Here is a 72,089-nt window from a genome sequence, read left to right on the forward strand (position 1 = left end):
ATGTTACGGTGGCCATGCTCACAGTGACAGTGTCCACCATGACAATGTCCAAAGTGATATTTCCCATTGTGACTGTGCCCACAGTGACAGAGCCCATGGTGAAAGTGCCCAAGATCACAGTGCCCATGGAGACAGTGCTAATGGTGACTGTGCCCAAGGTGACATCGCCCAGTGAGACAACAACCGTTTTGACAGTGCTCACGGTGACTGTGCCGATTCTGACAGTGCTTATGGTGATAGTGCCAATAGTGAGAGTGCTCACGGTGAAACTGCCCATGGAGACACTGCCCATGGTGATTGTGCTCATCGTGACAATTCCTCAGAGGCAGTGCCAATGGTGAGAGTTTCCGTGGTGACAGTTCTCACGGTGAAAGTGACCCTGTTGAAATTGCTCATGGTGACAATGCTCATGGTGACAGTGTTCATGGTGACAGTGCTCAAGGTGATAGTCTCCAGGTTGACAGTGCCCATGGTGACTGTTCACACGGGGACAGTTCTGATGGTGATAATGCTCTTAGTGACACTGCTCACGATGAAAGTGCCCATGTTGACAGTGACCACGGTGACTGTTCTTACCGTGATAGTGCCCATGGTGAGGGTGTTCATGGTGACAGTCCGCATGGAGGCTGTGTCCATGATGACAGAGCTCAGGGTGATAGTGCTCACAGTGATATTACTCACGTTGACATTGCCCAAGGTGACAATACCCACGGTGACAGTAATCATGGTGAAAGTGCCCATGGTGGCAGTTCACATAGGGACAGTTCTTGTGACAGTGCTCATGGTGGCAGTGCTCATGGTGACAGTGCTCTTGTTGACAGTACTCGTGGTGCAGTGACCATGGTGAGACTACTAATGGTGACACTGCCCATGGTGACAGTGCACATGGTCATGGTGCATCTGGTGGCAGTGTAAAATAGTGACAGTGCCCATGGTTATATTGCTCATGGTGATAGTGCCCATGGTTACAGTGCCCATGGTTAGAGTGCTCATGGTGACAGTGCCCAGGGTGAAAGTGCCCCTGGTTACAGTGCACACCGTGAGAGTGCCCATGGTGTCTGTGCCCATGGTGACAGTTCTTATCATGAGAGTGTTCACGGTAGCAGTGTTCATGGTAGTAGTGCTCACGGAGGCATTGCCCACAATGAGAGTGCCCATGGTGAGAATACTGACTGTGACAGTTCCCATGATGACTTTTCTCTCTGTGACAGTGCCCATGGAGACACTGCCAACAGTGTCAATGCCCATGATGACAGTGCCCATGGTGACAGTGCCCATGGTACAATTGCCTATAGTGACAGTGCTCCCAGTGACAGTACCCATGGTAACAGTGACCATGGTGAAAGTGCTCATGGTGATAGTGTCCATGGTGGCAGGTCTCAGTGTGACAGTCCGCACTGTGCCAGTACCCATAGTGAAAGTGCTCACGATAAGAGTGCCCATGGTGACAGTGACCACAGTGAGAGTGCTCATGGTGGTAGTACTCACAGTAATAGTGCTCATGATGACAGTGCCGATGGTGACAGTGCTCACGGTGACAGTGCCCATGGTGATAGTGCCTATGGTGAGAGTCCACTTGTTGATAGTGCCCAAGGTGGCAGTTCCCATTGTGAAAGTGTTCGGGATGACATTGACCATGTTGTTAGTTCCCATGGGGACAATGCTCACGGTGATAGTGACCATGGTAACAGTGCACATGGTGGCCGTGCCCTTGGTGACAGTGCCCATGATGACAGGACTCATTGTGACAGTTCTCAGTGTGATAGTGCCCATGGTGACATTGCACATGGTGGCAGTGAAAAATGGTGACAGTGCCCATGTTGACAGTTCTCATGGTGACAGTGCACACGGTGACAACCCATGCAGACAGTACTCACGGTGACAGTTCTCTTTGTTGCAGTACCCATGGTGACAGTGCTCACAGTGATATTGCCCATGGTGGCAGTGCCCATGCTTACAGTTCCCATGGTGACACTGCCCATGATGACAGTACCCGTGGTGACAGTGCCCACGCAACCATTTCCTATAGTGACAGTGCTCATGGTAACAGTGCCCATGGTGACAGTGACCATGGTGAGAATGCTCAAAGTGATAGTGCCAATGGTGACAGGGCTCATGGTGCCAGTCTGCATTGTGCCAGTACCCTTGGCGACAGTGCTCATGGTGACAGTGCTCACAGTGATAGTGCTCCCAGTAATAGTGCTCATCGTGACAGTGCTAATGGTGACAATACCCAAGTTGACAGTACTCATGTTGAAAATACCCATGGTGGCAGTTCTCATAGCGACAGTTCTCATGGTGACAGTGCTCATAATAGCAGTGCCCATGGTGGCAGTGCTCGTGGTGACAATGTTAATGGTGACAGTGCTCTTGGTGGCAGTTCCCATGGGGACAGTACCGATGGTGACTCTGCACATTGTAACAGTGCCCATGGTAACTGTGCTCATGGTGATAGTGCACATCGTGAAAGTGCCCATGGTCATAGTTCACCTAGTGACAGTGCTAAATAGTGACAGTGCACATGCTTACAGTGCTAATGGTGATCGTGCCCATAGTGACAGTGCACACGGTGATAATGGGTATTGTTACAGTGTTAATGGTGAGAGAGCCCAAGGTGGCAGTGCCCATGGTGACAGCGCCCAGTGTGACAAGGCCCATGGAGACAGTGCTCACGGTGACCGTGCCCCTGGTGACATTGCTGATGGTGAGAGTGCCAATAGTGTCAGTGCTCATGGTGATACTGCCCATGGAGACATTGCCCATGGTGATAGTGCTCATGGTGACAACCCCACGGTGACAGTGACAATGTTGATAATCCCTGAGGTGACAGTTCTTACGTTGAATGTGACCATGGCGACACTTCTCATGGTGACAGTGCCTACAGTGAAAATTCTCATAGTAACAGTGCTCATGGTGACAGTGCCCATGGTGATATTACCCATGGTGACAGTACTCATGGTAAAAGTGCCCATGGTGACACTGCACATGGTGGCAGTGCAATATGGTGACAGTGCCCATGGTGATATTGCTCATGGTGACATTGCTTATGGTAATAATCCTTACGGTGATAGTGTGTATGGTGAAACTGCACACAGTGACTGTGCTCTTGGTGACACTTTTAACAGTGATAGTGCCGATGGTGAATGTGCCCATGGTGACAATACACAGGGTGACATTATTCATGGTGACATTGCTCATGGTGATAGTGCACATGGTGAGACTGCCCATGTACACAGCTCTCACGGTGATACTGCCCATGGTGACAACACCCAGGGTGAGAGAGCTCATGGTCAATGTGCTCAAGGTGACAGTGCCCATGGTGAAAACACCCAGGGTGTCCTGCCCATAGTGAGAGTGATCATGGTGACACTGCTCATGTGGACAGTGCCATAAGTGACAGTGCTCACTGTGGCACTGCTCATGTGGACAGTGCTCATGGTTACAGTGCTTATGGTGACAGATGTTACGGTGGCCATGCTCACAGTGACAGTGCCCACGATGACAAAGCCCATGGTGATACTTCCCATTGTGAGAGTGCCCATTGTGAAAGAGCCCATGGTGAAAGTGCCCAGGATCACAGTGCCCATGGTGACAGTTCTAATGGTGACTGTGCCCATGGTAACTGCACCCAGTGTGACAACACCCATTGTGACAGTGCTCACGGTGACTGTGCCGATGCTGAGAGTGCCGATGGTGATAGTGCCAATACTGAGAGTGCTCACGGTGAAACTGCCCATGGAGACAATGCCCATGGTGATAGTGCTCATCGTGACAATCCCACGGAGGCAGTGCCAATGGTGAGAGTTCCCGTGGTGACAGTTCTCATGGTGAAAGTGACCCTGTTGAAATTGCTCATGGTGACAATGCTCACGGTGACAGTGTTCATGGTGACAGTGCTTGAGGTGATAGTCTCCATGTTGACAGTGCCCTTGATGACTGTTCTCATGGTGACAGTGCCTATGGTGATAATGCTCTTAGTGACAGTCCTCATGGTAAATGTGCCCATGGTGACAGTGACGGCGGTGACTGTTCTCACCGTGATAGTGCGCATGGTGACAGTGTTCATGGTGAGAGTCCGCATTGAGGCTGTGCCCATGGTGACAGTGCTCAGGGTGATAGTGCTCACAGTGATATTGCTCACGTTGACACTGCCCAAGGTGACAATACCCACGATGACAGTAATCATGGTGAAAGTGCCCATGGTGGCAGTTCTTGTGACAGTGCTCATGGTGGCAGTGCTCGTGGTGACAGTGCTCTTGGTGACAGTGATCATGGTGCAGTGCCCATGGTGAGACTCCCAGTGGTGACACTGCCCATGGTGACAGTGCACATGGTCATGGTGCATCTGGTGGCAGTGCAAAATAGTGAGAGTGCCCATGGTGATATTGCTCATGGTGATAGTGCCCATGGTGAGAGTGCCCATGGTTAGAGTGCTCATGGTGACAGTGCCCATGGTGACAGTTCCCCTGGTGACAGTGCACAACGTGAGAGTACCCATGTTGTCTGTGCCCATGGTGACAGTTCTTATCATGATAGTGCAAACGGTAGCAGTGTTCATGGTAATAGTGCTCACGGTGGCAGTGCCCACAATGAGAGTGCCCATGGTGAGAATACTGACTGTGACAGAGCCCATGGTGACATTTCTCTCTGTCACAGAGCCTTTGGGTAGAGTTAGCATGGTGAAATTTCTCACAGTGATTGTGCCCATTGTTTCAGTGCTCATAGTGACAAGACCCATGGCGCCAGTGCCCATCATGGCATCTCTCACGGTGATAGTGATAACGGTGACAGTGCCCATGGTGATATTACCCATGGTGACAGTACGCAGTGATAAAGTGCTCATGGTGACAGTACCTAAGGTGATAGTGCACATGCTGGCAGTGCAAAATGGTGACAGTGCCCATGGTGACATTGCTTAATGTGATAGTCCTTGCGGTGATAGTGCACATGGTGACACTGCCCACCGTGACAGGGCTCTTGTTGACAGTGCTCACGGTGATAGTGCCAATGTTGGAAGTGCCCATCGGTAAAGGGCCCATTATGACAGTTCTTATGGTGAGAGTGGTCAGAGTGGCAGTGCTCATGGTGAAAGTGCCCATGGTGACAGAGCTCACGGTGACAGTGCCCATAGTTATAGTGTCCATGGTGACATTACAAACAGTGAAATTGTCCATGGGGTCACTGCCCATGGTGACAGTGCCCATGGTCACAACCTTCACTGTGACAGTGCTTACCGTGACAGTGCCCATGGTGACAGTGACCACGGTGACAGTTCTAACGGTAATAGTGCCCATGATGACAGTGCTCATGGTGACAGTCCACATTGTGCCAGTGCCCAAGGTGACAGTGCTCATGGTGACATTGCCCAAAGTCACAATACCCATGGTGACAGTGCCCAAGCTGACAGTTCTCATGGAGATAGTGCCCATGGTGACAGTGCACATGGTGATACTGAGAATGGTGACAGTGCTTATGGTGACAGTGGTAATGGTTGCAGTACCCATGGTGATAGTGCTGAAAGTGACAGTACCCTTGGTGATAGTGTCCATGGTGAGTGTGCTCACATTAATAGTGCCCATGGTGGAGGTTCCCATTGTCAATGTGTTCATGGTGACAGTGCCCATGTTGGTAGTTACCATGGTGACAGTGCTCACGGTGATAGTGACCATGGTGGTAGTGCACATGGCAGCAGTGGAAAATGGTGACAGTGCCCATGCTGACAGTTCTCATAGTGACAGTGCACACGGTTACAACCCATGCTGACAGTGCTCATGGTAGCAGTACCCGTGGTGACAGAGCTTACAGTGACAGTGCTCATGGTAGCAGTACCCGTGGTGACAGAGCTTACAGTGATAGTGCACATGGTTGCATTGCCCATGGTGGCACTGAAAATGGGGACAATGCCCATGATGACAGTGCCCATGGTGACAGTGCCCACAGTGCCATTGCCTATGGTGACAGTGCTGACAGTCACAATACCCATAGTAACAGTTACCACGGTGAGATTGCTCATGGTGATAGTGTCCATGGTGACACGGCTCATTGTGACAGTCCGCATTGTGCCAGTACCCATAGGAAAGTACTCATGGTGACAGTGCGCATGGTGATAGTGTCCTTGGTGAGAGTGCTCACGGTGGTAGTACTCACAGTAATAGTGCTCATGGTGACAGTGCCGATGGTGATAGTGCCCATGGTGGCAGTTCCCATGGTGAAAGGGCTCATGATGACTTTGCCCATGTTGGTAGTTCCCATGGTGAGAGTACTCACGGTGATAGTGACCATGGTAACACTGCACATGGTGGCCGTGCCCTTGGTGACAGTGCCCGTGTTGACAGGACTCAGGGTGACAGTTCTCATGGTGATAGTGCCCATGGTGACATTTCAGATGGTGGCAGTGAAAAATGGTGACAGTGCCCATGTTGACAGTTCTCATGGTGACAGTGCACACGGTGACAACTCATGAAGACAGTACTCACGGTGAGAGTTATCTTTGTTGCAGTACCCATGGTGACAGTGCTCACAGTGATATTGCCCATGGTGGCCGTGCCCATGTTTACAGTTCCCATGGTGACACTGCCCATGATGACAGTGCCCATGGTGACAGTGCCCATGTTCACAATTCTCACAGTGATAATGCCAATGGTGAGAGTACCTAGGTTGACAATGCACATGGTGACAGTGCACATGGTGTCACGCCTATGGTGACAGTGCTCATGGTGACAGTTCTCATGTTGGCATTGCCATAAATAACAGTGCTCATTGTGGCAGTGCTTATGGTGACCGTGCTCATGGGGACAGTGCCCATATTTACATTGCTTATGGTGATAGATGTCACGGTGACACTGCACACAGGGACAGTGCCCAGCGTGACAAAGCCCATGGTGATACTTCCCATTGTGACAGTGCTCACGGTGACGGTGCCCATGGTGACAGCGCCCAGTGTGACAAGGCCCATGGTGACAGTGCTCAAGGTGACTGTGCTCATGGTGACAGTGTGCACGTTTACAGTGTTTATGCTGATAGATGTAACGGTGTCAGTGCCCACGGGGACAGTGCCCAGGCTGACAAATTCCATGGTGATACTTCCCATTGTGAAAGAGCCCATGGTGACAGCGCCCAGTTTGACAAGGCCCAAGGTGACACAGCTCACGGTGACCATGCCCATTGTGACAGTGCCGATGGTGAGAGTGCCAATAATGACAGTTCTCATGGTGAAACTGCCCATGGAGATATTGCCCATGGTGATAGTGCTCATGGTGACAACCCCACGGTGACAGTGACAATGGTGATAGTCCCCGTGGTGACAGTTCTTACGTTGAATGTGACCATGGTGACAGTTCTCATGGTGACAGTGCCTATGGTGAAAATTCTCATAGTGGCAGTGCTCATGGTGACAGTGCCCATGGTGATATTACCCATGGTGACGGTACTCATGGTAAAAGTGCCCATGGTGACACTGCACATGGTGGCAGTGCAAAATGTTGACAGTGCCCATGGTGATATTGCTCATGGTGACATTGCTTATGGTGATAGTCCTTCCAGTAATAGTGTGTATGGTGAAACTGCACACAGTGACAGTGCTTATGGTGACAGTGCCCTTGGTGGCTGTTCCCATGGGCACAGTACCGATGGTGACACTGTGCATTGTTACAGTTCCCATGGTAATCGTGCTCACGGTGATAGTGCACGTCCTGACAGTGCCCATGGTGGTAGTTCACCTGGTGACAGTGCTAAATAGTGACAGTGCACATGCTGACAGTGCTCATGGTGATAGTGCCCATGAGACAGTGCACACGGTGATAATAGGCATTGTAACAGTGTTCATGGTGACAGAGCCCAAGGTGGCAGTAGCCATGGTGACAGTGCCCACAATGACAGTGCCCAAAGTGACAGTGCCGACAGTAACAGTTCCCATGGTGGCACATCTCATGGTGACGGTGCCCATGGGGACAGTTAGCATGGTGAGATTTCTCACGGTTATAGTGCCCGTTGTGACAGTGCTCTCAGTGAGAAGGCCCATGGTGCCAGTGCCCATATAGACATTCTGCTCGGTAACATTTCTCACGGCGAAAGTGCCTATGGTGATATGACCAATGGTGACACTGCACATGGTGGCTGTGCAAGATGGTAAGAGTGCCCATGGTGACATTGTTCATGGTGACATTGCTTACAGTGATAATCCTTATGGTGACTGTGTGCATGGTAACAATGCACACAGTGACAATGTTCACTGTGACAGTGTTCACAGTGATAGTTCCCATGGTGAGAGTGTCCATGGTAACAGTGCCCATAGTCACAATTCTCATGGTGTAGTGCTCACAGTGACAGTGCCCATGGTGAAAATACCCAGGGTGACAGTACTCATGGTGACCGTGTTCATGGTGACAGTGCGCATGGTGACACTGCCCACCATGACAGTGCTCTTGTTGACAGTGCTCAAGGTGATAGTGCCAATGTTGGAAGTGCTCATCATGAAAGTGCCCACGGTGACAGTTCTTATGGTGAGAGTGGTCACAGTGGCACTGCTCATGGTGAAAGTGCCCAAGGTGACAGAGCTCACGGTGACAGTGCCCTTAGTTATAGTGTCCATGGTGACAGTACTAACAGTGAAATTGACCATGGGGACACTACCCATAGTAACAGTGCACATGGTCAGAACCCTCACAGTGATAGTGCTCACAGTGACAGTGCCCTTGGTGATAGTGACCACGGTGACCTTTATAATGTTGATAGAGCCCATGATGACAGTGCTTATTGTGACAGTCCACATTGTGCCACTGCCCAAGGTGACAGTGCTCATGGTGACAGTGCCCAAAGTCACAATACCCATGGTGACAGTGCCGATGCTGACAGTTCTCCTGGTGATAGTGCCCATGGTGACAGTGCACATGGTGATACTGAGAATGGTGACAGTGATAACGGTGACAGTGGTCATGGTTGCAGTACCCATGGTGATAGTTCTGAAACTGACAGTGCCCTTGGTGATAGTGCCCATGGTGAGTGTGCTCACATTAATAGTGCCGTGGTGGCAGTTCCCATTGTGAAAGTGCTCATGATGACAGTGCCCATGTTGGTAGTTCCCATGGTGACAGTGCTCACGGTGATAGTGACCATGGTAACAGTGCACATGGTGGCTGTGCCCTTGGTGAAAGTGCCCATGATGAGAGTGCTCATGGTGACAGTGCTCATAATAGCAGTGCCCAAGGTGCCAGTGCTCCTGGTGACAGTGTTAATGGTGACAGTGTTCTTGGTGGCAGTTCGTATGGGGACAATACCGATGATGACACTGTGCATTGTTACAGTGCCCATGGTATTTGTGCTCATGGTGACAGTGCAAATCGTGATAGTGCCCATGGTGGTAGTTCACCTGGTGACAGTGCTAAATAGTGACAGTGCACATTCTGACAGTGCTCATGGTGATAGTGCCCATGGTGAGAGAGCACACGGTGATAATTTGCATTGTTACAGTGTTCATGGTGAGAGAGCCCAAGGTGGCAATGGCCATGGTGACACTGTCCACAATGACAGTGCCCATGGGGACAGTGCCAACAGTGACAATGCCCATGGTGACCCTTCTCACAGTAAGAGTCCCCATGGGGACAGTTAGCATGTTGAGATTTCTCTCGGTGATAGTTCCCATTGTGACAGTGCTCACAGTGACAATGCCCATGGTGCCAGGGCCCATAGAGATATTTTGCACGGTCACATTTCTCACGGTGAAAGTGCCTATGGTGATATTACCCATGGTGACACTGCACATGCTGGCAGTGCAAAATGGTGACAGTGCCCATGGTGACATTCCTCATGGTGACTTTGCTTACAGTGATAGTCCTCATGGTGACAGTGCGCATGGTGACACTGCACACAGTGATAGTGTTCATGGTTACAGTGTTCACGGTGATAGTTCCCATGGTGAGAGTGTCCAGGGTGACAGTGCCCATAGTCACAATTCTCATGGTGTAGTGTTCACAGTGACAGTGCCCATGGTGTAAATACACAGGGTGACAGCGCTCATGGTGATAGTGCCCATGGTGACAGTGCCCATGTTCACAATTCTCACAGTGATAATGCCTATGATGAGAGTACTTAGGGTGACAATGACCATGGTGACAGTGCCCATGGTGTCATGCCCCTGGTGACACTGCTCATGGTGACAGTGCTCATGTTGGCAGTGCCATAAATAGCAGTGCTCTGTGTGGCAGTGCTCATGCTGACCGTTCTCATTGTGACAGTGTCCATGTTTACAGTGATTATGGTGATAGATGTCACGGTGTCAGTACCCCCGTGGACAGTTCCCATGCTGACAAAGCCCATGGTGATATATCCCAATGTGACAGTGCCCAGGGTGACAGTGCCCATGATGACAGTACCCAGTGTGAGAAAGCCCATGATGACAGTTCTCACAGTGAATGTGCCCGTGGTGAATATTGCCGATGATGAGAGTGCCAATAGTGACAGTGCTCATGGTGAAACTGCCCATGGAGACAATGCCCATGGTGATAGTGCTCATTGTGAGAACCCAACAGTGACAGTGCCAATTGTGATAGTCCCCGTGGTGACAGTTCTTACATTGAATGTGACCATGGTGATATTGCTCATGGTGACAGTGCTCATGGTGACAGTGCTCAAGGTTATGGTCTCCATGTTGACAGTGCCCATGGTGACATTTCTCATGGTGACTGTGCCTATGGTGAAAATTCTCATAGTGACAGTGCTCATGGTGACTGTGCCCATGGTGATATTACCCATGGTGACAGTACTCATGGTAAAAGTGCCCATGGTCACACTGCACATAGTGGCAGTGCAAAATGGTGACAGTGCCCATGGTGATATTGCTCATGGTGACATTGCTTATGGTGATATTCCCTACGGTGATAGTGTGTATTGTGAAACTGCACACAGTGATTGTGCTCATGGTGACAGTGTTCATGGCGATAGTGCCGATCGTGAATGTGCCCATGGTGACAGTGCCCATAGTCACAATTCTCACGGTGTAGTGCTCACGGTGACAGTGCCCATGGTGACAATACACAGGGTGACAGTATTCATGGTGACATTGCTCATGGTGATAGTCCCCAAGATGAGAGTGCCCATGTTCACAACTCTCACGGTGATAGTGCCCATGGTGACAATACCCAGGGTAACATAGCTCATGGTAAAAGTGTTCATGGTGACAGTGCCCATGGTTACAGTACCTAAGGTGACAATTTCCATGGTGAGAGTGCTCATGGTGACAGTGCCCATGGTGACAATACCCAGGGTGTCCTGCCCATGGTGACAGTGATCAGGGTCACACTGCTCATGTGGACAGTGCCATAAGTGACAGTGCTCATTCTGGCAGTGCTCATGGTGCCATGCTCATGGGACAGTGCCCATGTTTACAGGGCTTATGGTGATAGATTTCATGGTGGCCGTGCCCATGGTGACAGTGCCCACACTGACAAAGCCCAAGGTGATACTTCCCATTGTGACAGTGCCCACAGTGACAGTGCCCATTGTGACAGCACGCAGTGTGAGAAGGCCCATTGTGACAGTGCTCAAGGTGACCGTGCCCAAGGTGACAGTGCCCATGCTGAGAGTGCCAATAGTGACAGTGCTCATGGTGATAATGTCCTTAGAGGCATGGCCCATGGTGATAGTGCTCATGGTGACAAACCCACAGTGACAATGCCAATGCTGATAGTCTCCGAGGTGACAGTTCTTACGTTGAATGTGACCATGGTGACCGTTCTCCTGGTGACAGTGCCTATGGTGAAAAATCTCATACTGACTGTGCTCATGGTGACAGTGCCCATGGTGATATTTCCCATGGTGACAGTATTCATGGTAAAGTGCCCATGGTGACAATGCACATGGTGGCAGTGCAAAATGTTGACAGTGCCCATGGTGATTTTGCTCATGGTGACATTGCTTAAGGTGATAGTCCTTACGGTGATAGTGTGTATGCTGAAACTGCACACAGTGACAGTGCTCATGGTGACAGTGTTCATGGCGATAGTGCCGATGGTGAATGTGCCCATGGTGACAGTGCCCATAGTCACAATTCTCACGGTGTAGTGCTCAAGGTGACAGTGCCCATGGTGACAATACACAGGGTGACAGTATTCATGGTGATATTGCTCATGGTGATAGTGCCCATGGTGAGAATGCACATGTACACAACTCTCACGGTGATAGTGCCCATGGTGACAATACCCAGGGTGACAGAGCTCATGGTAAAAGTGCTCAAGGTGACAGTGCCCATGGTGACAGTACCTAAGGTGAGAATTCCTACAGTGCGAGAGCTCATGGTGAAAGTGCCCATGTTGGAAACACGCAGGGTGTCCTGCCCATTGTGAGAGTGATCATGTTGACACTGCTCATGTGGACAGTGACATAAGTGACAGTTTTCATGTGGACAGTGCCCATAGTTACAGTGTTTATGGTGATAGATGTTACGGTGGCCATGCTCACAGTGACAGTGTCCACCATGACAATGTCCAAAGTGATATTTCCCATTGTGACTGTGCCCACAGTGACAGAGCCCATGGTGAAAGTGCCCAAGATCACAGTGCCCATGGAGACAGTGCTAATGGTGACTGTGCCCAAGGTGACATCGCCCAGTGAGACAACAACCGTTTTGACAGTGCTCACGGTGACTGTGCCGATTCTGACAGTGCTTATGGTGATAGTGCCAATAGTGAGAGTGCTCACGGTGAAACTGCCCATGGAGACACTGCCCATGGTGATTGTGCTCATCGTGACAATTCCTCAGAGGCAGTGCCAATGGTGAGAGTTTCCGTGGTGACAGTTCTCACGGTGAAAGTGACCCTGTTGAAATTGCTCATGGTGACAATGCTCATGGTGACAGTGTTCATGGTGACAGTGCTCAAGGTGATAGTCTCCAGGTTGACAGTGCCCATGGTGACTGTTCACACGGGGACAGTTCTGATGGTGATAATGCTCTTAGTGACACTGCTCACGATGAAAGTGCCCATGTTGACAGTGACCACGGTGACTGTTCTTACCGTGATAGTGCCCATGGTGAGGGTGTTCATGGTGACAGTCCGCATGGAGGCTGTGTCCATGATGACAGAGCTCAGGGTGATAGTGCTCACAGTGATATTACTCACGTTGACATTGCCCAAGGTGACAATACCCACGGTGACAGTAATCATGGTGAAAGTGCCCATGGTGGCAGTTCACATAGGGACAGTTCTTGTGACAGTGCTCATGGTGGCAGTGCTCATGGTGACAGTGCTCTTGTTGACAGTACTCGTGGTGCAGTGACCATGGTGAGACTACTAATGGTGACACTGCCCATGGTGACAGTGCACATGGTCATGGTGCATCTGGTGGCAGTGTAAAATAGTGACAGTGCCCATGGTTATATTGCTCATGGTGATAGTGCCCATGGTTACAGTGCCCATGGTTAGAGTGCTCATGGTGACAGTGCCCAGGGTGAAAGTGCCCCTGGTTACAGTGCACACCGTGAGAGTGCCCATGGTGTCTGTGCCCATGGTGACAGTTCTTATCATGAGAGTGTTCACGGTAGCAGTGTTCATGGTAGTAGTGCTCACGGAGGCATTGCCCACAATGAGAGTGCCCATGGTGAGAATACTGACTGTGACAGTTCCCATGATGACTTTTCTCTCTGTGACAGTGCCCATGGAGACACTGCCAACAGTGTCAATGCCCATGATGACAGTGCCCATGGTGACAGTGCCCATGGTACAATTGCCTATAGTGACAGTGCTCCCAGTGACAGTACCCATGGTAACAGTGACCATGGTGAAAGTGCTCATGGTGATAGTGTCCATGGTGGCAGGTCTCAGTGTGACAGTCCGCACTGTGCCAGTACCCATAGTGAAAGTGCTCACGATAAGAGTGCCCATGGTGACAGTGACCACAGTGAGAGTGCTCATGGTGGTAGTACTCACAGTAATAGTGCTCATGATGACAGTGCCGATGGTGACAGTGCTCACGGTGACAGTGCCCATGGTGATAGTGCCTATGGTGAGAGTCCACTTGTTGATAGTGCCCAAGGTGGCAGTTCCCATTGTGAAAGTGTTCGGGATGACATTGACCATGTTGTTAGTTCCCATGGGGACAATGCTCACGGTGATAGTGACCATGGTAACAGTGCACATGGTGGCCGTGCCCTTGGTGACAGTGCCCATGATGACAGGACTCATTGTGACAGTTCTCAGTGTGATAGTGCCCATGGTGACATTGCACATGGTGGCAGTGAAAAATGGTGACAGTGCCCATGTTGACAGTTCTCATGGTGACAGTGCACACGGTGACAACCCATGCAGACAGTACTCACGGTGACAGTTCTCTTTGTTGCAGTACCCATGGTGACAGTGCTCACAGTGATATTGCCCATGGTGGCAGTGCCCATGCTTACAGTTCCCATGGTGACACTGCCCATGATGACAGTACCCGTGGTGACAGTGCCCACGCAACCATTTCCTATAGTGACAGTGCTCATGGTAACAGTGCCCATGGTGACAGTGACCATGGTGAGAATGCTCAAAGTGATAGTGCCAATGGTGACAGGGCTCATGGTGCCAGTCTGCATTGTGCCAGTACCCTTGGCGACAGTGCTCATGGTGACAGTGCTCACAGTGATAGTGCTCCCAGTAATAGTGCTCATCGTGACAGTGCTAATGGTGACAATACCCAAGTTGACAGTACTCATGTTGAAAATACCCATGGTGGCAGTTCTCATAGCGACAGTTCTCATGGTGACAGTGCTCATAATAGCAGTGCCCATGGTGGCAGTGCTCGTGGTGACAATGTTAATGGTGACAGTGCTCTTGGTGGCAGTTCCCATGGGGACAGTACCGATGGTGACTCTGCACATTGTAACAGTGCCCATGGTAACTGTGCTCATGGTGATAGTGCACATCGTGAAAGTGCCCATGGTCATAGTTCACCTAGTGACAGTGCTAAATAGTGACAGTGCACATGCTTACAGTGCTAATGGTGATCGTGCCCATAGTGACAGTGCACACGGTGATAATGGGTATTGTTACAGTGTTAATGGTGAGAGAGCCCAAGGTGGCAGTGCCCATGGTGACAGCGCCCAGTGTGACAAGGCCCATGGAGACAGTGCTCACGGTGACCGTGCCCCTGGTGACATTGCTGATGGTGAGAGTGCCAATAGTGTCAGTGCTCATGGTGATACTGCCCATGGAGACATTGCCCATGGTGATAGTGCTCATGGTGACAACCCCACGGTGACAGTGACAATGTTGATAATCCCTGAGGTGACAGTTCTTACGTTGAATGTGACCATGGCGACACTTCTCATGGTGACAGTGCCTACAGTGAAAATTCTCATAGTAACAGTGCTCATGGTGACAGTGCCCATGGTGATATTACCCATGGTGACAGTACTCATGGTAAAAGTGCCCATGGTGACACTGCACATGGTGGCAGTGCAATATGGTGACAGTGCCCATGGTGATATTGCTCATGGTGACATTGCTTATGGTAATAATCCTTACGGTGATAGTGTGTATGGTGAAACTGCACACAGTGACTGTGCTCTTGGTGACACTTTTAACAGTGATAGTGCCGATGGTGAATGTGCCCATGGTGACAATACACAGGGTGACATTATTCATGGTGACATTGCTCATGGTGATAGTGCACATGGTGAGACTGCCCATGTACACAGCTCTCACGGTGATACTGCCCATGGTGACAACACCCAGGGTGAGAGAGCTCATGGTCAATGTGCTCAAGGTGACAGTGCCCATGGTGAAAACACCCAGGGTGTCCTGCCCATAGTGAGAGTGATCATGGTGACACTGCTCATGTGGACAGTGCCATAAGTGACAGTGCTCACTGTGGCACTGCTCATGTGGACAGTGCTCATGGTTACAGTGCTTATGGTGACAGATGTTACGGTGGCCATGCTCACAGTGACAGTGCCCACGATGACAAAGCCCATGGTGATACTTCCCATTGTGAGAGTGCCCATTGTGAAAGAGCCCATGGTGAAAGTGCCCAGGATCACAGTGCCCATGGTGACAGTTCTAATGGTGACTGTGCCCATGGTAACTGCACCCAGTGTGACAACACCCATTGTGACAGTGCTCACGGTGACTGTGCCGATGCTGAGAGTGCCGATGGTGATAGTGCCAATAGTGAGAGTGCTCACGGTGAAACTGCCCATGGAGACAATGCCCATGGTGATAGTGCTCATCGTGACAATCCCACGGAGGCAGTGCCAATGGTGAGAGTTCCCGTGGTGACAGTTCTCATGGTGAAAGTGACCCTGTTGAAATTGCTCATGGTGACAATGCTCACGGTGACAGTGTTCATGGTGACAGTGCTTGAGGTGATAGTCTCCATGTTGACAGTGCCCTTGATGACTGTTCTCATGGTGACAGTGCCTATGGTGATAATGCTCTTAGTGACAGTCCTCATGGTAAATGTGCCCATGGTGACAGTGACGGCGGTGACTGTTCTCACCGTGATAGTGCGCATGGTGACAGTGTTCATGGTGAGAGTCCGCATTGAGGCTGTGCCCATGGTGACAGTGCTCAGGGTGATAGTGCTCACAGTGATATTGCTCACGTTGACACTGCCCAAGGTGACAATACCCACGATGACAGTAATCATGGTGAAAGTGCCCATGGTGGCAGTTCTTGTGACAGTGCTCATGGTGGCAGTGCTCGTGGTGACAGTGCTCTTGGTGACAGTGATCATGGTGCAGTGCCCATGGTGAGACTCCCAGTGGTGACACTGCCCATGGTGACAGTGCACATGGTCATGGTGCATCTGGTGGCAGTGCAAAATAGTGAGAGTGCCCATGGTGATATTGCTCATGGTGATAGTGCCCATGGTGAGAGTGCCCATGGTTAGAGTGCTCATGGTGACAGTGCCCATGGTGACAGTTCCCCTGGTGACAGTGCACAACGTGAGAGTACCCATGTTGTCTGTGCCCATGGTGACAGTTCTTATCATGATAGTGCAAACGGTAGCAGTGTTCATGGTAATAGTGCTCACGGTGGCAGTGCCCACAATGAGAGTGCCCATGGTGAGAATACTGACTGTGACAGAGCCCATGGTGACATTTCTCTCTGTCACAGAGCCTTTGGGTAGAGTTAGCATGGTGAAATTTCTCACAGTGATTGTGCCCATTGTTTCAGTGCTCATAGTGACAAGACCCATGGCGCCAGTGCCCATCATGGCATCTCTCACGGTGATAGTGATAACGGTGACAGTGCCCATGGTGATATTACCCATGGTGACAGTACGCAGTGATAAAGTGCTCATGGTGACAGTACCTAAGGTGATAGTGCACATGCTGGCAGTGCAAAATGGTGACAGTGCCCATGGTGACATTGCTTAATGTGATAGTCCTTGCGGTGATAGTGCACATGGTGACACTGCCCACCGTGACAGGGCTCTTGTTGACAGTGCTCACGGTGATAGTGCCAATGTTGGAAGTGCCCATCGGTAAAGGGCCCATTATGACAGTTCTTATGGTGAGAGTGGTCAGAGTGGCAGTGCTCATGGTGAAAGTGCCCATGGTGACAGAGCTCACGGTGACAGTGCCCATAGTTATAGTGTCCATGGTGACATTACAAACAGTGAAATTGTCCATGGGGTCACTGCCCATGGTGACAGTGCCCATGGTCACAACCTTCACTGTGACAGTGCTTACCGTGACAGTGCCCATGGTGACAGTGACCACGGTGACAGTTCTAACGGTAATAGTGCCCATGATGACAGTGCTCATGGTGACAGTCCACATTGTGCCAGTGCCCAAGGTGACAGTGCTCATGGTGACATTGCCCAAAGTCACAATACCCATGGTGACAGTGCCCAAGCTGACAGTTCTCATGGAGATAGTGCCCATGGTGACAGTGCACATGGTGATACTGAGAATGGTGACAGTGCTTATGGTGACAGTGGTAATGGTTGCAGTACCCATGGTGATAGTGCTGAAAGTGACAGTACCCTTGGTGATAGTGTCCATGGTGAGTGTGCTCACATTAATAGTGCCCATGGTGGAGGTTCCCATTGTCAATGTGTTCATGGTGACAGTGCCCATGTTGGTAGTTACCATGGTGACAGTGCTCACGGTGATAGTGACCATGGTGGTAGTGCACATGGCAGCAGTGGAAAATGGTGACAGTGCCCATGCTGACAGTTCTCATAGTGACAGTGCACACGGTTACAACCCATGCTGACAGTGCTCATGGTAGCAGTACCCGTGGTGACAGAGCTTACAGTGACAGTGCTCATGGTAGCAGTACCCGTGGTGACAGAGCTTACAGTGATAGTGCACATGGTTGCATTGCCCATGGTGGCACTGAAAATGGGGACAATGCCCATGATGACAGTGCCCATGGTGACAGTGCCCACAGTGCCATTGCCTATGGTGACAGTGCTGACAGTCACAATACCCATAGTAACAGTTACCACGGTGAGATTGCTCATGGTGATAGTGTCCATGGTGACACGGCTCATTGTGACAGTCCGCATTGTGCCAGTACCCATAGGAAAGTACTCATGGTGACAGTGCGCATGGTGATAGTGTCCTTGGTGAGAGTGCTCACGGTGGTAGTACTCACAGTAATAGTGCTCATGGTGACAGTGCCGATGGTGATAGTGCCCATGGTGGCAGTTCCCATGGTGAAAGTGCTCATGATGACTTTGCCCATGTTGGTAGTTCCCATGGTGAGAGTACTCACGGTGATAGTGACCATGGTAACACTGCACATGGTGGCCGTGCCCTTGGTGACAGTGCCCGTGTTGACAGGACTCAGGGTGACAGTTCTCATGGTGATAGTGCCCATGGTGACATTTCAGATGGTGGCAGTGAAAAATGGTGACAGTGCCCATGTTGACAGTTCTCATGGTGACAGTGCACACGGTGACAACTCATGAAGACAGTACTCACGGTGAGAGTTATCTTTGTTGCAGTACCCATGGTGACAGTGCTCACAGTGATATTGCCCATGGTGGCCGTGCCCATGTTTACAGTTCCCATGGTGACACTGCCCATGATGACAGTGCCCATGGTGACAGTGCCCATGTTCACAATTCTCACAGTGATAATGCCAATGGTGAGAGTACCTAGGTTGACAATGCACATGGTGACAGTGCACATGGTGTCACGCCTATGGTGACAGTGCTCATGGTGACAGTTCTCATGTTGGCATTGCCATAAATAACAGTGCTCATTGTGGCAGTGCTTATGGTGACCGTGCTCATGGGGACAGTGCCCATATTTACATTGCTTATGGTGATAGATGTCACGGTGACACTGCACACAGGGACAGTGCCCAGCGTGACAAAGCCCATGGTGATACTTCCCATTGTGACAGTGCTCACGGTGACGGTGCCCATGGTGACAGCGCCCAGTGTGACAAGGCCCATGGTGACAGTGCTCAAGGTGACTGTGCTCATGGTGACAGTGTGCACGTTTACAGTGTTTATGCTGATAGATGTAACGGTGTCAGTGCCCACGGGGACAGTGCCCAGGCTGACAAATTCCATGGTGATACTTCCCATTGTGAAAGAGCCCATGGTGACAGCGCCCAGTTTGACAAGGCCCAAGGTGACACAGCTCACGGTGACCATGCCCATTGTGACAGTGCCGATGGTGAGAGTGCCAATAATGACAGTTCTCATGGTGAAACTGCCCATGGAGATATTGCCCATGGTGATAGTGCTCATGGTGACAACCCCACGGTGACAGTGACAATGGTGATAGTCCCCGTGGTGACAGTTCTTACGTTGAATGTGACCATGGTGACAGTTCTCATGGTGACAGTGCCTATGGTGAAAATTCTCATAGTGGCACTGCTCATGGTGACAGTGCCCATGGTGATATTACCCATGGTGACGGTACTCATGGTAAAAGTGCCCATGGTGACACTGCACATGGTGGCAGTGCAAAATGTTGACAGTGCCCATGGTGATATTGCTCATGGTGACATTGCTTATGGTGATAGTCCTTCCAGTAATAGTGTGTATGGTGAAACTGCACACAGTGACAGTGCTTATGGTGACAGTGCCCTTGGTGGCTGTTCCCATGGGCACAGTACCGATGGTGACACTGTGCATTGTTACAGTTCCCATGGTAATCGTGCTCACGGTGATAGTGCACGTCCTGACAGTGCCCATGGTGGTAGTTCACCTGGTGACAGTGCTAAATAGTGACAGTGCACATGCTGACAGTGCTCATGGTGATAGTGCCCATGAGACAGTGCACACGGTGATAATAGGCATTGTAACAGTGTTCATGGTGACAGAGCCCAAGGTGGCAGTAGCCATGGTGACAGTGCCCACAATGACAGTGCCCAAAGTGACAGTGCCGACAGTAACAGTTCCCATGGTGGCACATCTCATGGTGACGGTGCCCATGGGGACAGTTAGCATGGTGAGATTTCTCACGGTTATAGTGCCCGTTGTGACAGTGCTCTCAGTGAGAAGGCCCATGGTGCCAGTGCCCATATAGACATTCTGCTCGGTAACATTTCTCACGGCGAAAGTGCCTATGGTGATATGACCAATGGTGACACTGCACATGGTGGCTGTGCAAGATGGTAAGAGTGCCCATGGTGACATTGTTCATGGTGACATTGCTTACAGTGATAATCCTTATGGTGACTGTGTGCATGGTAACAATGCACACAGTGACAATGTTCACTGTGACAGTGTTCACAGTGATAGTTCCCATGGTGAGAGTGTCCATGGTAACAGTGCCCATAGTCACAATTCTCATGGTGTAGTGCTCACAGTGACAGTGCCCATGGTGAAAATACCCAGGGTGACAGTACTCATGGTGACCGTGTTCATGGTGACAGTGCGCATGGTGACACTGCCCACCATGACAGTGCTCTTGTTGACAGTGCTCAAGGTGATAGTGCCAATGTTGGAAGTGCTCATCATGAAAGTGCCCACGGTGACAGTTCTTATGGTGAGAGTGGTCACAGTGGCACTGCTCATGGTGAAAGTGCCCAAGGTGACAGAGCTCACGGTGACAGTGCCCTTAGTTATAGTGTCCATGGTGACAGTACTAACAGTGAAATTGACCATGGGGACACTACCCATAGTAACAGTGCACATGGTCAGAACCCTCACAGTGATAGTGCTCACAGTGACAGTGCCCTTGGTGATAGTGACCACGGTGACCTTTATAATGTTGATAGAGCCCATGATGACAGTGCTTATTGTGACAGTCCACATTGTGCCACTGCCCAAGGTGACAGTGCTCATGGTGACAGTGCCCAAAGTCACAATACCCATGGTGACAGTGCCGATGCTGACAGTTCTCCTGGTGATAGTGCCCATGGTGACAGTGCACATGGTGATACTGAGAATGGTGACAGTGATAACGGTGACAGTGGTCATGGTTGCAGTACCCATGGTGATAGTTCTGAAACTGACAGTGCCCTTGGTGATAGTGCCCATGGTGAGTGTGCTCACATTAATAGTGCCGTGGTGGCAGTTCCCATTGTGAAAGTGCTCATGATGACAGTGCCCATGTTGGTAGTTCCCATGGTGACAGTGCTCACGGTGATAGTGACCATGGTAACAGTGCACATGGTGGCTGTGCCCTTGGTGAAAGTGCCCATGATGAGAGTGCTCATGGTGACAGTGCTCATAATAGCAGTGCCCAAGGTGCCAGTGCTCCTGGTGACAGTGTTAATGGTGACAGTGTTCTTGGTGGCAGTTCGTATGGGGACAATACCGATGATGACACTGTGCATTGTTACAGTGCCCATGGTATTTGTGCTCATGGTGACAGTGCAAATCGTGATAGTGCCCATGGTGGTAGTTCACCTGGTGACAGTGCTAAATAGTGACAGTGCACATTCTGACAGTGCTCATGGTGATAGTGCCCATGGTGAGAGAGCACACGGTGATAATTTGCATTGTTACAGTGTTCATGGTGAGAGAGCCCAAGGTGGCAATGGCCATGGTGACACTGTCCACAATGACAGTGCCCATGGGGACAGTGCCAACAGTGACAATGCCCATGGTGACCCTTCTCACAGTAAGAGTCCCCATGGGGACAGTTAGCATGTTGAGATTTCTCTCGGTGATAGTTCCCATTGTGACAGTGCTCACAGTGACAATGCCCATGGTGCCAGGGCCCATAGAGATATTTTGCACGGTCACATTTCTCACGGTGAAAGTGCCTATGGTGATATTACCCATGGTGACACTGCACATGCTGGCAGTGCAAAATGGTGACAGTGCCCATGGTGACATTCCTCATGGTGACTTTGCTTACAGTGATAGTCCTCATGGTGACAGTGCGCATGGTGACACTGCACACAGTGATAGTGTTCATGGTTACAGTGTTCACGGTGATAGTTCCCATGGTGAGAGTGTCCAGGGTGACAGTGCCCATAGTCACAATTCTCATGGTGTAGTGTTCACAGTGACAGTGCCCATGGTGTAAATACACAGGGTGACAGCGCTCATGGTGATAGTGCCCATGGTGACAGTGCCCATGTTCACAATTCTCACAGTGATAATGCCTATGATGAGAGTACTTAGGGTGACAATGACCATGGTGACAATGCCCATGGTGTCATGCCCCTGGTGACACTGCTCATGGTGACAGTGCTCATGTTGGCAGTGCCATAAATAGCAGTGCTCTGTGTGGCAGTGCTCATGCTGACCGTTCTCATTGTGACAGTGTCCATGTTTACAGTGATTATGGTGATAGATGTCACGGTGTCAGTACCCCCGTGGACAGTTCCCATGCTGACAAAGCCCATGGTGATATATCCCAATGTGACAGTGCCCAGGGTGACAGTGCCCATGATGACAGTACCCAGTGTGAGAAAGCCCATGATGACAGTTCTCACAGTGAATGTGCCCGTGGTGAATATTGCCGATGATGAGAGTGCCAATAGTGACAGTGCTCATGGTGAAACTGCCCATGGAGACAATGCCCATGGTGATAGTGCTCATTGTGAGAACCCAACAGTGACAGTGCCAATTGTGATAGTCCCCGTGGTGACAGTTCTTACATTGAATGTGACCATGGTGATATTGCTCATGGTGACAGTGCTCATGGTGACAGTGCTCAAGGTTATGGTCTCCATGTTGACAGTGCCCATGGTGACATTTCTCATGGTGACTGTGCCTATGGTGAAAATTCTCATAGTGACAGTGCTCATGGTGACTGTGCCCATGGTGATATTACCCATGGTGACAGTACTCATGGTAAAAGTGCCCATGGTCACACTGCACATAGTGGCAGTGCAAAATGGTGACAGTGCCCATGGTGATATTGCTCATGGTGACATTGCTTATGGTGATATTCCCTACGGTGATAGTGTGTATTGTGAAACTGCACACAGTGATTGTGCTCATGGTGACAGTGTTCATGGCGATAGTGCCGATCGTGAATGTGCCCATGGTGACAGTGCCCATAGTCACAATTCTCACGGTGTAGTGCTCACGGTGACAGTGCCCATGGTGACAATACACAGGGTGACAGTATTCATGGTGACATTGCTCATGGTGATAGTCCCCAAGATGAGAGTGCCCATGTTCACAACTCTCACGGTGATAGTGCCCATGGTGACAATACCCAGGGTAACATAGCTCATGGTAAAAGTGTTCATGGTGACAGTGCCCATGGTTACAGTACCTAAGGTGACAATTTCCATGGTGAGAGTGCTCATGGTGACAGTGCCCATGGTGACAATACCCAGGGTGTCCTGCACATGGTGACAGTGATCAGGGTCACACTGCTCATGTGGACAGTGCCATAAGTGACAGTGCTCATTCTGGCAGTGCTCATGGTGCCATGCTCATGGGACAGTGCCCATGTTTACAGGGCTTATGGTGATAGATTTCATGGTGGCCGTGCCCATGGTGACAGTGCCCACGCTGACAAAGCCCAAGGTGATACTTCCCATTGTGACAGTGCCCACAGTGACAGTGCCCATTGTGACAGCACGCAGTGTGAGAAGGCCCATTGTGACAGTGCTCAAGGTGACCGTGCCCAAGGTGACAGTGCCCATGCTGAGAGTGCCAATAGTGACAGTGCTCATGGTGATAATGTCCTTAGAGGCATGGCCCATGGTGATAGTGCTCATGGTGACAAACCCACAGTGACAATGCCAATGCTGATAGTCTCCGAGGTGACAGTTCTTACGTTGAATGTGACCATGGTGACCATTCTCCTGGTGACAGTGCCTATGGTGAAAAATCTCATACTGACCGTGCTCATGGTGACAGTGCCCATGGTGATATTTCCCATGGTGACAGTATTCATGGTAAAGTGCCCATGGTGACAATGCACATGGTGGCAGTGCAAAATGTTGACAGTGCCCATGGTGATTTTGCTCATGGTGACATTGCTTAAGGTGATAGTCCTTACGGTGATAGTGTGTATGCTGAAACTGCACACAGTGACAGTGCTCATGGTGACAGTGTTCATGGCGATAGTGCCGATGGTGAATGTGCCCATGGTGACAGTGCCCATAGTCACAATTCTCACGGTGTAGTGCTCAAGGTGACAGTGCCCATGGTGACAATACACAGGGTGACAGTATTCATGGTGATATTGCTCATGGTGATAGTGCCCATGGTGAGAATGCACATGTACACAACTCTCACGGTGATAGTGCCCATGGTGACAATACCCAGGGTGACAGAGCTCATGGTAAAAGTGCTCAAGGTGACAGTGCCCATGGTGACAGTACCTAAGGTGAGAATTCCTACAGTGCGAGAGCTCATGGTGAAAGTGCCCATGTTGGAAACACGCAGGGTGTCCTGCCCATTGTGAGAGTGATCATGTTGACACTGCTCATGTGGACAGTGACATAAGTGACAGTTTTCATGTGGACAGTGCCCATAGTTACAGTGTTTATGGTGATAGATGTTACGGTGGCCATGCTCACAGTGACAGTGTCCACCATGACAATGTCCAAAGTGATATTTCCCATTGTGACTGTGCCCACAGTGACAGAGCCCATGGTGAAAGTGCCCAAGATCACAGTGCCCATGGAGACAGTGCTAATGGTGACTGTGCCCAAGGTGACATCGCCCAGTGAGACAACAACCGTTTTGACAGTGCTCACGGTGACTGTGCCGATTCTGACAGTGCTTATGGTGATAGTGCCAATAGTGAGAGTGCTCACGGTGAAACTGCCCATGGAGACACTGCCCATGGTGATTGTGCTCATCGTGACAATTCCTCAGAGGCAGTGCCAATGGTGAGAGTTTCCGTGGTGACAGTTCTCACGGTGAAAGTGACCCTGTTGAAATTGCTCATGGTGACAATGCTCATGGTGACAGTGTTCATGGTGACAGTGCTCAAGGTGATAGTCTCCAGGTTGACAGTGCCCATGGTGACTGTTCACACGGGGACAGTTCTGATGGTGATAATGCTCTTAGTGACACTGCTCACGATGAAAGTGCCCATGTTGACAGTGACCACGGTGACTGTTCTTACCGTGATAGTGCCCATGGTGAGGGTGTTCATGGTGACAGTCCGCATGGAGGCTGTGTCCATGATGACAGAGCTCAGGGTGATAGTGCTCACAGTGATATTACTCACGTTGACATTGCCCAAGGTGACAATACCCACGGTGACAGTAATCATGGTGAAAGTGCCCATGGTGGCAGTTCACATAGGGACAGTTCTTGTGACAGTGCTCATGGTGGCAGTGCTCATGGTGACAGTGCTCTTGTTGACAGTACTCGTGGTGCAGTGACCATGGTGAGACTACTAATGGTGACACTGCCCATGGTGACAGTGCACATGGTCATGGTGCATCTGGTGGCAGTGTAAAATAGTGACAGTGCCCATGGTTATATTGCTCATGGTGATAGTGCCCATGGTTACAGTGCCCATGGTTAGAGTGCTCATGGTGACAGTGCCCAGGGTGAAAGTGCCCCTGGTTACAGTGCACACCGTGAGAGTGCCCATGGTGTCTGTGCCCATGGTGACAGTTCTTATCATGAGAGTGTTCACGGTAGCAGTGTTCATGGTAGTAGTGCTCACGGAGGCATTGCCCACAATGAGAGTGCCCATGGTGAGAATACTGACTGTGACAGTTCCCATGATGACTTTTCTCTCTGTGACAGTGCCCATGGAGACACTGCCAACAGTGTCAATGCCCATGATGACAGTGCCCATGGTGACAGTGCCCATGGTACAATTGCCTATAGTGACAGTGCTCCCAGTGACAGTACCCATGGTAACAGTGACCATGGTGAAAGTGCTCATGGTGATAGTGTCCATGGTGGCAGGTCTCAGTGTGACAGTCCGCACTGTGCCAGTACCCATAGTGAAAGTGCTCACGATAAGAGTGCCCATGGTGACAGTGACCACAGTGAGAGTGCTCATGGTGGTAGTACTCACAGTAATAGTGCTCATGATGACAGTGCCGATGGTGACAGTGCTCACGGTGACAGTGCCCATGGTGATAGTGCCTATGGTGAGAGTCCACTTGTTGATAGTGCCCAAGGTGGCAGTTCCCATTGTGAAAGTGTTCGGGATGACATTGACCATGTTGTTAGTTCCCATGGGGACAATGCTCACGGTGATAGTGACCATGGTAACAGTGCACATGGTGGCCGTGCCCTTGGTGACAGTGCCCATGATGACAGGACTCATTGTGACAGTTCTCAGTGTGATAGTGCCCATGGTGACATTGCACATGGTGGCAGTGAAAAATGGTGACAGTGCCCATGTTGACAGTTCTCATGGTGACAGTGCACACGGTGACAACCCATGCAGACAGTACTCACGGTGACAGTTCTCTTTGTTGCAGTACCCATGGTGACAGTGCTCACAGTGATATTGCCCATGGTGGCAGTGCCCATGCTTACAGTTCCCATGGTGACACTGCCCATGATGACAGTACCCGTGGTGACAGTGCCCACGCAACCATTTCCTATAGTGACAGTGCTCATGGTAACAGTGCCCATGGTGACAGTGACCATGGTGAGAATGCTCAAAGTGATAGTGCCAATGGTGACAGGGCTCATGGTGCCAGTCTGCATTGTGCCAGTACCCTTGGCGACAGTGCTCATGGTGACAGTGCTCACAGTGATAGTGCTCCCAGTAATAGTGCTCATCGTGACAGTGCTAATGGTGACAATACCCAAGTTGACAGTACTCATGTTGAAAATACCCATGGTGGCAGTTCTCATAGCGACAGTTCTCATGGTGACAGTGCTCATAATAGCAGTGCCCATGGTGGCAGTGCTCGTGGTGACAATGTTAATGGTGACAGTGCTCTTGGTGGCAGTTCCCATGGGGACAGTACCGATGGTGACTCTGCACATTGTAACAGTGCCCATGGTAACTGTGCTCATGGTGATAGTGCACATCGTGAAAGTGCCCATGGTCATAGTTCACCTAGTGACAGTGCTAAATAGTGACAGTGCACATGCTTACAGTGCTAATGGTGATCGTGCCCATAGTGACAGTGCACACGGTGATAATGGGTATTGTTACAGTGTTAATGGTGAGAGAGCCCAAGGTGGCAGTGCCCATGGTGACAGCGCCCAGTGTGACAAGGCCCATGGAGACAGTGCTCACGGTGACCGTGCCCCTGGTGACATTGCTGATGGTGAGAGTGCCAATAGTGTCAGTGCTCATGGTGATACTGCCCATGGAGACATTGCCCATGGTGATAGTGCTCATGGTGACAACCCCACGGTGACAGTGACAATGTTGATAATCCCTGAGGTGACAGTTCTTACATTGAATGTGACCATGGCGACACTTCTCATGGTGACAGTGCCTACAGTGAAAATTCTCATAGTAACAGTGCTCATGGTGACAGTGCCCATGGTGATATTACCCATGGTGACAGTACTCATGGTAAAAGTGCCCATGGTGACACTGCACATGGTGGCAGTGCAATATGGTGACAGTGCCCATGGTGATATTGCTCATGGTGACATTGCTTATGGTAATAATCCTTACGGTGATAGTGTGTATGGTGAAACTGCACACAGTGACTGTGCTCTTGGTGACACTTTTAACAGTGATAGTGCCGATGGTGAATGTGCCCATGGTGACAGTGCCCATGGTGACAATACACAGGGTGACATTATTCATGGTGACATTGCTCATGGTGATAGTGCACATGGTGAGACTGCCCATGTACACAGCTCTCACGGTGATACTGCCCATGGTGACAACACCCAGGGTGAGAGAGCTCATGGTCAATGTGCTCAAGGTGACAGTGCCCATGGTGAAAACACCCAGGGTGTCCTGCCCATAGTGAGAGTGATCATGGTGACACTGCTCATGTGGACAGTGCCATAAGTGACAGTGCTCACTGTGGCACTGCTCATGTGGACAGTGCTCATGGTTACAGTGCTTATGGTGACAGATGTTACGGTGGCCATGCTCACAGTGACAGTGCCCACGATGACAAAGCCCATGGTGATACTTCCCATTGTGAGAGTGCCCATTGTGAAAGAGCCCATGGTGAAAGTGCCCAGGATCACAGTGCCCATGGTGACAGTTCTAATGGTGACTGTGCCCATGGTAACTGCACCCAGTGTGACAACACCCATTGTGACAGTGCTCACGGTGACTGTGCCGATGCTGAGAGTGCCGATGGTGATAGTGCCAATAGTGAGAGTGCTCACGGTGAAACTGCCCATGGAGACAATGCCCATGGTGATAGTGCTCATCGTGACAATCCCACGGAGGCAGTGCCAATGGTGAGAGTTCCCGTGGTGACAGTTCTCATGGTGAAAGTGACCCTGTTGAAATTGCTCATGGTGACAATGCTCACGGTGACAGTGTTCATGGTGACAGTGCTTGAGGTGATAGTCTCCATGTTGACAGTGCCCTTGATGACTGTTCTCATGGTGACAGTGCCTATGGTGATAATGCTCTTAGTGACAGTCCTCATGGTAAATGTGCCCATGGTGACAGTGACGACGGTGACTGTTCTCACCGTGATAGTGCGCATGGTGACAGTGTTCATGGTGAGAGTCCGCATTGAGGTTGTGCCCATGGTGACAGTGCTCAGGGTGATAGTGCTCACAGTGATATTGCTCACGTTGACACTGCCCAAGGTGACAATACCCACGATGACAGTAATCATGGTGAAAGTGCCCATGGTGGCAGTTCTTGTGACAGTGCTCATGGTGGCAGTGCTCGTGGTGACAGTGCTCTTGGTGACAGTGATCATGGTGCAGTGCCCATGGTGAGACTCCCAGTGGTGACACTGCCCATGGTGACAGTGCACATGGTCATGGTGCATCTGGTGGCAGTGCAAAATAGTGAGAGTGCCCATGGTGATATTGCTCATGGTGATAGTGCCCATGGTGAGAGTGCCCATGGTTAGAGTGCTCATGGTGACAGTGCCCATGGTGACAGTTCCCCTGGTGACAGTGCACAACGTGAGAGTACCCATGTTGTCTGTGCCCATGGTGACAGTTCTTATCATAATAGTGCAAACGGTAGCAGTGTTCATGGTAATAGTGCTCACGGTGGCAGTGCCCACAATGAGAGTGCCCATGGTGAGAATACTGACTGTGACAGAGCCCATGGTGACATTTCTCTCTGTCACAGAGCCTTTGGGTAGAGTTAGCATGGTGAAATTTCTCACAGTGATTGTGCCCATTGTTTCAGTGCTCATAGTGACAAGACCCATGGCGCCAGTGCCCATCATGGCATCTCTCACGGTGATAGTGATAACGGTGACAGTGCCCATGGTGATATTACCCATGGTGACAGTACGCAGTGATAAAGTGCTCATGGTGACAGTACCTAAGGTGATAGTGCACATGCTGGCAGTGCAAAATGGTGACAGTGCCCATGGTGACATTGCTTAATGTGATAGTCCTTGCGGTGATAGTGCACATGGTGACACTGCCCACCGTGACAGGGCTCTTGTTGACAGTGCTCACGGTGATAGTGCCAATGTTGGAAGTGCCCATCGGTAAAGGGCCCATTATGACAGTTCTTATGGTGAGAGTGGTCAGAGTGGCAGTGCTCATGGTGAAAGTGCCCATGGTGACAGAGCTCACGGTGACAGTGCCCATAGTTATAGTGTCCATGGTGACATTACAAACAGTGAAATTGTCCATGGGGTCACTGCCCATGGTGACAGTGCCCATGGTCACAACCTTCACTGTGACAGTGCTTACCGTGACAGTGCCCATGGTGACAGTGACCACGGTGACAGTTCTAACGGTAATAGTGCCCATGATGACAGTGCTCATGGTGACAGTCCACATTGTGCCAGTGCCCAAGGTGACAGTGCTCATGGTGACATTGCCCAAAGTCACAATACCCATGGTGACAGTGCCCAAGCTGACAGTTCTCATGGAGATAGTGCCCATGGTGACAGTGCACATGGTGATACTGAGAATGGTGACAGTGCTTATGGTGACAGTGGTAATGGTTGCAGTACCCATGGTGATAGTGCTGAAAGTGACAGTACCCTTGGTGATAGTGTCCATGGTGAGTGTGCTCACATTAATAGTGCCCATGGTGGAGGTTCCCATTGTCAATGTGTTCATGGTGACAGTGCCCATGGTGACAGTGCTTATGGTGATAAATGTCAGGGTGGTTGTGCCCACAGTGACATTGCCCACGCTGACAAAGCCCATGGTGATATTTTCCATTGTGACAGTACCCACAGTGACAGAGCCCATTGTGACAGTGCCCAAGATCACAGTGCCCATGGTGAGACTGCTAATGGTGACTGTTCCCATGGTGACAGCACCCATTGTGACAACGCCCATTGAGACAGTGCTCACGGTGACCGTACCGATGTTGACAGTGCCAATGGTGATAATGCCAATAGTGAGGGTGCTCATGGTGAAACTCCCCATGGAGACACTGCCCATGGTGATAGTGCTCATCGTGACAACCACTCAGAGGCAGTGCCAATGGTGAGAGTCACGGTGATGACATTTCTCATGGTGAAATTCACCCTGTTGAAATTAATCATGGTGACAGTGCTCATGGTGACAGTGTTCAAGGTGATAGTCTCCATGTTGACAGTGCCCATGGTGACTGTTCTCATGGTGACAGTGCCTATGTTGATAATGCTCTTAGTGACAGTCCTCACTGTGACAGTGCCCATGGTAACAGTGACCATGGTGACTGTTCTCACCATGATAGTGCCCATGGTGACAGTGTTTATGGTGACAGTCCACATTGAGGATGTGCCCGTGGTGACAGTGCTCAGGGTGATAGTGCTCAAGGTGACAGTACTCACGTTGACAGTGCCCAAGGTGACAATACCCACAGTGACAGTAATCATGGTGAAAGTGCCCATGGTGGCAGTTCTCATAGTGTCAGTTCTTGTGACAGTGCTCTTGGTGACAGTGCTCATGGTGGCAGGATCCATGGTGAGACTACTAATGGTGACACTGCCCATGGTGACAGTGCACATGGTCATGGTGCATCTATTGGCAGTGAAAAATAGTGACAGTGCCCATGGTGATATTGCTCATAGTGATAGTGCCCATGGTGAGAGTGCCCATGGTTACATTTCTCATGGTGACAGTGCCCATAGTGACAGTGCCCCTAGTGACAGTGCACACAGTGAGAGTTCCCATGGTGGCCGTGCCCATGGTGACAGATCTTATCGTGAGCAATGTCACCGTGCTAACTCTCCCCAAGGGCACTGTCTCAGAGAGAAAAGTCACCATGGGCACTGTCACAGTTTGTATTCTCCCCTTTGGCCCTCTCATTGTGGGCACTGCCACCGTGAGCACTATTACCATGAGCACTGCTACCGTGAGCACTATCATGATAAGAACTGTCACCATGGGCACAGCCAACATGGGCAATCTCAAGGTGTGCTGTGTCACCAGGGGCACTGTCACCATGGGCACTGTCAGAATGAGCACTGTAACCATGGACACTCTCACCATGGGCACTATCACCATGAGCAATATCACCATGGGCACTCTCACTATTTTGCACTGCCACCAGATGCAACATGACCATGTGCACTGTCACCATGGGCAGTGTCACCATCTGGAGTCTCACCATGGGCACTGCCACCAAGGGCACTGTCAAAAGAACTGTCACTATGAGAGCTGCCACCATGGGCACTTTCACCATGATTACTGTCACCGTGGGTATTGTCACCTTTGGCACTGTCAACGTGTGTACTATCACCGTGAGAACTATCACCATGCACACTGTCACCACAGGCAGAGCCTCAATGCGGACTGTCATCATGAACACTGTCACCATGGGCACTATCATGGTGAGAATAGTCACCGTGGTCACTGTCACCATGGGCACTGTCACCGTGAGCACTGTCACTAAGAGCATAATCACCATAGGCACTGTCACCATGAGAACAGTCACCATGGGCACTGTCAAAATGGAGACTATCACCTTGAGCACTGTCACCATGAGCACTGTCACCATGAGCAATTTCAACAGGATCACTTTCACCATGAGAACTGTCACCACGGGGACTCTCACCATTGCCACTGCCTCCGAGGGGTTGTCATGATGAGCACTATCACCATGGGCAGTGTCTCCATGGGCAGTGTCACCGTGAGCACTCTCACTATTGGCACTATCACCATTGGCACTGTCAGTATCGGCATGGTCACCGTGAGCACTGTCACAATGGGCATTGTCACACTGGGTGCTGTCACCATGGGCACAGTCACCGTTAGCACTCTCACCATGGGCACTGTGATCTTGGGCACTGTCACCATGGGCTCTGCCACTGTTGGCACTGTCTCAATGGGATGTATCACCATGGGCTTTGTCCGCGTGGTAAAGGTCACCCTGGGCACTGCCACAATAACATCGATCAGCATAAGCACTGTAACCATGGGCACTGTCAGTATGAGCACGGTCACCATGAGAACTGTCATTTATGGCACTGTCCACATGAGCAGTGTCACCATGATCACTGTCACCATGGGCAGGACACCCTGGGTATTGTCACCATGGGCACTGTTACCATGAGCACTCTCACCATGGGAATTGTCACCTTAGGTACTGTCACCATGTGCACTGTCACTGTGAGCACATTTACCATGAGCTCTGTCAGCCTGGGTATTGTCACCATGGGAACTATCACTGTGAGAGTTGTGAACATGGGCACTCTCACCATGGGCACTATCACCATGAGCAATGGCACCATGAATACTGTCACACTGTGTAATGACACCATGAGCACTCTCACCGTGAGCACTACACCATGAGAACTGTGACTATGGGGACTGTCACCATGGGCACATTCACCATCGGCACTATCGCCATGAACACTGTCACCATGAGCACTCTCACTGTGTGCAGTTTCACCATACACACTGTCACTGTAAGGACTATCACCGTAAGCAATGTCATCATGATCAGTATCACCATGGGCAGTGTCACCATTTTGCACTGCCACCATGTGCAGTGTCACCATGGGCACTTTTACCATGAGTACTGTCACCATGGGTAATATCACCATGGGCACTGTTACCACGAGCACTGTCACTATGAGAATTTTCACCATAGGCTCTGTCACCATGAGAACTGTCACCATGGTCACATTCAACGTAAGAACTGTCACCACGGGGACTATCACCATTGTCACTGTCACCGTGGGGTTGTCACCATGAGCACTATCACCATGGGCAATGTCTCCATGGGCAGTTTCACCATGAGCTCTGTAACTATTGGCACTCCCACCATCGGCACTGTCACCATGGGCACAGTCACCATGGGCCTTGTCACACTGGGCGCTGTCATCATGGGCACTGTCCCCGTGGGCACTGTCACCATGGGCACTATCACCATGAGCACTGTCACCATGTACACTGTCACTATTTAGCACTGTCACCATGTGAACTACCACCATGGGCACTGGCATTATGTGCACTATCACCATGAGCACGGTTACCATGGGCACTGTAACTATGCACAGTGTCACCATCAGTACTGTCCCGATGGGAACTGCCACCAAGAGCACTGTCACCACCTTGGGCACTGCTATTATTAACACTGTCACCATGAGAACTGTCGCTCTGAGAACTGCCACCATGGGTATTTTCAACATGAGTACTGTCACCATGGGTATTGTCAACATTTTCACTGTCACCATGAGCACTATTACTGTGAGCACTATCACCGTGAGTACTCTCACTGTGGTCACTGTCACCATGAGTACTGTCACCATAGGCAATGGTGCCGTGGGCCCTGTCACTATGGGACCTGTCATCATGGGCAGTGTCACCATGGGCACTGCCACCATGGGCATTATCACTGTGAGCACTGTCACCATGTGTACTTCAACCATGAGAACTCTCACCGTGAGTACCGTCTGCATGGGTTTTCACCATGTGCACTCTCACAATGAGAACTGTCAACATGGGCAGTGTCACCATTTTTCACTGCCACCATGTGCAGTGTCACCATGGGCTCTTTCACCGTGAGAACTGTCACCATGACTACTGTCATCATGGGCACTGTCACCAAGGGCACATCTACCATGTGCACTGTTACCATGGTCACTATCACCGTGAGCACTGTCACCTTGGGAGCTACCAACATGGGCAATATCATCATGAGCACTTTCACAATAAGAACTGCCACCATGGGAACTATCAACCTGCGGACTCTCACCATGGACACTATCACCATGGTCACCATCACCATGAGCACTGTCACTGTCGGCACTGTCACCATGAGCACTATTACTGTGAGCACTACCACCATGAGCATGCTCATCGTGGTCACTGTCACCATGGACAATGTCACCGTGAGCACTGTCACTATGGGTACTGGCACAATGCGGACTGTCACGATGAGCCCTGTCACCATGGACACTATCACCATGCGCACTCTCACCATGGTCACTGTTACCATCGGTAATGTCACTGTGAGCACTGTCACCCTAGGCAATGGTACCGTGGGCATTGTCACCATGGGCAATGTCATCATGGGTTTTGTCACCGTGGGCAGTGTCACCATGGGCACGGCCACCATGGGCTCTATCACTGTGAGCACTGTCACCACGGGTACTTCTACCATGAGCACTGTCAGCACGAGTGGTCACCGTGTGCACTGTCACCATGAGAAGTTTCAGCATTGGCACTTTCACCATTATTCGCTGCCACCATGTGCACTACCAACATGTGCACTGTCACCATGGGTATTGTGACTTTGAGCACTGTCACCATGAGCACTCTCACCTTGGACACTGGCACAATGTGGACTGTCACCATGAGCACTGTCATCATGGGCACTATCACCGTTAGAACTGTCACCACGGTCACTTTCACCATGTGCACTGTCACCGTGAGCACTTTCACCGTGATGCTTGTGACCACGGGCAGTGTCACCGTGAGCACTGTCACCTTGGGCACTGGCACAATGTGGACTGTCACCATGAGCACTGTCATCATGGGCACTATCACCATGAGGGTTGTGACCATGGGCACTGTCACCATGGGCACTGTCCCCATGAACAATTTCACTGTTAGTACTGCCACCATGGACACTATAACTATGGGCAATGTAACTGTGAGCTCTGTCACCATAAGAACTGTCACCATGGGCACTTTCACGATGGGCACTTCCAACATTGGCACTATCACCGTGAGCATTGTCAACGAGAGCGGTGTCACGGTGGGCAGTGTCACCATGCGCACTATCACCACAAGGACTATCACAGTAAGCAATGTCACCATGGGCACTGTCACCATTTGGCACTGCCAACTTAGGCACTGTCACCATGAGCACTTTATCACTGAGTACTGTCACCATGGGTAATATCACCATGGGCACTGTCACCGTGAGAACTATCACCATGAGCAATGCCATGATGGGCACTGGCGCCATGGGTCTTGTCACTATGAGCACTGAAACAATGTGCACTATCACTGTGAGAAATCTCACCATGCTAACTGTCCCCAAGGGCACTGTCACAGAGAGAAAAGTCACCATGGGCACTGTCACAGTCAGTTTTGTAACCATTGGCACTCTCATTGTGGGCACTGCCACCGTGAGCACTATTATATGAACACTGCTACCGTGAGCACTATCATGATAAGATCTGTCACCATGGGCACAGCCACCATGGGCACTCTCACGGTGTGCACTGTCACCAGGGGCACTGTCACCATGGGCACTGTCACCATGAGCACTGTAACCATGGGCACTCCCACCATGGGCACTATCACCATGAGCAATATCACCATGGGCACTGTTACTATTTTGCACTGCCACCAAATGCTCCATCACCATATGCTTTGTCACCATGGCCAATGTCACCATCGGTAGTCTACCATGGACACTGCCACCATGAGCACTGTCACCATGAACACTGCCACCATGCACACTGTCACAAGATCTGTCTACTATGAGAACTGCCACCATGGGCACTTTCACCATGATTACTGTCACCGTGGCTATTGTCACCTTGGGCATTGTCAACGTGAGTATTATCACCGTGAGCACTATCACCCTGAGCACTGTCACCACGGGCACAGCCTCAGTGTGGTCTGTCACCACGAACACTGTCACCATGGGCACTATCACGGTGAGAACTGTCACCTTGGTCACTGTCACTAAGAGCATTATCACCATAGGCAATGTCACCATGAGAACAGTCACCATGAGTACTGTCAACATGGAGACCATCATCTTGGGCACTGTCACCATGAGCACTATCACCATGAGCAATTTCAACAGGGTTACTTTCACCATAAGAACTGTCACCACGGGGACTCTCACCATTGGAACTGCCTCCAAGTGGTTGTCACGATGAGCACTATCACCATGGGCAGTGTTTCCATGGGCAGTTTCACCATGAGCACTCTCACTATTGGCACTATCTCCATCGACACTGTCAGCATTGGCACGGCCACCGTGAGCACTATCAAAATGGGCGTTGTCACACTGGGTGCTGTCACCATCAGCTCAATCACCGTTAGCACTCTCACCATGGGCACTGTGATCTTGGCCATGTCACCATGGGCTCTGTCACCGTGGGCACTACCAAAATGGGCAATCTCACCATGGGCTTTTCCAGCATGGGCACTGTCACCGTGGGCATGGCCACCGTGACTTCTATCACCATAAGCACTGTAACCATGGGCACTGTCACCATGAGCATGTTCACCATGAGCATTGCCGCAATGAGCACTGTCACTTAAGGCACTGTCCACATGAGCAGTGTCACCATGATCACTGACACCATGGACAGGACACCCTGGGTATTGTCACCATGGGCAATATCACCATGAGCACTCTCACCATGGGAATTGTCACCTTAGGTACTGTCACTATGGGCACTTTCACCGTGAGCACTTTTACCATGAGCTCTGTCACCCTGGGTATTGTCACCATGGGCCCTCTCACCCTGAGAGTTGTGAACATCAGTACTATCACCATGAGCAATGTCACCATGAATACTGTCAACCTGTGTATTGTCACCGTGGCACTGTCACCGTGAGCACTACACCGTGAGAGTTGTGACTATGGGCACTGTCACCATGGGCACATTCACCATAAGCACTATTGCCATGAACACTGTCACCATGAGCACTGTCACTGTGTGCAGTTTCAGCATACACACTATCACCTTAAGGACTATCACCGTAAGCAATATCACCATGAGCAATATCACCATGGGCACTGTCAACATTTTGAACGGCCACCATGTGCAGTGTCACCATGGGCACTTTTACCATGAGTACTGTCACCATGGGTAATATCACCATGGACACTGTCACCGTGAGCACTGTCACTATGAGAATTTTCACCATAGGCACTGTCACCATGAGAACTGTCACCATGGTCACATTCAACGTAAGAACTGTCAAAACGGGGACTTTCACCATTGGCACTGTCACCGTGGGGTTGTCACCATGAGCACTGTCACCAAGGGCAATGTCTCCATGGGCAGTTTCACCATGAGCTATGTCACTATTGGCACTCTCAGCATCGGCACTGTCACCATGGGCACAGTCACTGTGAGGACTGTCACCACGGGCCTTGTCATACTGGGCACTGTTACCATGGGCACAGTCACCATGGTCACAGTCACCATTAGCACTCTCCACATGGGCTCTGTGATCATGGGTACTGTCACCATGGGCTCTGTCACCGTGGGCACTGTCACAATGGGAAGTATCACCATGGGCTTTGTCAGCGTTGGCACTGTCACCATGGGCACTGTCATCGTGTGCACGGCCACCGTGACATCTATCACTATAATCACTGTCACCATGAGCAAGTTCACCATGAGCACTGCCACAATGAGCTCTGTCACTTATGGCACTGTCCACATGAGCAGTGTCACCATGATCTCTGTCACCATGGGCAGCACACCCTGCGTATTGTCACCATGGGCACTTTTACCATGAGAACTCTCATCATGGGAATTGTCACCTTAGATACTGTCACCGTGAGCACTTTTACCATGAGCTCTGTCACCCTGGGTATTGTCACCATGGGCACTATCACTGTGAGAGTTGTGAACATGGGCACTCTCACCATGCACAATGTCACCATGAATACTGTCACCCTGGGCACTGTGACTGTGAGCAGTACACCGTGAGAATTGTGACTGTGGGCACTGTCACCACGGGCACATCCACCATCGGCACTATCAACGTGAACACTGTCACCATGAGCACTGTCACTGTGTGCAGTGTCACCATGCGCACTGTCACCGTAAGAACTATCACCATAAGCAATGTCACCATTCGCACTGTCACCGTAAGAATTATCACCATAAGCAATGTCACCATAAGCAATATCACCATGGGCACTGTCACCATTTTGCACAGCCACCATATGTAGTGTCACCATGGGCACTTTTACATGAGCAATGTCACCATGTGCACGGTCACCATGAGCACTGTCGCTATGAGAATTTTCACCATAGGCACTGTCACTGTGAGAATTGTCAGCATGGTCACATTCAACATAATAACTGTCACCACGCTGACTATCACCGTTAGCACTGTCACCTTGGGATTGTCACCATGAGCACTGCCACCATGAATAATATCACCCTGGGTACTTTCACCATGTGCACTGTCACTGTGAGCACTACACCATTAGAATTGGGACTATGGGCACTGTCACCATGGACACTCTCACCATGGGAAATATCTCCGTGAACACTGTCACAAATAACACTGTCTCTGTGTGCAGTGTCACCATGTGCACTGTCACCGTAAGAACTATCACCGTAAGCAAAGTCATCATGAGCAATGTCACCATGGGCACTGTCACCATTTTGCACTGCCACCATGTGCAGTGTCACCATTGGTAATATCACCATAGGCACTTTCACCGTGAGAAATGTAACCGCGCAGAATGTCTCTATGGGCACTGGCACCATGGGCATTGTCACTGTGAGCACTGTCACAATGGGCACTATCACCGTGAGAAATCTCACCATGCTAACTGTCCCCATGGGCACTGTCACCATGAGAAGTGTCACCATGGACACTGTCACTGTTGGCACTGTCACCATGGGCATTGTCATTTTGGGCATCGTCACCATGGCCACTGCCACCTTGGGCTCTTTCACCATGAACACTGTAACAATGCCCATTATCACCATGTGCACCGTCACCATTAACACAGTCACTACCTTGGGCACTGCTATTATGAGCACTGTCACCATGAGAACTGTTGCTATGAGAACTACCACTATGGGTATTTTCAACATGAGTAAGGTCACCATGGGTATTGTCCTCATTTGCACTGTCACCATGAGCACTATTACCGTGAGCAATATCACCATGAGCACTCTCACTGTGGTCACTGTCTCCATGAGCACTGTCGCCATGGTGCTGGCACAATGCGGACAGGCACCATGCGCCCTGTCCCCATGGGCACTATCACTGTGAGCACTCTCACCATGGTTACTGACACAATGGGCACTGTTACCATGAGCACTGTCACCATAGGCAATTGTGCCATGGGCACTGTCACCATGGGCACTGTCATCATAGGGAGTGTCACCATGGGCACTGTCACCATGAGCACTGCCACCATCGGCATTATCACTGTGGTCACTGTCACCATGGGTACTGCAACCATGAGAACTGTCACCGTGAGTACTGTCTGCATGGGTTGTCACCGTGTGCACTGTCACCATGAGAACTGTCAACATGGGCACTGTCACCATTTTTCACTGCCACCATGTGCAATATCACCATGGGCACTATCACCATGAGAACTGTCACCATGAGTACTGTCATCATGGGCACTGTCACCAAGGGCACGGCCACCATGTGCACTGTTACCATGGTCACTATCACCCTGAGCACTGTCACCATGGGAACTACCAACATGGGCAATGTCATCATGAGCACTTTCACAATAGGAACTGCCACCGTGGGCACTATCAACGTGCGGACTCTCACCATGAACACTATCACCATGGGCACTGTCACCGTGAGCACTATTACTGTTAGTACTACCACCGTGAGCACTCTCACCATGGACACTGTCACCATGGGCTCTGTCACCGAGAGCACTGTCTCTATGGGTACTGGCACAATGCGGACTGTCACAATGAGCCCTGTTACCATGGACACTATCAAAATGAGCACTCTCTCCTTGGTCACTGTTACCATTGGTCCTGTCACTGTGAGCACTGTCACTATAGGCAATGGCACTGTGGGCACTGTCACCATGGGCATTGTCACCATGGGCAGTGTCAACATGGGCACTGCCACAATGGGCACTATCACTGTGAGCAGTGTCACCACGGGTACTGCTACCATGAGCACTGTCAGCATGGGTTGTCACCATGTGCACGGTCATCATGAGAACTGTCAGCATGGCACTGTCACCATTTTTCGCTGCCACCATGTGCACTACCACCATGTGCATTTTCACCATGGGCACTATCACCGTGAGCACTGTCACCATGAGTACTGTCATCATGGGCACTGTCACCAAGGGCACAGCTACCATGTGCACTCTTACCTTGGTCACTATCACTGTGAGCACTGTCACCATGGGAACTACCAACATGGACACTGTCATTATGAGCACTTTCACAATGGGACCTGCCACCATGGGCATAATTAACGTGAGCACACTCCCCATGGACACTATCACCAAGGGCACTGTCAGTTTCAGCACTATCACCATGGGTACTGCAACCATGACCACTGTCACCATAAGCACTGTCACCATTCTCAGTATCACCATGTGCAAAGTCACCATGAGAACCTTCACTGTGAGGGTTGTGAGATTGAGCACTGTCACCATGAGTACTGTCACCTTGGGCACTGGCACAATGTGGACTGTCACCATGAGCACTGTCATCATGGGCCCTATCACTGGTAGAACTGTCACCAAGGTCACTCACCATGGGCAATATCTCCGTGAACACTGTCTCTGTGAGAAGTGTCACCGTGGGCACTGTCACAGTGAGCACTGTCACCTTGGGCACTGGCACAATGTGGACTGTCACCATGAGCACTGTCATCATGGGCACTATCACTTTTAGAACTGTCACCATGGTCACTGTTACAATGGGCACTGTCACCATGAGCAGTGCTGCTCTGAGTACTCTCACCATAAGAATTGTCACCGTGGGCACATTCACCATGGGCCCTTTCAACATTGGCACTATCACCGTGAGCACTGTCACTGAGAGCACTGTCACGGTGGGCAGTGTCACCATATGCACTATCACCACACGGACTATCCCATTAAGAAATGTCACCATGGGCACTGTCACCATTTTGCACTGCCACCATGTGCACTATCACCTTAGGCACTGTCACCATGAGCACTTTATCACTGCGTACTGTCACCATGGGTAAGAGCAGCATGGGCACTGTCACAGTGAGAACTATCACCGTGAGCGATGCCATGATGTGCACTAGCGCCATGGGTCTTGACACTATGAGCACTGAAACAATGGGCACTATCACTGTGCGAAATTTCACTATGCTAACTGTCCCAAAGGAATTGTCAAAGGTAGAAATATCACCATGGGCTCTGTCACAGTCAGTATTCTCACCATGGGCACTCTCATTGTGGGCACTGCAACCGTGAGCACTATTACCATGAACACTGCTACCGTGAGCACTATCATGATAAAAACTGTCACTATGGGCCCAGCCACCATAGGCAGTCTCACAGTGTGCACTGTCATCAGGGGTACGGTCACCATGGGCAGTGTCTCCATTAGCACTAACCATGGGCACTATCACGATGAACAATATCACCATGGGCACTGTCACTATTTTGCACTGCCACCAGATGCACCATGACCATGTGCACTGTCACCATGGGCAGTGTCACCATCGGTAGTCTCACCATGGGCACTGCCACCATGAGCACTGTCACCAAGAGCACTGTTACCACGAGCACTGCCACCATGAGGAATGTCAAAAGAACTGTCACTATGAGAACTGCCACCATCGGCACTTTCACAATGATTACTGTCACAGTGGGTCTTGGAGCTTTGTGATGACAAGGGTCATAGAGCCTTGTGATGACAAGGCCGTGGAACATTGTGATGGCAGGGGTCATGGAGCATTGTTATGACAGGGGAAATGGAGCATTTTGATGACAATGGCATGGAGCATTGGTCTGAAAAATTTCATGGATTATTTTTATGAGGGTGGGCATGGAGCATTGTGATGACAAGGGCATGGAACACTGTGATACATGGGTCATGGAGTATCATAAGGACAAGGGAATGGAGCATTGTGAGGAGAAGGGCATCGAGCATTGTGATGACAAGCGTCATGGAGCTTTGTGATGACAAGGGCATGGAGCAATGTGATGAGAGGGTTCATGGTGCATTGTGATGACAATGGCATGGAGCCTTGTGATGCAAAGGGTCACAGAGCTTTGTGATGGCAACGGTCATGGAGCATTTTGATAACAAGGGCGTGGTGCATAATGATGAGAAGGGCAGGGAGCATTGCGATGACAGGTTCATGGAGCAATTTGATGAAAATCGTCATGGAACATTTTGATGACAGTGGTTATGGAACATTGTGATGTCAGGGGTCATGGAGCATTGTGATGAAAAGGGTCATGGAGCACTTTGATGACAGGGGTTATGGAACATTGTGATATCATGGGTCATGGAACATTGTAATGATAAGGGTATGTAGCATTGTGATGACACGGGTCATGGAACATTGTGATGAGAGGTGTGAGGGAGTACTGTGATGACTAGAGATGGAACATTGTGATATCAGTGGTGAGAGAGCATTTTGATGAGAACTGCATGGAGCATTGTGATGAGAATGCTTATGGAGCACTGTGATGACAAGTTTGTGGGCATTGTGATGACAGGTGCATGGCACATTATGATGACATGGGTCATGGAGCATTGTGCTGACAAGCGCATGGAGAATTGTGATGACAAAGGTCATGGAGCATTGTGCTGACAAAGGCATGGAGCATTGTGATGACAAGAGTCACAGAGCATTGTGATGAAAAGTTCATGGAGCATTGTGGTGACAAAGGTAACAGAGCCTTGTGATGACGAGGGCATGGACCATTGTGATGACACAGGTCATGAAGCATTGTGATGACTGCAATAATGGAGCATTGTGATGACAGGGGTCATGGAGCATTGTGATGACAGGGGCATGGAGCATTGGTCTGACAAATTTCATGGATTATTGTGATGACAGTGGGCATGACGCATTGTGATGACAAGAGCATGGAGCATTGTGATGACAAGGTCATGGAGTATTGTGAAGACAGGTGTCAGGGAGTATTGTGATGACACATGTCATGGTCTATTGTGATGACAATGGCATTGAGCCTTGTGATGCCAAGTGTCATGGAGGATTGTGATGACAAAGGTAATGGAGCACTGTGATGACAAGGGTTTGGAGCATTGTGATGACAAGGGTCATGGAGCATTGTGATGACGAGGGCATGGAGCATTGTGATGAAAAGGGCCATTGAGAATTTAGATGACAAGCTCATGAAGCATTGTGATGACAAACGCATGGAGCTTGATATGACAGGGGTCATGGAGCATTGTGATGAAAATTGTCATGGAGCATTCTGGTGACATGCTTGTGGAGTATTGTGATGACAATGGCATGGAGCATTGTGATGAAAAGGGCATGGAGCATTGTGATGAAAAATGCATGGAGCCTTTTCATGACAGGTTCAAGGAGCATTCTGACGACAAGTGTCAGGGAGCATTGTGATGACAAGTGTATTGGGCATTGTGATGACAAAGGTCATGGAGCATTGTGATGACAAGGGCATGGAGTATTGTGATGACAGGCATCATGGAGCATTGTGATGACAAGTGTTATGGAACATTGTGGTCACAAGGGTTTGGAGCATTGTGATGACAGAGGTCATGGATCATTTTGATTTCAAGGAGCATGGAGCATGATGATGACAAGTGTGTGAAGCAATGTAATCCCAAGTTTCAGGGAGGATTGTGATGACAAGTGCATGGAGCATTGTGATGACAAGGTCATGTAGCATTTTGCTGACAAAGGCATGGAGCATTCTGATGACAAGTGTCATGTTACACTGTGATGAAAATCGTCACAGAGCATTGTGATTACAGGGGTCCTGGAGCACTGGGATGACAAGGGCATGGATCATTGTGATGACAAGGGTCATGGAGCATTTTGATGACAAGAGTCCCGGATCATTGTGTTGTCAGGGGACATGGAGCGTTGTGATGGCAGGTGTAATGGAGCATGGTGATGAGAAGGTCATGGAGCATTGGGCTGAAAATGTTCATGGAGTATTGTGATGACAGTGGTCATGGAGCATTCTGATGACAAGGGAAAGGAGCATTGTGATGAGAAGGCCATGGAGCTTTCTGATGACATGCGTCATGGAGCTTTGTGATGACAAGGGCATGGAGCATTGTGATTACAGGGGTCTTGGAGCATTGTGATGAAAAGGGCATGGATCATTGTGATGCAAAAGGCAAGGAGCCTTGTCATGACAGTGTTCAAGGAGCATGTTGATGACAAGTGTCAGGGAGCATTGTGATGACAAGTGTATTGAGCATTGTGAGGACAAATGTCTTGGAGCATTGTGATGAGCAGACCATGGATAATTGTGATGAAGAGCGTCATGCGGCACTGTGATGACAAGTGTTATGGAACATTGTGATCACAAGGGTTTGGAGCACTGTGATGACAGAGGTCATGGAGCATTTTGATTTCATTGTGATGACAATAACATGAAGCATTATGATGATGGGCATGGAGCATTTTTATGACAGGGGTAATGGAGCATTGTGATGACATGGGCATGGACCATTGGTCTGAAAATTTTCATGGATTATTGTGATGAGAGTGGGCATGGAGCATTGTGATGACAAGGGCACGGAACACTGTTATACATGGGTCCTGGAGGATTGTAATGAAAAGGTCATGGAGCATTGTGAATAGAAAGGCATCGAGCATTGTGATGACAAGTGTCATGGAGCTTTGTGATGACAAGGGCATGCAGCAATGTGATGAGAGGGTTCATGGAGCTTTGTGATGACAAGGGCATGGAGCATTGTGATGACAAGGTCATAGAGTATTGTGAAGACAGGTGTCAGGGAGCATTGTGATGACATATGTCATGGTCCATTGTGATGACATTGGCATGGAGCATTGTGATGCCAAGTGTCATGGAGGATTGTGATGACAAAGGTAATGAAGCATTGTGATGACAAGGGCAAGGAGCATTGGGATGACAAGGGCCTTTTAGAATTTTGATGACCAGGTCGTCTACCATTGTGATGACAAGCGCATGGAGCTTGCAATGACAGGGGTCATGTAACATTGCGATGACAATTGCATGTAGAATTATGATGACAAGAGCATGTATCATTGTGATGAGAAGTGTCAAGGATCATTGTGATGACAAGGGCATGGAGCATTGTGATGACAAGGCCCATTGAGAATTTTGAAGAGAAGGTCGTGAAGCATTGTGAAGACAAGCACATGGAGCTTGCTATGACAGGGTTCATGGAGCATTGTGATGACAAGTGTATGGAGAATTGTGATGACAGGAGCATGTAACATTGTGATGAGAAGTGTCATGGAGCATTGTGATGAAAAGGACGTGGAGAATAGTAATGACATGCTACATGGAGCCTTGTGATGACCAGGGCAAGGAGCATTGTGATGGCAAGACCGAGGAGCATGGTGATGAGAAGACCATGGATAATTGTGATGACAAGCGTCATGGAGCACTGTAATGACAAGGGGCATGGAGCATTGTGATGACTGGTGTCATGGAGCATTGTGATGACAGGTGGCATGGAGTATTGTGATGATAAGGGTCATGGAGCATTCTGATGACAAGCTTGTGGAGTATTGTGATGACAATGGCATGGATCATTGTGATGAAAAAGGCATGGAGCCTTTTCATGACAGTGTTCAAGGACCATTCTGACGACAAGTGTCAGGGAGCATTGTGATGACAAGTGTATTAAGCATTGTGATGACAAAGGTCATGGAGCCTTGTGATGACAAGGGCATGGAGTATTGTGATGACACGCATCATGGAGCATTGTGATGACAAGTGTTATGGAACATTGTGATCACAAGGGTTTGGAGCATTGTGATGACAGAGGTCATGGATCATTTTGATTTCAAGGAGCAAGGAGCATTGTGATGACAAGGGCATGAAGCAATGTGATCCCAAGGTTCATGGAGGATTGTGATGACAATGGTAATGGAGTATTGTGATGACAAGCGCATGGAGCATTTTGATGACAAGGTCATGTAGCATTTTCCTGACAAAGGCATGGAGCATTGTGATGACAAGGGTGGTGTAGCACTGTGATGGCAAGCGTCACGGAGCATTGTGATTACAGGGGTCATGGAGAATTGGGATGACAAGGGCATGGATCATTGTTATGACAAAGGTCATGGAGCATTTTGATGACAAGAGTCCCGGATCATTGTGTTGTCAGGGGTCATGGAGCGTTGTGATGACAGTGGTCATAGTGCATTGTGATGACAGGGGTCATGGAGCATTGTGATGGGAAGGTCATGGAGCATTGGGCAGAAAATATTCATGGAGTATTGTGATGACAAGGTCCTGGTGCATTGTGATGAGAAGACCATGGAGCCTTGTGATGACAAGTCTCATGGAGCATTCTAATGAAAAGGTGCATGGAGCACTGTGATTACAGGGGTCTTGGAGCATTGTGATGAACAGGGCATGGAGCATTGTGATGAGAAGGCCACGGAGCATTCTGATGTCATGTGCCATGGAGCTTTCTGATGACAAGGGCATGGAGCATTGTGATTACAGGGGTCTTGGAGCATTGTGAAGAAAAGGGCATGGATCATTGTGATGAGAAAGGCATAGAGCCTTGTCATGACAGGCTTCAAGGAGCATACTAACGACATGTGTCAGGGAGCATTGTGATGAGAAAGGCATAGAGCCTTGTCATGACAGGCTTCAAGGAGCATACTGACGACATGTGTCAGGGAGCATTGTGATGACAAAGTCATGGAGCATTGTGATGAGAAGACTATGTATAATTGTGATGAAGAGCATCATGGGGCATTGTGATGACAAGTGTTATGGAACATTGTGATCACAAGGGTTTGGAGCATTGTGATGACAGAAGTCACGGAGCATTTGCTTTCATTGTGATGACAATAGCATGAAGCATTATGATGATGGGCATGGTGCATAGTGATGACAGGGTTCATGGAGCATTGAGATGAAAAGGGGCATGGAGCATTGTGATTACAGGGTTCTTGGAGCATTGTGATGACAAGTGCATGGAGCATTGTGATGAGAAGGCCATGGAGCATTCTGATGACATGTGTCATGTAGCTTTGTGATGACAAGGGCATGGAGCATTGTGACTACAGGGGTCTTGGAGCATTGTGTTGACAAGGGTCAAGGAGCCTTATGATGACAAGGCCGTGGAACATTGTGATGGCAGGGGTCATGGAGAATTGTTATGACAGGGGTAATGGAGCATTGTGATGACATGGCATGGAACACTGTGATACATGTGTCATGGAGGATTGTAATGACAAGGGCCTGGAGCATTGTGATAAGAAGCTCATCGAGCATTGTGATGACAAACGTCATGGAGCTTTGTGATGACAAGGGCATGGAGCAATGTGATGAGAGGGTTCATGGAGCATTGTGAGGACAGTGGCATGGGGCATTGTGATGCGAATGGTCATGGTGCATTGTGATGACAAAGGTCATGGAGCATTTTGATGACAAGGGCGTGGTGCATTGTGATGAGAAGGGCAGGGAGAATTGTGATGGCAGGGTCATGGAGCAATTTGATGAAAAGGGTCATGGAACATTTTGATGACAGGGATTATGGAACATTGTGATGTCAGGAGTCATGGAGCATTGTGATGAAAAGTGTCATGGAGCATTTAGATGACAGGGGTTATGGAACAATGTGTTTTCAGCGGTCATGGAGCATGGTGATAACAAGGGCATGGAGCATTTGGCAGAAAATATTCATGGAGTATTGTGATGAGAGGGATCATGGAGCATTTTGATGACAAGGGAATGGAGCATTGTGATGACAAGTCCCTGGAGCATTGTGATGAGAAGGCCATGGACCATTGTGATGACAAATGTCATGGAGCATTGTGATGACTTGAGTCATAGAGCATTGTGATGACAAGTTTCATGCAGCATTCTGATGAACAGGGCCATAGAGCATTGTGATTACAGGGATCTTGGAGCATTGTGATGACAAGGGCATGGAGAACTGTGATGAGAATGCCATGGAGCATTCTGATGACATGTGTCATGGAGTTTTGTGATGACAAGGGTATGGAGCATTGTGACTACAGGGATCTTGGAGCATTGTGATTATAAGGGCATGTAGCATTGTGATGACAGGTGTGATGGAACATTGTGATGACAGGGGTGAGGGAATATTGTGATAACTATTATGGAACATTGTGATATTAGTGGTGAGAGAGCATTTTGATGAGAAGTGCGTGGAGCATTGTGATGACAAGGTTTATGGAGCATTGTGATGACAAGGTTGGGGAGCATTGTGATGCCAAGCTCATGGCGCATTGTGATGACATGGGTCATGGAACATTGTGCTGACAAGCGTATGGAGCATGGTGGTGACAAGTGTCATGGAGCATTGTGCTGACAAAGGCATGGAGCATTGTGATGACAAGGGTCACAGAGCATTGTGATGAAAAGTTTATGGAGCAGTTTGGTGACAAAGGTCACAGAGCCTTGTGATGACGAGGGCATGGACCATTGTGATGACACAGGTCATGAAGCATTGTGATGACTGGAGTCATGGAGCATTGTGATGACAAGGGTCATGGTGCATCTGACAACAAGTGTCATGGAGCATTGTAATGAGAAGGGCATGGAATATTGTGATGACAGGCACCATGGAGCGTTGCCGGAGTCCAGCTCCAGCAGGACAGGAGTTACCCGAGGGGAAGACGGAGTCGGCGATGGACAGAACTGCACCACACCATGAGTTGCAAGAATCTGCCAATTTTATTATGCTTAACATGAATCTTATATACCTTTTAATGATTAAATAACATACTGGCTTAATAGTCCCAAAAACATACCCAATATACTCATAATGGTACATAATCTTCTTTTTGTGGTTACAATAGTCCCTCTCAAGTCATCTGTTTCCTTCTTCCTTTCCCTTGAGGCAAGGTACAGTTCCTTTTCAGTTTTGGAACAACTGTTCCTGTGTCTGCTGCACGTTCCGATGACAATCTTTACATCCTGTAGCTCTGTGGCTCCAGCGAGGTGTGTGAACCAAATGTTCTTTGCTATTCCTGGACCTTGTTAAACCACCTATTCTAATAACAGATTATATCTATTCTATTTTTGTCTTTTATAAGACTTAACTAATTCTACCTATATACAAATAGCAGCAGTATTGGCTGGTTTGTTCCATGCTAGTTCATGGAAATAATATTTCCTTATCCTATAATTATTTTCCTATTCCTGGGTAACCTAATTTAGGAGGGCATAGCACTTCTATAAATATCCCAGGTTGTCCATTAAAATATTTACAAAAGATTGATTGTCCTATAATATATGAATTAGATACACATGTGCTTTTTATACCTCCAGCAAGTCTCACTTCAGGAAACAACGTTTGCATAATCAATGTAGGCCTAAGATGCCCCCATACCAGTACCATGAAACCCCATGTTTATCTCTTACTCCCCAAGGGGGCCATAAATCATCCATTTTCTCTTTCAGAGTAGGATAACGTAATTTAAACATTCCCGTGGCATTTTGTCTTTCCCAACGTGGGGGACGCGGAGTGGGTAATTCCAGTGTGGGCAAAGTAGTTTTGACTGTTTCTATCTTAGTGGGCCTTTTCCAATTCTTACAAGGTCGGAATCCTCCCTCTATTAGGGGAATGAACATCATGCTTCCAATTAATAGCAGGGTGATTTTTGCTCTCATCCCAGGACCCTCGGGTGAGTAGCTTTGCTTGCTCACTGGGCAAGTACCTCCAGCTGTGCTGGGCTTCCTAGCTGTGCTAGGGCAACCTTGCCCCGTCCGGGTGGGCTCCAGCAGAGCGTTGTGATGACAAGTGTTATGGAACATTGTGATCACAAGGGTTTGGAGCATTGTGATGACAGAGGTTATGGAGCATTGTGATTTCAAGGAACATGGAACATTGTGATGACAAGTGTATGGTGCAATGAGATCCTAAGGTTCATGGAGATTGTGATGACAATGGTAATGGAGGATTGTGATCACAAGCGCATGGAGAATTGTGATGGCAAGGTCATGTAACATTTTGCTGACAAAGGCATGTAGCATTGTGATAACAATGGTCATGGAGCATTGTGATGATAAGTGCATGGAGCCTTGTGATGACAAGGGTCATGGAGCACTGTGATGACAAGGGTCAGAGTGCATTGTGATTACAGGGGTCATAGAGCATTGGGATGACAAGGGCATGGATTATTGTGATGACAAGGGTCATGGAGCATTTTGATGACAAGAGTGCCAGAGCATTGTGTTGTCAGGGGTCATGGAGCATTGTGATGACAAGGGCATGGAGTATTGTGATGACAGGCATCATGGAGCATTGTGATGACAAGTGTATGGAGCAATGTGATCCCAAGGTTCATGGAGGAATGTGATGACAAGCGCATGGAGCATTGTGATGACAAGGGCACGGAACATTGTGATCCATGGGTCATGGATCATTGTAATGACAGGGCATGGAGCATTGCGATGAGAAGGGCATGGAGTATTGTGATGACAAGCGTCATGGAGCTATGTGATGACAATGGCATGGAGCAATGTGATGAGAGGGGTCATGGAGCATTGTTATGACAATGGCATGGAGCATTTTGATGAAAAGGGCATGGATCCTTGTGATGAAAAAGGCATGGAACCTATTCATGACTGGGTTCAAGGAGCAATCTGACGACAAGTGTCAGGGAGCATTGTGATGACAAGTGTATTGAGCATAGTGATGACAATGGTCATGGAGCATTGTGATGACAAGGGCATGGACTATTGTGATGACAGGCATCATGGAGCGTTGTGATGACAAGTGTTATGGAACATTGTGATCACAAGGGTTTGGAGCATTGTGATGACAGAGGTCATGGATCATTTTGATTTCAAGGAGCATGGAGCAATGTGATGACAAGGGCATGAAGCAATGTGATCCCAAGGTTCATGGCGGATTGTGATGACAATGATAATGGAGTATTGTGATGACAAGTGCATGGAGCATTGTGATGACAAGGTCATGTGGCATTTTGCTGAAAAAGGCATGGAGAATTGTGATGACAAGGGTCATGGAGCACTGTGATGACAAGGGTCATGGAGCATTGTGATTACAGGGATCATGGAGCATTGGGATGACAAGGGCATGTATCATTGGGATGACAAGTGTCATGGAACATTTTGATGACAGGAATCCCAGATCATTGTGTTGTCAGGGGTCATGGAGCGTTGTGCCGACAGTGGTCATGTAGCACTGTGATGACAGGGCTCATGGAGCATTGTAATGAGCAGGTCATGGAGCATTGGGCTGAAAATATTCATGGAGTATTGTGATGACAGGGGTCATGGAGCACTGAGATGACAAGGGAATGGAGCATTGTGATGACAAGGTCCTGGAGCATTGCGATGAGAAGACCATGGAGCCTTGTGATGACAAGTCTCATGGAGCATTCTGATGAAAAGGGGCATCGAGCATTGTGATTACAGGGGTTTTGGAGCATTGTGGTGAAAAGGGCATGGAGCACTGTGATGAGAAAGCCATGGATCATTCGGATGACATGCTTCTTGGAGCTTTGTGATAACAACGACATGGATCATTGTGATGACAAGGGCATGGAGCATTGTGATTACAGGAGTCTTGGAGAATTGTGATGAAAAGGGCATGGATCCTTGTGATGAAAAAGGCATGGAGCCTTGTCATGACAGGGTTCAAGGAGCATACAGGACGGCTAGTGTCAGGGAGCATTGTGATGACAAAGGTAATGGAGCATTGTGATGAGAAGACCATGGATAATTGTGATGACGAGCGACATGGTGCGTTGTGATGACAAGTGTTATGGAACATTGTGATCACAAGGGTTTGGAATATTGTGATGACAGAGGTCATGGAGCATTGTGATTTCATTGTGATGACAATTGCATGAAGCATTATGATGATGGGCATGGTGCATTGTGATGACAGGGTTCATGGAGCATTGAGATGAAAAGGGGCATGGAGCATTGTGATTACAGGGGTCTTGGAGCATTGTGATGAAAAAGGCATGGAGCATTGTGATGAGAAGTCCATGGAGCATTCTGATGACATGCGTCATGGAGCTTTGTGATGACAAGGGAATGGAGCATTGTGATTTCAAGGATCTTGGAGCATTGTGATGACAAGTGTCATGGAGCCATGTGATGACAAGGCCGTGGAACATTGTGATGGCAGGAGTCATGGAGCATTGTTATGACAGGGGTAGTGGAGCATTGTGATGACAAGGGCATGGAGCATTGGTCTGAAACTTTTCATGGATTATTGTGATGAGAGTGGGCATGGAGCATTGTGATGACAAGGGCACGGAACACTGTGATACATGGGTCATGGAGGATTGTAATGACAAGGGCATGAAGCATTATCATGAGAAGGGCATGGAACATTGTGATACGTGGTTCATAGAGCAGTGTATTGACAAGGGCATGGAGCATTGTGATGAGAAGTGCATGGGGCACTGGTGTGACAAATTCCATGCATTATTGTGATGACATTGGGCATGGAGGATTGTGATGACAAGCATCATGGAGCATTGTGATGACAGGGTGCATGGAGCATTGTGATGACATATGTCATCGTCCATTGTGAAGACAATGGCATGGAGCATTCTGATGCCAAGTGTCATGGAGGCCTGTGGTGACACGTGTAATGGAGCATTGTGATGACAAGGGTAATGGAGCATTGTGATGACAAGGGCTTGGACCACTGTGATGACAAGGTTCATGGAGCATTGTGATGACAAGGGTCTTTGAGCATTTTGATGACAAGGGCGTGAAGCACTGTGATGACAAGCGCATGGAGCTTGCTGCGACAGGGGTCAAGGAGCATTGCGACAGTAAGTGAATGGAGAATTGTGATGACAAAAGCATGTAGCATTTTGATGAGAAGTGTCATGGAGCATTGTGATGACCAGGGCATGGAACATTTTGATGGCAAGGCCATGGAGCATTGTGATGAGAAGGCCATTGTGCATTGTGATGATGAGGGTCATGAAGACCTGTGATGACAAGGGGCATGGAGCATTGTGAAGACGTGTCATGGAGAATTGTGATGACAGGTGTCATGGAGCATTGTGATGACAAGGGTCATGGAGTATTCTGATGACAAGCACATGGAGTATTGTGATGACAATGGCCTGGAGCACTGTGATGAAAAGGGCATGGATCATTGTGATGAAAAGGGCATGTAGCCTTGTAATGACTGGGTTCAAGGAGCCTCTGATGGCAAGTGTCATGGATTATTGTGATGACAAGGGCATGGAGTACTGTGATGAGAGGCGTCATGGAGCGTTGTGATGACAAGTGCTATGGAGCATTGTGATCACAAGTGTTTGGAGCATTGTGATGAGAGTGGTCATGGAGCATTGTGATTTCAAGGAACATGGAGCATTGTGATGACAAGTGTATGGAGCAATGTGATCCCAAGGTTCATGGAGTAATGTGATGAAAAGTGCATGGAGGATTGTGATGGCAAGGTCATGTAGCGTTTTGCTGACAAAGGCATGGAGCATTCTGATTACAGGGGTCATGGAGCATTGGGATGACAAGGGAATGGATCATTGGGCTGAAAATTTTCACGGAGTATTGTGATGACAGGGATCATGGAGCATTGTGATGACAAGGGAATGGAGCATTGTAATGACAAGGCCCTGGAGCATTGTGATGAGAAGGCCATGGAGCATTGTGATGACAAGCGTCATGGAGCTTTGTGATGACAAGGGCATGGAGCATTGTAATTACAGGGGTCTTGGAGCACTGTGATGACAAGGGTCATGGAGCCTTGTGATGACAAGTGCGTGGAACATTGTGATATGTGGTTCATAGAGCATTGTAGTGACAAGGGCATGGAGCATTGTGATGAGAAGTGCATGGGGCCCTGGTCTGACAAATTTCATGCATTATTGTGATGACATTGGGCATGGAGGATTGTGATGACAAGCATCATGGAGCATTGTGATGACAGGGTGCATGGAGCATTGTGATGACATATGTCATTGTCCATTGTGAAGACAATGGCATGGAGCATTCTGATGCCAAGGCTCATGAAGGATTGTGATGACAAGGGTAATGGAGCATCGTGATGACAAGGGCTTGTAGCATTTTGATGAAAAGGTTCATGGAGCATTGTGATGACAAGGTTCATGGAGCATTGTGATGACAAGGGTCTTTGAGCATTTTGATGACAAGGGCGTGAAGCACTGTGAGGAAAAGCACATGAGGCTTGCTGTGACAGGGGTCAAGGAGCATTGCAACAATAAGTGAATGGAGAATTCTGATGACAAGAGCATGTAGCATTTTGATGAGAAGTGTCATGGAGCATTGTGATGACCAGGGCATGGAGCATTGTGATGGCAAGGCCGTGGAGCATCGTGATGAGAAGGCCATTGTGCACTGTGATGACGAGGGTCATGAAGACCTGTGATGACAAGGGGCATGGAGCATTCTGAAGACATGTGTCATGGAGCATTGTGATGACAGGTGTCATGGAGCATTGGGATGACAAGTGTCATGGAGTATTCTGATGACAAGCACATGGAGTATTGTGATGACAATGGCCTGGAGCACTGTGATGAAAAGGGCATAGATCATTGTGATGAAAAGGGCATGTAGCCTTGTAATGACTGGGTTCAAGTAGCCTCTGATGGCAAGTGTCATGGAGTATTGTGATGACAAGGGCATGGAATATTGTGATGAGAGGCGTCATGGAGTGTTGTGATGACAAGTGCTATGGAGCAATGTGATCACAAGGGTTTGGAGGATTGCGATGACTGCGGTCATGGAGCATTGTGATTTCAAGCAGCATAGAGCTTTGTGATGACAAGTGTATGGAGCAGTGTGATCCCAAGGTTCATGGAGGATTGTGATGACAAGCGCATGGACCATTGTGATGGCAAGGGTCATGGAGTATTATGATGATAAAGGCATGGAGCCTTGTTATGACAAAGGTCATGGAGCACTTTGATGACAAGCGTCATGGAGAATTGTGATTACAGGGGTCATGGAGCATTGGGATGACAAGGGCATGGATTATTGTGATGACAAGGGTCATGGAGCATTTTGATGACAAGAGTTCTGGAGCATTGTGTTGTCATGGGTCATGGAGCATGGTGATAACAAGGGCATGGAGCATTGGGCTGAAAATGTTCATGGAGTATTGTTATGACAGGGATCATAGAGCATTTTGATGACAAGGGAATGGAGCATTGTGATGACAAGGCCCAGGAGCATTGTGATGAGAAGGCCATGGAGCATTCTGATGACATGCGTCATGGAGCTTTGTGATGACAAGGGCATGGAGCATTGTGATTACAGGGATCTTGGAGCATTGTGATGAAAAGGGCATGGAGCCTTGTCATGACAGGGTTCAAGGAGCATACTGAAGACAAGTGATGGAACATTGTGATATCAGTGAGCATTGTGATGACAAGTGTATTGAGCATTGTGAGGACAGGGGTCATGGAGCATTGTGATTACAAGGGCATGGAGCATTGTGATGACAGGGGCATGGAGCATTGTGATGAGAAGACCATGGATAATTGTGATGACGAGTGTCATGGTGCGTTTTGATGACAAGTGTTATGGAACATTGTGATCACAAGGGTTTGGAGCATTGTGATGACAGAGGTCATGGATCATGTTGATTTCATTGTGATGACAATAGCATGAAGCATTATGATGATGGGCATTGTGCATTGTGATGACAGGGTTCATGGAGCATTGAGATGAAAAGGGGCATGGAGCATTGTTCTTACAGGGGTCTTGAAGCATTGTGATGACAAGGGCATGGAGCATTGTGATGAGAAGGCCATGGAGCATTCTGATGACATGCGTCTTGGAGCTTTGTGATGACAAGGGAATGGAGCATTGTGATTACAGGGGTCTTGGAGCATTGTGATGACAAGTGTCATGGAGCCATGTGATGACAAGGCCGAGGAACATTGTGATGGCCGGGGTCATGGAGCATTGTTATGACAGGGGTAATGGAGCATTGTGATGACAAGGGCATGGAGCATTGGTCTGAAACCTTTCATGGATTATTGTGATGAGAGTGGGCATGGAGGTTTGTGATGACAAGGGCACGGAACACTGTGATACATGGGTCATGGAGGATTGTAATGACAAGGGCATGGATCATCGTGATGAGAAGGGCATCGAGCATTGTGATGACAAACGTCATGGAGTTTTGTGATGACAAGGGCATGGAGCTTTGTGATTACAAGGGTCTTGGAGCATTGTGATGAAAAGGGCATGGATTATTGTGGTGAAAAAGGCATGGAGCCTTGTCATGACAGGGTTCAAGGAGCATAATGACGACAAGTGTCAGGGAGCATTGTGATGACAAGTGTATTGAGCATTGTGATGACAAAGGTCATGGAGCATTGTGATGAGAAGACCATGGATAATTGTGATGACGAGCGTCATGGGGCGTTGTGATGGCAAGTGTTATGGAACATTGTGATCACAAGGGTTTGGAGCGTTGTGATGACAAAGGTCATGGAGCATTTTGATTTCATTGTGATGACAATAGCATGAAGCATTATGATGATGGGCATGGTGCATTGTGATGACAGGGGTCTTGGAGCATTTTGATGACAAGGGCATGGAGCATTGTGATGAGAAGTCCATGGAGCATTCTGATGGCATGCGTCATGGAGCTTTGTGATGACAAGGGCATGGAGCATTGTGATTACAGGGCTTTGGAGCATTGTGATGACAAGGGTCATGGAGCCTTGTGAAGACAAGGCCGTGGAACATTGTGATGGCAGGTGTCATGGACCATTGTTATGACAGGTGTAATGGAGCATTGTGATGACAAGGGCATGGAACACTCTGATACATGTCTCATGAAGGATTGTAATGACAAGGGCATGGAGCATTGTCATGAGAAAGGTCGTGGAACATTGTGATGACATAGGCATGGAGTTTTGTGATGAAAGCCATCATGGAGTGTTGTGATGACAAGTGTTATGGAACATTGTGATCACAAGGGTTTGGAGCATTGTGATGACAGTGGTCATGGATCATTTTGATTTCAAGGAGCATGGAGCCTTGTGATGACAAGGGCATGAAGCAATGTGATCCCAAGTTTCATGGAGGATTGTGATGACAATGGTAATGGAGTATTGTGATGACAAGCGTCAAGGAGCATTGTGATTACATGTGTCATGGAGCATTGGGATGACAAGGGCATGGATTATTGTGGTGAGAAGTGTCATGGAGAATTCTGGTGACAAGAGTCCCGGATCATTGTGTTGTCAGGGGTCATGGAGCGTTGTGTTGACAGTGGTCACGGAGCCTTTGATGACACGGGTAATGGAGCATTCTGATGACAAAGTCATGGAGCACTGTGTTGAAAATGTTCATGGAGCATTGTGATTACAGGGGTCTTGGAGCATTGTGATGACAAGGGCATGGAGCATTGTGATGAGAAGGCCATGGAGCATTCCGATGACATGCGTCATGGAGCTTTGTGATGACAAGGGCAAGGAGCATTGTGATTACAGGGGTCTTGGAGCATTGTTATGAGAGTGGGCATGGAGCATTGTGATGACAAGGGCATGGAACACTGTGATACATGGGCATTGGAGGATTGTAATGACAAGGGCATGGAGCATTGTCATGAGAAGGGCATGGAACATTGTAATAGGTGGGTCATAGAGCATTGTAGTGACAAGGGCATGGAGCATTGTAATGAGAAGTGCATGGAGCATTGGTCTCAAAAATTTCATGCAATATTGTGGTTACAGTGGGCATGGAGTATTGTGATGACAAGCATAATGGAGCATTGTGATGACAGGGTGCATGGAGCACTGTGATGACATATGTCATCGTCCATTGTGAAGACAATGGCATGGAGCATTGTGATGCCAAGTGTCATGGAGGACTGTGGTGACACGTGTAATGGAGCATTGTGATGACCAGGGCTCGGAGCCTTGTGATGACAAGGTTCATGGAGCATTGTGATGACAAGGGCATGGAGCATTGTGATGACAAGGGTCTTTGAGCATTTTGATGACCATGGCGTGAAGCACTGTGATGATAAGCGCATGGAGCTTGCTATGACAGGGGTCATGGAGCATTGTGACAATAAGTGCATGGAGAACTGTGATGACAAGAGCATGTAGCATTTTGATGAGAAGTGTCATGGAGCATTGTGATGACCAGGGCATGGAGCACTGTGATGGCAAGGACGTGGAGCATTGTGATGAGAAGTCCATTGTGCACTGTGATGATGAGGGTCATGAAGAACTGTGATGACAAGGGGCATGGAGCATTGTGAAGACGTGTCATGGAGCATTGTGATGACAAGCGTCATGGAGTATTCTGATGACAAGCACATGGAGTATTGTGATGACAATGGCCTGGAGCATTGTGATGAAAAGGGCATGGATCATTGTGATGAAAAGGGCATGTAGCCTTGTAATGACTGGGTTCAAGGAGCCTCTGACGACAAGTGTCATGGAGTACTGTGATGACAAGGGTATGGAGTACTGTGATGAGAGGCGTCATGGAGCGTTGTGATGACAAGTGCTATGGAGCATTGTGATCACAATTGTTTGGAGGATTGTGATGACAGAGGTCATGGAGCATTGTGATTTCAAACAGCATGGAGCATTGTGATGACAAGTGTATGGAGCAGTGTGATCCCAAGGTTCATGGAGGATTGTGATGACAATGGTAATGCAGTATTGTGATGACAAGCACATGGAGCATTGTGATGACAAGGGTCATGGAGCATTGTGATGATAAGTGTACAGAGCCTTGTTATGACAAGGGTCATGGAGCATTTTGATGACAAGCGTCAGGGAGCATTGTGATTACAGGCGTCATGGAGCATTGGGATGACAAGGGCATGGATTATTGTGATGACAAGGGTCATGGAGCATTTTGATGACAAGAGTCCAGGAGCATTGTGTTGTCAGGGGGCATGGAGCATGGTGATAACAAGGGCATGGAGCATTGGGCTGAAAATGTTCATGGAGTATTGTGATGACAGGGATCATGGAGCATTTTGATGTCAAGGGAATGGAGCATTGTGCTGACAAGGTCCAGGAGCATTGTGATGAGAAGGCCAGGGAGCATTGTGATGAAAGTGTCATGGAGCATTGTCATGGCAAGAGCATGGAGCATTGTGATAAGAAAGGTCATGGACCATTGTGATGACAATGGTCATGGAGCATTGTGATGACTGGAGTCATGGAGCATTGTGATGACAGGGGTCATAGAGCATTGTGATGACAAGTTTCATGGAGCATTCTGATGAGCAGGGGCATGGAGCATTGTGATTACAGGGGTCTTGGAGCATTGTGAAGACAAGGGCATGGAGCACTGTGATGAGAAGGCCATGGATCATTCTGATGACATGCGTCAGGGAGCTTTGTGATGACAAGGTCATGGAACATTGTGATTACAGGGATCTTGGAGCATTGTGATGAAAAAGGCATGGAGCCTTGTCATGACAGGGTTCAAGGAACATACTGAAGACAAGTGAGGTAACATTGTGATATCAGTGAGCATTGTGATGACAGGTGTAATGAGCATTGTGATGACAAATTCATGGAGCATTGTGATGAGATGACCATGGATAATTGTGATGACGAGCGTCATGGGGCATTTTGATGACAAGTGTTATGGAACATTGTGATCACAAGTGTTTGGAGCATTGTGATGACAGAGGTCATGGAGCATTTTGATTTCATTGTGATGACAATAGCATGAAGCATTATGATGATGGGCATGGTGCATTGTGATGACAGGGTTCATGGAGCATTGTGATGAAAATGTGCTTGGAGCTTTGTGATTACAGGGGTCTTGGAGCATTGTGATGACAAGGGCATGGAGCATTGTGATGAGAAGGCCATGGAGCATAATGATGACATGTGTCATGGAGCTTTGTGATGACAAGGGAATGGAGAATTCTGATTACAGGGGTCTTGGAGCATTCTGATGACAAGGGTCATGGAGCCTTGTGATGACAATGCCGTGGAACATTGTGATGGCAGGGGTCATGGAGCATTGTGATGACAGGTGCATGGAGCATTGTGATGACAATGTCTTTGAGTATTGTGAAAACAGGTGTCAGGGAGCATTGTGATGAGAAGGGCATGGGGCATTGTGATGACAAGTGTCATGTTGGATTGTGACGACAAAGGTGATGGAGCTTTGTGATGACAAGGGCATGGAGCATTGTGATGACAGGGTTCATGGAACATTGTGATGATATGGGGAATGGAGCTTTGTGATAACATATGTTATGGTCCATTGTGATAACAATGGCATGGAGCATTGTGATGCCAAGTGTCATGTTGGATTGTGACGACAAAGGTAATGGAGCATTGTGATGACAAGGGCATGGAGCATTTTGATGACAGGAGTAATGGAGCATTGTGATGACAAGGTCATGGAGTATTGTGAAGACATGTATCAGGGAGCATTGTGATGAGAAAGGCACGGAACATTGTGATATATGGGTCATGGAGCATTGTAGTGACAAGGGCAAGGAGCATTGTGATGAGAAGGGCATGGAGCATTGTGATGTCAAGAATCATGGAGCTTTGAGATGACAAGGGCATGGAGCATTGGTCTGACAATTTTCATGGATTACTGTGATGACAGTGGGCATGGAGCATTGTGATGACAAGGGCCATGGAGCATTGTGATGACAGGGGTCATGGAGCATTGTGATGTCAAGGGTCATGGAACATTTTGATGACAAGTGCATGCAGTATTGTGATGACAATGGCATGGATCATTGTGATGAAAGGGCATGGATCATTGTGATGAAAAATGCATGTTTCCTTGTAATGACAGGGTCCAAGGAGCATCTGACAACAAGTGTCATTGAGCATTGTAATGAAAAGGGCATGGAATATTGTGATGACAGGCATCATGGAGTGTTGTGATGACAAGTGTTATGGAACACTGTGATCACAAGGGTTTGGAGCATTGTGATGACAGAGGTCATGGAGCATTGTGATTTCAAGGAACATGGAACATTGTGATGACAAGTGTAGGGTGTAATGTGATCCTAAGGTTCATGGAGATTGTGATGACAATGGTAATGGAGGATTGTGATCACAAGTGCATGGAGCATTGTGATGGCAATGTCATGTAACGTTTTGCTGACAAAGGCATGCAGCATTGTGATAACAAGGGTCATGGAGCATTGTGATGATAAGTGCATGGAGCCTTGTGATGACAAGGGTCATGGAGCACTGTATGACAAGCGTCACAGAGCATTGTGATTACAGGGGTCATAGAGCATTGGGATGACAAGGGCATGGAGTATTGTGATGACAGGTGTCATGGAGCATTGTCATAACAAGTGTTATGGAGCATTGTGATCACAATTGTTTGGAGCATTGTGATCAGAAAAGTCATGGAGCATTGTGATTTTAAGGATATGGAGCATTTTGATGAGAAGTGTATGGAGCAATGTGATCCCAAGGTTCATGGAGGAATGTGATGACAAGCGCATGGAGCACTGTGATGGCAAGGTCATGGAGCATTTTGCTAACAAAGGCATGGAGCATTGTGATTACAGGGTTCATGGAACATTGGGATGACAAGGGCATGGATCATTGGGCTGAAAATGTTCATGGAGTATTGTGATGTCAGGGGTCATGGAGCATTGTGATGAAAAGGGAATGGAGCATTCTGATGACAAGGCCCTGGAGCATTGTGATGAGAAGGCCATGGAGCATTGTGATGACAAGTGTTATGGAGCTTTCTGATGACAATGGCATGGAGCATTGTAATTTCAGGGGTCTTGGAGCACTGTGATGACAAGGGTCATGGAGCCTAGTGATGACAAGGGCGTGGAAAACTGTGATGAGAATTGTCATGGAGCATTGTGCTGGCCAGGGCATGGAGCATTGTGATGAAAAGGGTCATGGAGCATGTGATGTCAAGGTCCTGCAGCATTGTGAGTACAGTGGCATGGAGGATCATTGTGATGATAGGGGCAATGATCATTGTGATGACAATGGCATCAAGCATTATGATGATGGGCATGGAGAATTGTGATTACAGGGTTCTTGGAGCATTTTGATGAAAAGGGTCATGGAGCATTGTGATGACAGGTGTCATGGAGCATTGTGATGACAAGGGCACGGAGCATTGTGATACATGGGTCATGGAGCATTGTAAAGACAGGCCATGGAGCATTGTGATGAGAAGGGCATGGAGTATTGTGATGACAAACGTCATGGAGCTATGTGATGACAATGGCATGAAGCAAAGTGATGAGAGGGGTCATGGAACATTGTTATGACAATGGCATGGAGCATTTTGATGACAAGGGCATGGATCATTGTGATGAAAAAGGCATGGAACCTTTTCATGATAGGGTACAAGGAGCATTATGACGACAATTTTCAGGGAGCATTGTGATGACAGGTGTATTGAGCATTGTGATGACAAATGTCATAGGGCATTGTGATGACAAGGGAATGGAGTATTGTGATGACAGTCATCATGGAGCGTTGTGATGACAAGTGTTATGGAACATTGTGATCACAAGAGTTTGGAGCATTGTGATGACAGAAGTCATGGATCATTTTGATTTCCAGGAGCATGGAGCATTGTGATGACAAGGGCATGAAGCAAAGTGATCCCAAGGTTCATGGCGGATTGTGATGACAAGCTCATGGAGCATTTTGATGACAAGGTCATGTAGCATTTTGCTGACAAAGGCATGGAGCATTGTGATGACAAGGGTCATGGAGCATAGTGATAACAAGCGTCATGGAGCATTGTGATTACAGGGGTCATGGAGAATTAGGATGACAAGGGCATGGATCATTTTGATGACAATGGTCATGGAGCATTTTGATGACAAGAATCCCGGATCATTGTGTTCTCAGGGGTCATGGAGAGTTGTGCAGACAGTTGCCATGGAGCATTTTAATGACAGGGGTCATGGAGCATTGTGATTAAAAGGGAATGGAGCATTGTGATGACAAGATCCTGGAGCATTGTGATGAGAAGACCGTGGACCCTTGTGATGACAAGTCTCATGGAACATTCTGATGAAAAGGGGCATGGAGCATTGTGATTACAGAGGTCTTGGAGCGTTGTGATGAGAACGTCATGGAGCATTGTGATGAGAAGGCCATGCAGCATTCTGATGACATGCGTCATGGAGCTTTGTGATGACAAGGGCATGGAGCATTGTGATGTCAATGGCATGGAGCATTGTGATGAGAAGGCCATGGAGCATTCTGCTGACATGTGTCATGGAGCTTTGTGATGACAAGGGCATGGAGCATAGTGATGAAAAAGGCATGGAGCCTTGTCATGGCAGGGTTCAAGGAGCGTACATGGCGGCAAGTGTCAGGGAACATTGTGATGATAAGTGTATTGAGCATTGTGATGACAAAGGTCATGGAGCATTGTGATGAGAAGACCATGGATAATTGTGATGATGAGCGACACGGGGCATTGTGATGACAAGTGTTATGGAACATTGTGATCACAAGGGTTTGGAGCATTTTGATGACAGAGGTCATGGAGCATTTGGATTTCATTGTGATGACAATAGCATGAAGCATTATGATGATGGGCATGTTGCATTGTGATGACAGTGTTCATGGAGAATTGAGATGAAAAGGGGCATGGAGCATTGTGATTACAGGGCACTTGGAGCATTGTGATGACAAGAGCATGAAGCATTACAATGATGGGCATGGTGCATTGTGATGACAGGGTTTATGGAACATTAAGATGAAAAGGGGAACGGAGCATTGTCATTACATGGGTCTTGGAGCATTGTGATGACAAGGGCATGGAGCATTGTGATGAGAAGGCCATGGAGCATTCTGATGACATGCTTCATGGAGCTTTGTGATGACAAGGGCATGGAGCGTTGTGATTACAGGGGTCTTGGAGCACTGTGATGACAAGGGTCATGGAGCCTTGTGATGACAAGGCCGTGGAACATTGTGATGGCAGGGGTCATGGAGCATTGTTATAACAAGGGCCATTGAGAATTTTGATGACAAGGTCGTGAAACATTGTGATGACAAGCGCATGGAGCTTGCTATGACAGGGGTCATGGAACATTGCAATGAAAAGTGCATGGAGAATTTTGATGAAAGCAACATGTAACATTGCGATGAGAATTGTCATGGAGCACTGTGATGACAAGGATGTGGAGAATTGTGAATACAAGTGACATGGAGCATTGTGATGACCAAGGCATGGAGCATTGTGATGGCAAGACCGTGGAGCATTGTGATGAGAAAACCATGGATAATTTTGATGATGAGTGTCATGGAGCACTGTAATGATAAGGGGAAGGGAACATTGTGATGACAGGTGTCATGGAGCATTGTGATGACAGGTGTCATGGAGCATTGTGATGACAAGGGTCATGGAGCATTCTGATGACAAGCTTGTGGAGTATTGTGATGACAATGGCATGGAGCATTGTGATGAAAAGGGCATGGAGCATTGTGATGAAAAAGCATGGAGCCTTTTCATGACAGGGTTCAAGGAACATTTTGACGACAAGTGTCAGGGAGCCTTGTGATGACAAGTGTATTGAGCATTGTGATGACAATGGTCATGGAGCATTGTGATAACAAGGGCATGGACTATTGTGATGACAGGCATCATGGAGCATTGTGATGACAAGTGTTATGGAACATTGTGATCACAAGAGTTTGGAGCATTGTGATGACAGAGGTCATGGATCATATTGATTTCAAGGAGTATGGAGCATTGTGATGACAAGGGCATGAAGCAATGTGATCCCAATGTTCATGGGGAATTGTGATGACAATGTTAATGGGGTATTGTGATGACAAGCGCATGCAGCATTGTGATGACAAGGTCATGTAGCATTTTGCTGACAATGGAGCATTGTGATGACAAGCGTCACGGAGCATTGTGATTACAGGGGTCATGGAGCATTGGGATGACAAGAGCATGGAACATTGTGATGACAAGTGTCATGGAGCATTTTGATGACAAGAGTCCCGGCTCATTGTGTTGTCAGGGGTCATGGAGCGTTGTGATGACTGTGGTCATGGAGCATTGTGATGACAGGGGATATGGAGCATTGTGATGAGAAGATCATGGAGCATTGGGCTGGATATATTCATGGAGTATTGTGATGACAGGCGTCACAGAGCATTGTGATGACAAGGTCCTGGAGCATTGTGATGAGAAGACCGTGCAGACTTGTGATGAAAAACCTCATGGATCATTCTGATGTAAAGGGGGATGAAGCATTGTGATTACAGGGGTCTTGGAGCATTGTGATGAGAAGGGCATGGAGCACTGTGATGAGAGGGCCATGGAGCATTCTGATGACATTCGTCATGGAGCTTTGTGATGACAAGGGCATGGAACATTGTGATTACAGGGATCTTGGAGCATTGTGATGAAAAGGGCATGGACCCTTGTCATGGCAGGGTTCAAGGAGCATACTGATGACAAGTGATTGAACATTGTGATATCAGTGAGCATTGTGATGACAAGTGTAATGAGCATTTTGATAACAAAGTCATGGAGCATTGTGATGAGAAAACCATGGATAATGGTGATGACGAGTGTCATTGGGCGTTGTGATGACAAGATTTATGGAACATTGTGATCACAAGGGTTTGGAGCATTGTGATGACAGAGGTCATGGAGCATTGTGATGCCAAGGGTCATGGAGCTTTGTGATGACAAATGTCATGGAGCATTATGTTGACAAGCGGGTGGTGCATTGTGATGAGAAGGGCAGGCAGCATGGTGATGACAGGGTCATGGACCAATTTGATGAAAAGGGTCATGGAACATTTTGATGACAGGTGTTATGGAACATTGTGATGTCAGGGGTCATGGAGCATTGTGATGACAAGGGCCATGGAACATTGTGATGAAAAGTTCATGGAGCATTGTGGTGACAAAGGTCACAAAGCCTTTTGATGGTGAGGGCATGTACCATTGTGATGACCAAGGTCATGAAGCATTGGGATGCCTGGATTCACGGAGCATTGTGATGACACGGGTCATGGAGCATTGTGATGACAAGGGCATGGAGAATTGTGATGACAGTGGCATGGAGCAATTTGATGAAAATGGTCATGGAACACTTTGATGACAGGGGTTATGGAACATTGTGATGTCAGGGGTCATGGAGCATTGTGATGACAGGGGTCATGGAACATTGTGATGACAGGGGTGAGGGTGCATTTTGATGAGAAGTGCATGGCGCATTGTGATGACAAGGTTTAAGGAGCTTTGTGATGACAAGGTTGTGGAGCCTTCTGATGACAAGCGCATGGTGCATTGTGTTGAAATGGTTCATGGAGCATTGTGCTGACAAGCGCATGGAGCATTGTGCTGACAAGGGTCATGAAGCACTGTGCTGACAAAGGCATGGAGCATTGTGATGACAAGGGTCACGGAGCATTGTAATGAAAAGTTCAGGGAGCATTGTGGTGACAAAGGTCACAGAGCCTTCTGATGACGAGGGCATGAAACATTGTGATGACAAAGGTCATGAAGTATTGTGATGAGTGGAGTCACGGAGCATTGTGATGACAGGGACCATGGAGCATTGCAATGACAAGTGCATGGAGAATTGTGATGAGAAAAGCATGTAACATTGTGATGAGAAGTGTCATGGAGCATTGTGATGACAAGGACGTAGAGAATTGTGATGACAAGGGACATAGAGCATTGCGATGAGAAGGTCATGGAGCATTGGGCTGAAAATGTTCATGGAGTATTGTGATGATAGGGGTCATGGAGCATTGTGATGACAAGGGCATGGATCATTGTGATGACAAGTCTCATGGAGCATTCTGATGAAAAGGGGCATGGAGCATTGTGATTACAGGGGTCTTGGAGCATTGTGATGACAAGGGCAAGGAGCATTGTGATGAGAAGGCCATGGAGCATTCTGATGACATGCGTCATGGAGCTTTGTGATGACAAGGGCATGGAGCATTGTGATTACAGGGGTCTTGGAGCATTGTGATGAAAAGGGCATGGAGCATTGTGATGAGAAGGCCATGGAGCATTCTGATGACATGCATCATGGGGCTTTGTGATGACAAGGGCATGGAGCATTATGATTACAGGGGTCTTGGAGCACTGTGATGACAAGTGTCATGCAGCCTTGTGATGACAAGGCCGTGGAACATTGTGATGGCAGGGGTCATGGAGCATTGTTATGACAGGGTTAATGGAGCATTGTGATGACAAGGGCATGGAGCATTGCTCTGAAACATTTCATGGATTATTGTGATGAGAGTGGGCATGGAGCATTGTGATGACAAGGGCACGGAACACTGTGATACATGGGTCATGGAGGATTGTAATGACAAGGGCCGGGAACATTGTGATGAGAAGGGCCTCGAGCATTGTGATGAAAAAGGTCATGGAGCTTTCTGAAGACAAGGGCTTGGAGCAATGTGATGAGAGGGTTCATGGAGCATTGTGATGACAATGTTATGGAGCATTGTGATGCCAAGGGTCATGTAGCTTTGTGATGACAAATGCCATGGAGCATTTTGATGACAAAGGCGTGGTGTATTGGGATGAGAAGGTCAGGGCGCATTGTGATGACAGGGTCATGGAGAAATTTGATGACAGTGGTTATGGAACATTGTGATGTCAGGGGTCATGGAGCATTGTGATGAAATGTGTCATGGAGCCTTTTGATGACAGTGGTTGTGGAACATTGTGATGTCAGGGGACATGGAGCATTGTGATGTTAAGTGCATGTAGCATTGTGATGAATGGGGTCAGGGAACATTGTAATCACAGGGGTGAGGGAGTACTGTGTTGACTAGTGATGGAATATTGTGATATCAGTGGTGAGAGAGCATTTTGATGAGAAGTGCATGGAGCATTGTGATAACAAGGTTTATGGAGCATTGTGATGACAAGGTTGTTGAGCATTGTGATGACAAGTGCATGGCGCATTGTGATGACAAACGTCCTCGAGCATTGTGCTGACAAAGGCATGGAGCACTGTGATGAAAAGCGTCACAGAGCATTGTGATGAAAAGTTCATGGAGCATTATGGTGACTATGGTCACAGAGCCTTGTGATGACGAGGGCATGGACCATTGTGATGACACAGGTCATGAAGCATTGTGATGACTGGAGTCATGGAGCACTGTGATGACGGGTCATGAAGCATTGTGATGACAAGGGCATGGATCATTGTGATGACAGGGGCATGGAGCATTGGTCTGACAAGTTTCATAGATTATTGTGATGACAGTGGGCATGGCGCATTGTGATGACAAGGGCACGGAGCATTGTGATGACAAGGTCATGGAGTATTGTGAAGACAGGTGTCAGGGAGCATTGTGATGACATATGTCATGGTCCATTGTGATGACAATGGCATGGAGCATTGTGATTCCAAGTGTCATGGAGGATTGTGATGACAAAGCTAATGATACATTGTGATGACAAAGGCTTTGAGCATTGTTATGCCAAGGGTCATGGAGCTTTGTGATGACAAATGTCATGGAGCATTTTGATGACAAGGGCATGGGGCATTGTGGTGAGAAGGGCAGGGCGCATTGTGATGACAGGGTCATGGACCAATCTGATGATAGTTGTTATGGAACATTTTGATGTCAGGAGTCACGGAGCATTGTGATGAAATGTGTCATGGAGCATTTTGATGACAGGGGTTATGGATCATTTTGATGTCAGGGGTCATGGACCATTTTGATGATAAGGGCATGTAGCATTGTGATGACTGGTGTCATGGAACATTGTGATGACAGGTGTGAGGGAGTACTGTGATTACTAGTGATGGAATATTGTGATATCAGTGGAGAGAGAGCATTTTGATGAGAAGTGCATGGAGCATTGTGATGCCAAGGTTTATGGAGCATTGTGATGACAGTGTTGACGAGCATTGTGATGACAAGCGCATGGTGCATTGTGATGACATTGGTCATGGAGCATTGTGCTGACAAGTGCATGGAGCATTGTAATGACAAGGGCATGGAGCATTGTGATGAGAAGGGCATCGAGCATTGTGATGACAAGGGTCACCGAGCATTGTGATAAAAAGTTCGTGGAGCATTTTGGTGACAAAGGTCACAGAGCCTAGTGATGATGAGGGTATGGACAATTTTGATCTCACAGGTCATGAAGCATTGTGATGACTGGAGTCACGGAGCATTGTGATGACAGGGGTCATGGAGCATTGTGATGCCAAGTTTCATGGATTATTGTGATGACAGTGGGCATGGCGCACTGTGATGACAAGGGCATGGAGCATTGTGATGACAAGGTCATGGAGTATTGTGAAGACAGGTGTCAGGGAGCATTGTGATGACATATGTCATGGTCCATTGTGATGACAATGGCATGGAGCATTGTGATGCCAAGTGTCATGGAGGATTGTGATGACAAAGGTAATGGAGCATTGTGATGACAAGGGTTTGGAGCATTGTGATGACAAGGGTCATGGAGTAATGTGATGACAAGGGCAAGCAGCATTGTGATGAAAAGGGCCATTGAGAATTTTGATGACAAGGTCGTGAGACATTGTGATAACAAGCGCATGGAGCTTGCTATGACAGGGGTCATGGAGCATTGCGATGACAAGTACATAGAGAATTGTGATGAAAGCAGCATGTAACATTGTGATGAGAATCGTCATGGAGCATTGTGATGACAAGGACGTGGAGAATTGTGATGACAAGGGACATGTAGCATTGTGATGACCAGGACATGGAGCATTGTGATGGCAAGACCGTGGAGCATTGTGATGAGAAGATCATGGATAACTGTGATGACGAGTGTCATGGAGAACTGTAATGACATGGGGCGGGGAGCATTGTGATGACAGGTGTCTTGGAACATTGTGATGACAGGTGTCATGGAGCATTGTGATGACAAGGGTCATGGAGGATTCTGATGACAAGCTTGTGGAGTATTGTGATGACAATGGCATGGAGCATTGTGATGAAAAGGGCATGGAGCATTGTGGTGAAAAAGGCATGGAGCCTTTTCATGACAGGGTTCAAGGAGCATTCTGACGACAAGTGTCAGGGAGCATTGTGATGACAATTGTATTGAGCATTGTGATGACAAAGGTCATGGAGCATTTTGATGAAAAGGGCATGGAGTATGGTGATGACAGGAATCATGGAGCGTTGTGATGACAAGTGTTATGGAACATTGTGATCACAAGAGTTTGGAGCATTGTGATGAAAGAGGTCATGGATCATTTTGATTTCAAGGAGCATGGAGCATTGTGATGACAAGGGCATGAAGCAATGTGATCCCAATGTTCATGTGGAACTTTGATGACAATGTTAATGGGGTATTGTGATGACAAGCGCATGGAACATTGTGATGAAAAGGTCATGTAACATTTTGCTGACAAAGGCATGGAGCATTGTGATGACAAGTGTCATGGATCACTGTGATTACAGAGGTCATGGAGCATTGGGATGACAAGGGCATGGATCATTGTGATGACAAGGGTCATGGAGCATTTTGATGACAAGAGTCCCGGCTCATTGTGTTGTCAGGGGTCATGGAGTGTTGTGATGACAGTGGTCATGGAGCATTGTGATGACAAGGGAATGGAGCATTGTGATGACAAGATCCTGGAGCACTGTGATGAGAAAACCATGGAGCCTTGTGATGACATGTCTCATGGAGCATTCTGAAGAAAAAGGGCATGGAGCATTGTGATTACAGGGTACTTGGAGCATTTTGATGACAAGGGCATGGAACATTGTGATGAGAAGACCATGGATAATTGTGATGATGAGCGTCATGGGGTGTTGTGATGACAAGTGTTACGGAACATTGTGATCACAAGGGTTTGGAGAATTGTGATGACAGAAGTCATAGAGCATTTTGATTTCATTGTGATGACAATAGCATGAAGCATTATGATGATGGGCAAGGTGCATTGTGATGACAGGGTTCATGGAGCATTGAGATACACAGGGGCAAAGAGTGTTGTGATTACAGCTGTCTTGGAGCATTGTGATGACAAGGGCAAGGAGCATTGTGATGAGAAGACCATGGAGCATTCTGATGACATGCGTCATGGAGCTTTGTGATGACAAGGGCATGGAGCATTGTGATTAGAGGGGTCTTGGAGCATTGTGATGACAAGGGCAAGGAGCATTGTGATGAGAAGGCCATGGAGCATTCTGATGACATGCGTCATGGAGTTTTGTGATGACAAGGGCATGGAGCATTTTGATTACAGGTTTCTTGGAGCATTGTGATGACAAGGGTCATGGAGCCTTGTGATGACAAGGCCGTGGAACATTGTGGTGGCATGGGTCATGGAGCATTTTTATGACAGGGGTAATGGAGCATTGTGATGACAAGGGCATGGACAATTGGTCTGAAAAGTTTCATGGATTATTGTGATGAGAGTGGGCATGGAGCATTGTGATGACAAGGGCACGGAACACTGTGATACATGGGTCATGGA

This window comes from Mesoplodon mirus (genome assembly GCF_964341445.2).
Source record: "Mesoplodon mirus genome assembly, contig: SUPER_3_unloc_2, whole genome shotgun sequence".
Classification (NCBI taxonomy): Eukaryota; Metazoa; Chordata; class Mammalia; order Artiodactyla; family Ziphiidae; genus Mesoplodon; species Mesoplodon mirus.